A 68,989-nucleotide genomic window follows, 5' to 3' on the forward strand; every position below is an offset into this window, starting at 1 on the left:
ACAGCTACAGAAGATAAAAACTGGCCTTCTTTAGTCATATCTGTTCTGAGGGAACTTTGATAAACCAGCTTCTTAAAATGTTCCTCAGGAATCAAAAGAAGCCTCTGTGCTCTTGAAGTGGAGTTATCAGCCTTAGTCTTTCTCTCAGATGTGTCTATTAGAAATGAGCTCAATCTAGATTAAGCTGTTTAAAAGTTAAATTAAAAAAACATCCACACAAAACATTAGATAGAAGGATACTTTATTCTTTTAATCGATCATAATTATATACAGCATCTCCTGGTAGAAATCATCTCTAACACATGGATGTTTTCCAACACTTTTAGGGATTTTTTTTTACGCAGAGGTCAAGACAGGTAACAACAGCATGTAGGACATTTCTGATATAAACATCATATTATAACAACACTCAAGAGTTCATACAGTCATTGCTTTAATGAGAATATATCCTAAGTCATGTGACATTTTGGTTTTTGTGTAGAAGCTGAAGTTAAAACCAGTCTTCAGCAGCCCAAAGATGAGTTTGATACAGTAATTGATGCTCTGTATGGGAAAACGGGGAAGATGAGCAACAATAAGCAACATAAAGCTTAAAAATGTCTGACGGGATGATGGGAGATTTTTTTTCCTTTTTCCAGGGGAAATTTATGAGCAAAAGTGCAGTTTTATAAACACTTGTTTCCTCTCACGATTGGCTGACAGCAGCAGCGGGAGCAGTGTTGGCTATGGCAGCGGCGGCGCCCATTCGCAGCAACTCCTTCCTGTGAGTGAGGATGACATCAAAGCTGGACTGAAGGCGGTTCTGCTGTTCCTGGACGCGGCCCTGAAGGGTGCGGACCCAGCGAATCAGCGCCAGGCGGCGATACATGGTCAGCTGCACCTGGTGCTTCTCCATTTCCTGAGCCTTGAAGCGCTCACGGTCCCGCAGCGTCCATACGGTGTCCATCAGCTCTGGCATCTCGCCGTCTGAGTCGGAGGACTGATCGTCATCATCGTCTTGATCTTCCGCTCTTTCCTCCAGATTTCCCAGGTTGCTTCCTGGGAGGGACTTGCGGCTAAAGCTTCTTTGTCTCGTGGCTGGGTCTCTGTTTCCTGCTGGGCCACTTTCCGGATGACTCGATTTTGGTTCCCCGACACCGATGCGGTCCAGGCCTCCCATGAGCATCCCTTCTCCCCCGCTTTCCATGTTGAGGGAAGACATGCTGCCGCCAGACCGGTAGCTGTACTCCGACTCGGAGTCACTGTCTCCCCATTCGTCGTCCAGCAGTGCATCATAATCCTCTTCCTGTCTTCCTCTGAAGTCTGTGCTGCCCTTCCTCCTCTGCTGCTCCCTCTTCTCTCTTTGCTTCTCATCATCCTGGTTCATCATCATCCTTCCCTCCTCTTCCTCCATCCTCCTCTCCTCCGCTCCATCAGGGGGCACTCTACCATAACCATCGTCCCCACCTTCGATTTCAGGCAGAGGCTCAAGGCGGCTCCAGCAGGACATGCGGGAGCGCGGCGACAGAACCCCTGAGTTTGGGGGGTCACGCCCAAGTGGGCCCAAGTTTCGGGGCCGCACCTGGTTTCGGTTCTCATCTCCTCCTCCTTCTACATTGCCCGTGTAGTCCTCATCATCTTTCCTTGGCAGGAAGTTGAAGTTGCCGTCTTTGTCGCACTTCCTGTTTTGGAACGAGGAACTACTGTTGGAGCTTCCATAGGCTGAGTTCAGAGGCTGGTCCTGATGATGAAGCATCACTGGCCTCGACTGATTCTCACTGAAATGACAAAGAACATAACATCAAAGTACTGGTAGTGCCATTCTTTAATTCAAATAACCTCTACACACAGCACCGCTGGACATTTGCCCACCGTGTACATCACTTTGAATGTTTCCCAACTTCCTGGAGCCAAAAATTTAGATAGAAGATGAAAATCTACTTGACATGACTTACTTGAGATCCATAGTTAAGTTTCTAGTGCTTATAGCTTCAGTCTATAACATTTAAGGTTTTTGGCTTCCTTTGCAGAAAAACATCTTAGTGTGTTAAAGAAACAGAACATCAATCAGAAGTTGCATTGAGAAATGTGCAGTATGCTCTAACAAAAGAAAGTCAAGCCAAATCACAGTGAAACAATAAATAAAATCTGTGTCGCAGGCCTGCACAGTGTGTAGCTGCTTAAACCTGTCATCACATGGCAGCAGAACAAAGCAACAAAGAAAAGTTCTTCATGGGCGAAAGGAGGAGGATTAAAAAAGATCAAAACAGCTAAAATGCAGTCATGAGCTAAAGCAACAAAAACAAAAACAGGAAAATTCAATGCCTAGCCCACTGGGGCCAAACACACACACACACACACACACACACACACACACACACACACACACACACACACACACACACACACACACACACACACACACACACACACACACACACACACTTTCCTTGTTTATAACGTCTATAACTACAGGCTGGTCTGCGCACTCCATTTCTATTAGCGTCAAATATTTACATGTCTCCTCAGAATGGAAATCTCTCTAATCCTGACTCCAGGCTGCTGTCAATCAGTCCCCTCTCCTCTTCCTATGCACGCGCGCTCACGTGGTGCTGAAGGACAGCGATGGTGGCGGTGTCGCGAGCGCGCATGCTGAAGCTCTAACCACGGCGAGAGGAACGGGGACAAACCGCCCGAAATCGACGCGTTTTATGGCCGCAGTGCTGGCGCTTGAAATGGGAGAATAAAATAATTCTCATGTTGATAACGAGTGGTTTGTATTTTTTTCGCTCTGAGTGCAAAAACACCATATTTGTTGCCGTAAGCGCGATGGAAATAAAGGAAAATAATACCTAAGCAGTCCTGCTGCTGGGTGGATGCCTATAATCTTGAAATGAGGACGCCTGGCTCTGTAGAAAACGTGAAAAAGGCGTCCAATGCCGCCCAGTGGCTGCATTTTACGGCTTATTGGAGAATATCAGGATGATAAAGCCTAAAACGCGACAGTTCTTCTTCCTCATCCGAGCACTGCTCTTTGCTAAAGCTCAAAAACGCCTCAGAGTTTCATCCTCAAACAATAATAATAATAATAAAAATATACTCAGAAATGTAGAGGAAAAAGCAGGGATATTTAATCTGCGCTGCGTTATGTAACGCTCACCCCATATCTGTGCAGTCTCCACTCTAGCCCTTCTCATATAAAACAACCTCAGAGCCTGCCCTTCATCTCCCTTTCACCGCTTGCATAAGTCAGACATGTGAATCTATTTGCACGAGGTTCCAGTTTTTTCTTACCTATTTTGCCGGTTTGTTGCTCGATAGACAAGCTGGACACTGCGCCCTCCCAATTTTTCCCCTCCTCTGACCCTCCTCTGTGTGATGTTTATCTTCCTCTTCCTCTTCCTCTCTCCTCCTCCTCTCAGTCTAACGCGGTAGCTCTAGAAAAAAGAAAAGGCTGGGTGACTAAAAGCATTTCCTAAACTGGGCTGCGGCTGAAAAAGGAAAAAGGAAACAGTGGAGAATGAATCGGTGCGCGGACAGAAAGCCTGTTGTGTTTGTTGTTTATTCAACAATGGGTCTGAATTCCCAGAAACGAGCGTCTTTTTATTACAATGGATTGTAACTCTGTGGGTGGTAGCTACCAAACTTATTTCCATAGAGGAAATCCAGCAAGTAAAATAAATGAACAAATAAAAAGAAATAAAAGCATCTCAAAATGGGCAAAAAAGAATAATAATTCTTGGGTACCTTTATGGGAATCCTCATTCATAAACACAATGTAGAAGTTTAAAAAGTGGTTTATAATCCATCCATAGGATCTCTTTAATATAACCAACACGGTTTTACTGTAGTGCCATTCACTCCCTCTTTCTACATCTGGCTGCAGCTGGAGTTTGGAGGGGGTGGTTTTACTCTTGTTAAAATGACATTTTGTTGACATCATGTCAATGTGAAGCTGGTCAAACTGCACTATCAGCTGAAATAGTATTATGTTACATGCTATAACTGTTTTAGATCATGGTTTAAACTCCCTTATGTTATGATGTCACTTTACTTTTTCCAGGTTGGCTGGTGGGGTGGGGCGGTGGGGGAGGTCACCCAGCAAATACATAATAACTACATGAGTCACAATATATAGCTATGCATATGTGAGATATAAAATAAGAGATATGGGGGTTTTAATTGTTAGAGAACATCTAACTCTCTTTCACTGTTTTATATTTAGTTTTTTAGTATATGAGAAAGGGACAGTTTTATTCAGTCAAAATTAAAACCACAAAAACAATAAAGTGTGTAAAAAGCTTAACATTGATGTAATTTACAGTTGTAGGCCTGGTGGAATTTCACGGTATAACAGTTATGTATTCATTAAGTCTTGCAAATACATTTAATCTCTCCCCGTGACAAATCTGTGTCTCATACCAAACTTAAAAAAGTCAGTTCTCCACATGCTGGATGTTCTAAGTTTCCATATTGTCTTGTTTTGCAGGACAGATGCAAACTGGATCAGTGACTGACACCAAAATTGCACTCATACATAACCTTTGCACAGCGTTAAGGTCACATTTTTACCTCTTTTGACATCGGACAGCATTAAAATTACCATAAATGTTATTCTTTTTTCCCTGATGCGTTGCCAGAAATGCATAAAACACACAAAAATGAAAATTTTATACTTTTGTTTAAATGTTTGTGCACACATTCTGTTCTCTGTCAGATATAACGATATGATATCTACTGAGATAGATTTTAGATTCATTTTAAGGGAAACGAAGAAGTTTGTGGTAACAGAAGTCAAGGGGAACCTTGATAACGTCATGAGAACTCTGTCACCAACACATTTACTCAGCTTCCCACAGACTCAGGCACTTGCTGCTATCCTTTGAAGGGTCATGTGGGAATCTCAAAACAGTATAATTGTAATATTTGACACTGTTTTTGAAAATACAATGGACCCTGCATCCTCTGGACTACAGATGAGAGGGACTATCTGGCTTTTTATCGGTGCTTAGTTCAACAGCCTGCATCTCTGATGGTATTAGCGCCTATTGGAATTGGCAGCTTGTACATCTGGAAAGACATCATCACATATACATCTCACATACTTCCATTAGATGACATTTCCAGGGAAGGTCTTGCATATTTCAGCAAAATATGCAAGACCTATGGCTATTACAACAGCAGGACTTTGTAGTAGAAGAGTCTGGGTGCTAAACTGACCTGCAGGGCTGACCTTTCACCATCTGAAAAAACACTTTTTGGACTACTCTTTTTTAGTTTATTGAAGTTTTTTGGAATTGATTTATGCATAGTTTTCTTAAGGTCCTGCCACACGGCAACTGGGTTGAGGTCTGGACTTTACCTGGATTATAGCAACTCTTTGATTCTTCTTTTTCAGCCATTCTGTTGTAGGTTTGCTGCTCTGCTTGGTGTCATTGTCCTGTTGCACGACCCAGTTTGGGTTTAGCTTTTACTGGCAGACACGCTGGAGCCTAGAATACTCTAGTATACAGAGGAGTTCATCATGAGTCCAAAGTGCCCAAATCTGTGGCTTTAAAACGAGTCTAAATCATCATCCCTCCTCCACCGTGTTTGACAGCTGGTATGAGGTATATGTGCTGATATGCTGTGGTTGGTTTTCCCCAGATGAGTGTCAATATGATGTAATCAGCTACACCAAAACCACCCACTGCAACAACAATAATGTGCATAAATCACAATTATCTTGAATATACTATGACGAAGCTGATTTATTGAGTATATTTTAGTGCTAATTACTTTTACTTGTGACCGTGCATATCAACACAATCACAACTTTTTTCCCTGCGTGGCTTTGGGGAATTTAAATTCACCAAAAACACACACAAATCATCATGTGATGCTTTCACTGTGATAACTGTATAATCAGTTTATCTCCCTTTTGTTGGATTCAACAAGAAAAAAGCCATGCCCATCTTCTGGTGGTTGTTAAAATACTTTCTGGGAAATGGAGGAAATCACTCAAGCGAATTTAAGGTAAGTAGAATCACGTCAGTAAATCCCAAATCCTCCAGTTAGTCACCGAACACACCGTCATCATCAGGGCTGATAAGAGTGCATATTATATAAAGCTAACAGGGGATGTTTTAGTCTTAGGACAACACACTTCATCATTTACAGTCTCAGGTGTGTTTAAGGCAAAATGTTACGGAGAATGCAACACCGACAGGCGGCATCATACCCCCGGTCCTCACAAAAGGGAGGACTGCAGGATTTGTTGCAATGTGATATTTTCTCCAAGCTGGTGACTGAATGTTTTTGGAACTGTCAGATCAGAGGGGCATGGCAGTGGTTTCTGTGTGTCTGAATATGTGTGTGTGTGTGTGTGTGCGTGCGTGCATGTGTAAGTGTGTTTTCTGGAGGTGTGTGTCTGGTATAGAGAGGCTACATCAGACAGACTTAACAAGTGTTCGCTGTCTCTCTCCTCCCTGCACTCATCCCCCTGACATAATGTTGCTGCCGGCAGAAATAAAATAAAAAAGAACTCAACCTCCCTCCCTCCCCTACACACACACACACACACGCACGCACGCACGCACGCACGCACGCACGCACGCACGCACGCACGCACGCACGCACGCACACTTCTATCTCTTTCCTCCCTCCCTTTTCTCCTTCAACAACATTCCCATTCAACTGCATCAGCTCCAGGCATCCTCTCTCACTCCTTCCCCATCCCTCGCCCTCCCCATCGTTCACCAGTAGCCTAAGCACATAAAAAATACATCAAACACAGCCGTGCGCCCAAGGCCTCGTCACACGCAAAATCATCTCTTTTTCCATCTCCCCTCTCTCGAAAAGAAAGAAAAAACCCAAGTTACAAAAGACAACTGCAGAGGACACTGATGGAAAGAGCGATAGACTGAACTCGGCTGACTGAGGGTCGTCTGCGAGGCCTCCTGGGGGAAGAAAGATTATTGTAATGTTAACACAGCAGCCATGCCTTCATTTGACACACACACACACACAGACAAACACACGAAAAGAGTAAAAAAGGAGCGTGACTTACCTTGTGCATAATAAGGCCTTGTTTGAATTGTACACAGCCTGCAGCACCATGACCCACTTCCCTCAGTTCAGCTCCACATCTGCTCCGGCACCAGTCTCGGCTGTGACAGTGGCCGAGGGCAGCCGGCAGCACCCATGGGCTACGCTGTCAGATCCCTGGTCCTGAGATGCAAAGAGAATCTGCAAAGAGAAGCTCGCTGGACCTCCAGCTCACAGCCAGCACTCTTTAAAATCAGCCAAATCACCCAAGACGTGCTAAATTGAACCACTAATCCAGCACAGAGGTCGCTTTGCACTCTAATTATACACTTTTACTTTAAATACGAGTACGCACATATACACGTACAGTGCTGACACAAGCACACAAACCCTTGGGTGCTACAGCTCATGTTTCTCTTCAATTATTCCACCCTCTGCCCTTTCTCCTCCTCATAATCTGAATAACGCCAGATCCGTGTCCTCTAGATATTTAGAAGCTGGGCCTCCATGCCAAAACATGTAACCTTCCTCCTCTTTCAAGTGTAGAGTGAATGTGGAGTTCAGGGTGGAGAGGGGGGGGGGTTGGCTTCACTGCGCTGACCTCGTAATTCCCTCTCGGGGGTTAAACAAAGTTGTGAAATTCAGTTTGGAGAGGAGGCTATGGTGTTGATGCAAAAGAAGAAAGGACTTGCAGACATTATTCCTATTAAATTCTAATTAAAATTGATTTCTTGACCCCCGCTCATCGGGCCTCAGGACTTGGAGTCAAGTCTTTATGTCAGTTAATTGCATATAAATGACACGGAAATGATGATGGATGCTGCTCACTGCTGAAAATATATCCAGTGATTCTCTGCCCTTTACATTTTAACATTCAAACTTACCATTAATGTTTTGACAAAAGCTAAAAAAAGAGAAAAGATGCCTTCTCTGCCATAACAACACCAGGATTAAGCCAGCCTGCCTGCAGGTATACAGCAGCTCTTTGCAGGCGGGGGCCCTCCATGGGGCTCATTCCAGACCCTCCTGGCGTTGGCCCCTAATGATGTGTAATGGGGCCTCCTGCGACCGATCCTAACCCCAGGACCTCCTGCTAATCACCGTGGCTACTAATGAGATGGAGAGACATGAAAGGGCTCGTTAGAAGACCATCCCTTTAATGCCAGCCTATTATTAGCCACTTACCAAATCATTAGTCTCCAAATTGCAATTATGCTTTAAAATAGGAGGAAAAAGTGAAAAGAAGAGTCAAAAAGAGTCCTTGAAAGACTGGAAATCTGTCACAGATAGATATGACTGACAGTGTGTTCCACCTTTTAGTTCAATGTTCAGCTTAAATGGATTTGAACATTCGAGGAAGGGCAATCATATTTGCTGCCAAAATCATGGGTTTATTGTGTAAGGAATTCAGTGTTGTAAGTAAATGTTTTATAAAGTAGAAGAGAGCCTTTATCACCCACCCTGCGTCTTACGCATCTCCGGCCAGTACTCTTGCGAGATGATAAATTAGCTGCTGTTTTTAGACAACTGATGCTGTGCATGGACACATTTTAAAAAAAAAAAATCATGAAACATTTTTGTAAATATTTAAACCCAGACAAGTCCTACTAACAACTTTATGTAGCACAAGACTAAAAAAAAAAAAAAAAGGCCTCCCAAATTCTGAAATTCGGAGCACATATCTCAGACAGTGTCAATATCCAAGGAGAACTGATTTCCACTACATAGATACATTTAAAAAGCTGGAAACAGCATGCTACAATGAAGCCGATTGGTCCAAAGTTGTTGGCACTGATATTAGCACACTGGAGGGGCTTCTCCAAGAAATTTACCAAGGTTTGGCCCCCGCAGATCAGAATCAGCTCCTCCAATTTTGGAGTCTATCCAAGCTGTTGTAGAGCAAGATGTGGGGTACAATCTGGACAAGTGGGCAGTCTATCATAGGGCCATGCATTGATTTCTGTTTAGATAAATCAAGTAACCTAACATGCACATCTTTGCAATTCCTTTAATCTTCTTAGGACGTTCAAAACATACTGAAAACAAGAATCTGGTCTAACGAGACAAGAAAAGAATCAGATTTATGTCTTAAAATATTTTATTTACACTGTAAAACAAATACATTTAAAACATCACACAAATAAATTCCCTACTTCTTAAAAAGAAAAACCATATGTACATGATAAAACATTTCTAGATAGACCTCAATCATGTGGTCCAAATTAGGTCAAGTCAGATCAGATGAATGTCGCTAGTGGCGTAACGGATTAAATATTTGAACACACGAGCTGAACAAGGGAAGATTAAGTGTGCAAGTCATCGAGTAAAAGAGTAGCAGGATCTTCAGTGGTGTGTTTTGCTGGTGATTTATGCTCAACCACAAAATGGGCACAGGTGGGGAGACGTCTCATAATCCTGAAACCACCCAGAGTTTTGCCACTAGCTTCGTTTTTCTCAGTCTTATTGTGAAGTGAAACACTGAAAGTTAAAGGTCAGTTCTGCCTCCTCACTGCCTCTGTAGCAGCTGGGAGAAAAACTTGGACTCCCAGCCAGCTTTTCATCTTCATTCAGTTAGTGCGCTGCATCATCAGTGGTCCAGGAAGTTGAAGATGCTCCTCTGAGACCCTTTGGTCTGTCCTGCAGGTTTGTTCTCTCTGCAGACCCTCTTTGCTGCTGGATTCGCTGCCCCCATCTGCCCCCTCTTCTTCATCGTCTGAGGAACAAACATCAGTTTGTCTTTTTACAAAACTGCCGTACAAAATAAAACAATATACCGGCTAGTGACTGCATGTGCACTGGGACTGACAGTGTAAAAGTCAGCCTTTAATCTACTGTTAGAAATGTGGGCTTTGCCGCCACATAGTGTCCAATATTGAGAATACACCAGATACCATGACTTCACCCAGCACATTCACATGACTCTCATACTTAAGAGAAGCCCCGAGCTCTGTGGAAAACATTTCGTTTCTGCATTTATTTTAGAATAGCGAGACCTCACTAAAGAGACAAGCAGACAGAGTTGGGAAATGACACTTTAAGGAGAGCAGCCTGATTTCTAAGGCCACCTGTGCTTGTTAGGAGATGGGAAAGTTTGCTGTTGTGTGACTATTAAAAGAAGACAAAAGTATCTTTTTAAAAAACTGAAATTTCTAGATTTTTTTTTAAACCATCACACAATAAGAATTATTTGAAATGTGTCCATAATTGTTCCTCTTCTGAAGTTCCCCTAGACTTTCAGGCGCCAACGACTTTAGACCAGTCGCACTTATTGTGAAATCTTTTGAACTCCTTGAGGTAATAACGCATTTGCTGCCTTTCCCGATTTCTTGAATTAAAACAATCTTGCAAAGAAGAGTGGGACAAAATTCCTCCACAGTGATGTGATTCCTGCTGCAATACAATTTCCTGTCCATCCATCTAAACCTTTGGTGGCCTCCCCAAAGCTTCTAAAGGCTGAGTAAACATTCCCCCTGAATTTGACCATATTTTTATTCATGGTGGCTTCAACTGTAACAGACATCTCTGCTTATCAAATGGTCAGAATTTACAGGAAATTGTAGAGATTTTTGTCAAATCAAGGTGGGGTGTCATGCAGATTTTAGATCCTTGACCCAACACAGCTGATATAAATGGCTAAATTAGCTCCTCAACATGTGTTGAAGTTCTCCAGAGGACTGGTAATGAACTAATCATTTGATTCAGTTGTGTTGACCCAGGGTGAGATCTAAACCCTGCAGTTCCCAAACTGAATATAAAAAGTTTTCTGGACTCTGGAAATTGAAATGCACGATGTCAGTTAAATTTAATACTAATTTTTTTTAAAACCACCTTTGTTATTGTTATAATTAGTTGTATATTACATTAATCAGCCTGTGAGTTAAAGTGGTTTAAAGAGGTTAATCGACTTCTTGATGCATGCTATATCATCCAGGTAAGTAAATCTCCAAAAGTTGATTCTGTTCAACTATTGAGTCAGTTCCTTAATCTTGATAGAGTTAAGATCAAGGAACTGACCTCCCAGCCTATTATTTCCTCAGTGGGCTGGTTTCAGTCATTATGCAAATGTACTGTTTATAAGATTGGGGAAACCTGCAGTCAGCTGAGACTGAAGAAGTCACTTGGATGAGTGACGAAACGTTTCTCCCACAAAACGCTACGTCCAGATGAACAGAATCAACTTTTGGAGAGGTTAATCGACTGTTTTTCCAGTTTCCACTTAGTACATTTACAACATTTTTCCTCGGGAGTCACTAATGTCTCATGAAAAAGACATCGATTGGAGGTCATGTGACTTTCATGGTTATTAACAAGATTTCACAATGCAAGAAAAAGTGTCTTCTGTGTTTCATTTGTTTTATTTTTAAAGGCAGTTTAAGGGTTGATTTAAGTACTTAATCATTGCAAAGAGCAATTCAAGCCTTATTTTGCATTTTAAGACTGAACCGATTGAAGCCAGAGGGGCCTGCAGGAATGCTGGACTATTGTTTTACAAATTAGCAGTGAGGGTCATTGCATGCTGCTGCTGTGGGCCACTGATCCTTGACGTCAGGCAGAATATTCATCAGTAGGACATATGCTCATTAAATGGTCACACAGGACAGGACTGGTTCCCAGAGTTTCATTGTTTTTGCAGCAACACTTCATAACAGTGCATATAGTGGAGACATGCACTTTTATACTTAATCTGAATAAGTGCTTTACATTTTGCTTTTTTTATCCATTTAAAAATTAGTTCCTTTTGTTAAGTGAGATTTTGAGTTCAGCTCTAGTTCTGCTAATTTACAAGTATAACCTTGGTTCAACCTGAATTTTCAACTATTTAAACAGTTATTTTTATTCATGTACTGACCTCTCCGGTTTTGTTTAAACCTGATTAAAAATCAAACAAAACAAGCAGTTTGAAGGCTTCACCGCAGCCTACAGATTCTCATTTTAACAGTTTTGGGGGAATTTTACAGAAAATTTTATTCATGACTGATCCATGATTATTTAAAAAAAAATAAATGACTAAAAATAACTACAGCAGTAAAACTGCAGCCATATTAACTTACATAACACAACTGAGCCTATTCAGTGTACATGAAGAGTGGGGCTGAGTGTTTGGGAGTGTAAAATGAAGTACTCTTTGAACATTCTGCTGAACTTCTGTCACGTGTACTCATGAAATGGGTTTTATTAATAGTTGGGGGTTTTTTTAGCATCATAATTCTGACTCACCTTCTTCTGTGGAGCCTCTGATGAGTTAACCTTCTCAGGAGAGAGTGTTTGGAAGAGGAATCCACGGCTGTTTCTGGGGGCCAGAGGATTTCCCTCTGAGATGGAAGCCAGCTTCTGGAGGACGGACTGAGGCTGACTCAGGAGAGAACCTCTCCTCACCTGGGAGAAACACAGATCTTAGACCGGCCTTGTGCAGATTATGGACGAACACATGATGAAGTCTTGCAAACACCCACTGTGTGACAGTTTAAAATATTTGTTTTATTTAGTAAAAAGCAATAAGTAAACATCTTTTTGCCATTTAGCCTTTTCTTTATAGGACAGCATGGAGAAGAGAAGAAAGCAGTGACAGAGTGGGGCAGACTCCAACACTGTTCACGCCGTGATTAATGTTGAATTCTTTGTACATTGTTACACAGACAACAAAAAGCAGGTATTATTTAGACTTTTAAAAAAAAATTAAAAGAAAGAAAAGTTATTCACAGGGTGTTTGAATTACCTGTAAAGGCTGAGAGGGCCTCTGGAAGGGATTGAGAGCTGCTGCTGTCTTCTTCTCTGGTTGTGGTGCCACAGGCGGCTCTGGTTTAAACAGTTACACAGTTAGCTTACCGGTAAGTAAAGCACCAGTTTATTTAACAAGAATGACGTGGTTGTGCATGTGTTGCATATGAATTCCTTAAGTGTTTTCATGTTGAATTAAGTACAGAAAAACTTCATACTTTTAAGTGCAAACAGTTCAAACACCCTTTAAATATGATTCATATCTCAATGTAGAACTTTGTTTTGTGACGATACGAAGCAGCCAGTTAAATAAATAAAAGATCTAGCTACTGATTACATTCCTTTTTTTTTTTCTTTTACAGAACGTGAATTTCTGTAGCTGTTTCTGCGAATGGTCAAGTTTTGTTTGCTGGGACACATGTTGGTGTTTTTAGTGCCGTCGTTACTACAGCCATGTAGCACATTATCTGAATCTACCCATCTATCCAACTGTACTCCCAACTTTCAACACTGAGTAGATGAAAATGTATGTTTCTTATATTTTCTATTAACAATTCAGAAACAAACTGAAAAACTACACTAATCTTGGGGGTCATTAAATTATCCTTTTTGAAATAGTTTAAAATACCAACTTTAAAACCTTTCTTGACTTTATGATTTAAACCCTCTGTATTCTTCATAGGTCCTAAAGTCCTCAGATTGGCTTCTTGTTGTTTGGCTTTATTCTACAGTTTGACTGTGTGTCTTAACTACTACCATTAATTAATTCACATATTTTTCTTTTTTAATCTTTTATTTTTCCTGCTATGCAAGACAGTTGTGCCAATAACTGCTGGACAAAAGCTCCTCTGGGTGTTTTTAAGTAGATGGGATTCTACTCATGGGGACTTTTATCAAACTAACCTTTTCTTTGCAGAGTCTTGGCAGTCAGTTTTTTGGCAAGTTTCATGAATTGACTGTCTTCTTCTCCAATCTTCTCATCATCTGGATCCAATTCCAAATCCTCTCCTTTTTTGGCTTTCTGTTCAGACTGTGAGAAGAGTGACAAAAGAATGAACACAAAACAGCAGCAGCCCTCACAGAGGAGGCCAATTCATAAGGCGCACACAGCCCATTTCTAAGAAATCCTTTTAACAGAACTTGGCGAAAACCATCACACTTTTTTTTTCTTCAAATGTATATTTTTCCATTAGTGCCACCTCCTTCATGTGTGTGTGCAAAAAAACTGCAAACCATAAAACCCACCTGTTCCCTGAGCCACTGCTCTCTCTCCAGTCTCTCTATCCGTCTTTGGACCTCAGCCTGGTCCACATCATCCTCTTCCTCCCAGTCTTCCTCGCCCTCGGCTCCAGTTCTCTCCATGCTGAAACCATCATCTGGACCAAAAATTACAATTAAAATCTCTCAATGACAAATGTGTACAGTTAGACCCAATAATCAGAAGAAATCATCACTTGTCATATTTAGGATGCTTTGATTAAAATAAGTAATTTAGTTATCTTTTACTTTATCTTTTCTTCTATATTGCATCCACTGTCTTGTGCTAGATGCTAAAAAAATATTTTGTCCTGACAGTATTAAAGTTGCAATTAACTGAATACAGATAATGCTGCTAAATTCTTATAAAACCTGAAACAAATAGCTAATAATGTTTTTATTCATTTAGATTTGTGCATTTTATTACTGCTGTTACTCCAATTGAGTCCTACCAACACTCATTATCGGTATTTGGTAATCCAGGCATCTAATCGTTCATCCTGTAAACTCACCAATGTTCTTCCATCGGAAGCGACGCGCTCGTCCAGGACCGTCAGAGTGCAAGTCTCCATCAGCCAGGTAGCGCTCCTGATACAGCCTCAGGCGACGCTTGTCATCATCCAAAATCTGCTTCCTGTAAGAACAAGAGACGCATTTTAACAACTTTTACATCGTTTTTGTGCCACAGGTTCATCTCCAGCTTGATGTACTTCACACAAAAGACATTTTATAAATCAATTAGTCTTTGCTCACATGTGGATCTTGTTGACTTGGTTTTGCAGCTCTTCGTCAGAGGGAAGGTCTTCCAGAAGCTCCTCTTCCTCATACTCGCTCCCTCTGTCGCCGTCCTCATCATCGCTGCCTAGATCACTACCAGACAGCTCGGCCTCCGAGTCCACATAGTCGGTCAGTCGCCTGCCAAGGAGATCCAAGAAACCATTCAAGCTGTGTTGCAGGTGTGGATTAGCAGTGAAAATTAAGCATTTCTACAGTTTGCAAATTGATGGTTAGCGGCCAATGACCTAATTCAAATGGCAAAAATAAAATCTAATAGTTTTTAAGTGAGAATCTTTGCATTAACTTAAAAAAAAAAAAAGCACTCTTTTCCATCAGTCAGTGAAGTTTAAACAACTTTCAAAGCCAGAAACAACATCCAACACATTTATCTGTTGGTCTCTAAACTGCATAAAAAGGCCTGCTGCTCAGATCAATTTTGCACAGACATTTAGTTAGGCCACAATGAAAAGTATTATTCAATTCTGTACTTATTTATAAGAAGGGCTGCTTTATTCAACAAAGCATCATGTTTGCTGGATTACATCCAAATACAGACGTATTTTACTGCCACCAAAAATCTTCCCACAGCAGGATTTGGCCACAACACTCTGCCACTTTCCATCGATCACGTTGCATGAAAGCACTTTCACTTACATTTTCTTCTTTTTTTTCGCCCGTGGCGCGAACACACCCTCCAGTTCCTCCTCTTCCACCTCATTGTTTTCCTCTTCGCTGGCATCTGCTTCATCTTCCTCATCATTTTCCTCCTCCTCTCCATCATTACCATCATCATCATCGTTGTCCTCCTTTACACCCACAAGACATTTTTAATACTTTAGTAATTGCATTATATATTTTACCCAAAAAAAAAAATCCAAAGCACTTGAAGTGTTTTTTGTTTGTTTCTTTGTTTACCTGCTCACTCTCAACATCTGATAGGAGCCGGAACTCGCAGTCCTCCTCTTCTTCCTCCTCCTCCTCCTGCTGCTCTCTAGCCTCTAACTTCTTTCTACTTAATAGTGTAAAATCAAAGTGAAAATCTTACATTGCAAGTAAATATTTCAGTTATTATTCCTTTAATCCTCTAATCAAAGCAGTTTGGGGGTAATGAGGGAGAGGAGCAGCTTAAAGGATCACGGAAACTAATCAAACTTTAGAGATTATTAACAAAACCAGAAAATGATACTGACGATATTTGTACCGTACCTGTCTTGTGATGGTGAAGCTGTGTGAGTAGAACCTAAATTTGGCAGCAAATGAAAAAGGATTGTGTAAAAACATGAGCTGTAGAGGAAGTGACAAAAAAAATTGCAATGATGCAATGTCATTTATAAAAAAGCAGAAATGCACACCACTCTTACCTGGACTCGAAAATTTGCCTGAACATAGACCCAGCAGCTGATCCATAGTATTTTCAGAGTCTTCATCATCTTCTCCCTCTTTCCTTTTCTTTGTCTGCTCCCCTTCAGCTTGTGTCGGTGGAAACGCTCCTGAGCACAGCCCAAGCAGCTCATCCTCCTGTGTTGCTCCAACGCCCTCTCCCCCTATGGAGTTGCTCTTCCCTGATCCAAAACCACCTGAACACAACCCCAACAGCTCCCCCATGTGTGCATCCATTGCATTTTCATCCAGGCTGCCCAAGATCAGCTGCCTCTTGTGAGAGGTGGGTGCACCGGGGCGCGGCCCCACATTTAGAAAACCATCTGCGTCAAGTAACTGGGACTGAGCATCATCTTCAAGCGAAAAACGACCCTGAGAGTCACCTGCTAGACCAGGACCAGAAGCAGCTCCATCCAGGGGGCCTGAATCTGCACTGGGAGAAGAAGGTGCGTACAGGTCTTGGGAGTCTTCAACAGGGAGGCAAAGAGAACGCTCGGAGAGCTTGCCTGAACTCTGAAAGAGAATTTTTTAAAAGTAAAATATAAGTACTCATTCTAATGTTGAATGTGTAGTTTGGTTTCTATTTTCTTTTATTCTATTTGTATAAAATGCACTTGCAGATGAGCTCTTGGTTATTTGCAGATACAGTCTTATTCGTGGATTTTCTCTGAGCCTTATTGATTCGTCAATTTTTTTGGACTTAACTACATATGCATGTATGTAACCAAGGGCATGTTTGGCCCAAATTCAAACCCCTCGTGAAATCTGTCTGATGCTGCAATAATTAGAGTGAATGAAAAACATTTCTTCTCACCTTTGAGGCGGAGCCGAGGAAGCTCGGCCTGAAGAGGCACGGTGAAGGGGAGCGGAAAATGGACGAGTTGAGGACACTTCGTCCTGTGCCACGCTGGTTATTCACTGGTTGGTATGATGTAATCATGGACCCTGGGAGCTCAAAGCTGCTGTTGTGGCTGTTGTCCTTCACCAGGGACAGGGAGTCATCCTCTTCTGGAGACGAGCGGGAGAGGAGAGGAAAAGAGTGTACTTTCAATTTCTCTCAATAACAAAACAAAAAAAAGAGGAAATACGGTCAAACTAAATGGAGCTCTTCCACTTTACCCACCCATCTTACTGCCACTGTCATGTCCAGAAGGCCCAGACCTTCTTACACCATCACTAAAAAAAGAAAAACCAAAAATATTTTTAATTTTATCCATTAAACAAGCTGCTGCAGGTGACATCTTGCAGCCAAATATAAGAGACTTTAAAAGTGCTTCTACAAAACTGCAAACATACCCGGTGCGCGAGGAAGAGTTTCCAGGGAACAGCATGAGAGTGCCATCTGTGTTAATGAGGTCGGGAGTTGGCGAGGGTCCGATCAGTGCCACTGGAGAAGGGCTCCTCATACTCTGAGCCATGCTGCCTTCTTCCTCTTCATCTTCATTGTCCTTCACATCGTCTTCTTCACCATCACCACCTCCCAATAAGTCATCGACACCCTGAGGAACAGAAGAACAGCTTGATGCAAGTGCAAAGAGGGTAAAAGCAAAAATTTGTGCAGCGTAACAAAATCATCCACGTACTTCTTCCTCCTCTGACTCATCCGTCATGTCTTCCTCCTCCTCTTCATCCTCCCCACAGTCTTCGTTGTCTAGGCGATTCAGCTCGGCCTTGCGCACCCTCTCCTCTTTTCTCCGTTGGGCCATGGCGAGCTGCAGGCGCTGCTTCAGAGTCAGCAGCTTCTCTCCTACACAGAGATGAGCAAGGGAGTCATATCATTTCCAGCTGATCCACGTGTAGTTGTGGTTAATGAACGTAAGCCCATCATAACTACTTATATTCAATCAATTATATAATCTAAAGTGAAATGATGACACTCACAGAAATGCTAAACAATTTAAAATTGTATAATTTCTATCTCTTCTACATATCCAGACCTGGTTTAGTGGTCACAGGCTCCTCTGCTCCTTCTTTGACAGTCACAGTGAGAGACTCCGTGTGCAGCTCCTCCTGGCCAGATGGGGTGCTGTCCTTACGGATGATGTCAAGCTGCAAAGTGCGCTCCCCTTGGGGTCGTGTGGGTGCAATAATGTGACGCAGATAACGCTCCTTCAGAGCCTCCACACCTAGTTGAAGAAGAGGAGAGGTAAGAGAGGTTTTCTTTGGCACAGAAGACATCGGGCCTTGCTTTTGATGAGGACAAAAATTTTGTAGTGCACAACACTTCGTTTGATCTCACATCATGTTTCAAAGGATTTAAAACTGCATCTGGGACATGTTATGAGGTCCTGAGAGAAGGACAGTATGTTCTAATTGTTTTCTGCCTTCCCAAACCATAGAGCGCTCAGCCATGTGTTCAGATTTCTGCTGCTCAGAACAATAAACATGATAAAAACAAAGAGGAAGGATGTTGCCAGTGTAGCTAGATGAAATGAAGTAACATCGTGCACATATTTTTCCTGGGAAAAGTTGCCTGCTAGTACTTCTTTCCCCCGTGAGATTATGCACATTTTGAAGTCAAATCACCTAATTTATCACAGTGACCATGGCAAAGGATCAAAAGGCTTGATTCTCCATGTCTTCTTGCTGAGATTGGGAAATATTTGTGACTCACCAGGATTAAGCTGTGGAGGGTCGAGCTGTACAAAAGCTCCATCATCTGGACACAATTTTGCAATAGGAGGCGGATCCAGTCCCAACTCCTTTAGTCTGGTCAATTTGTCTTTCTTCGGTTTGGTAGGCTGATGTACCGAGGGCTCTGTTGTAGCTGAATCAGCACTCAAACACTGAGGAGCTGCAGGATCAACCACAGCCCTAGATACAGTCTCTTTCTGCAGGGTTTCAGAGTCAGATGTTGCTGCAGTTGGATTTTGTGGTAAAGGAGCAGCTGAGGTTTCCTCTCCTGAGTCAGATGCAGGCTTGTCTTCAGCATCAGCTGTGACCGAGTCCTGCAGACTCTCAGAGAGGTAAAGCATTGGGCCTGACTCCTGCTCAGGATCCGAGGTAACCGAAGTTTCTCCGGCCTGGTTGAGGTTCTGCTTTTGCGGGGATGAGGTTGCTGCTGGCTGAAGTAAAGGCTGGATTTGATTGGGCGACATATCCAAAGAAGAGTTACAGTCCTGCTCAGTGGATGGCAGTTTGCTGGGTGGGTTTACAGAAGGTGGAGGAGCTGACGGTGTCTCCAACATCATTTCTGAGTACTTTGCAGATCTAAAAGCAGAAAGAGTTTTATAAATGTAAAGATTTTACTTTGACAGAATCAAAGTACAGTTACTTAAATCTGCACTTGTGTGAAATGAGCAGGTCCAGCGGCCATCCTTACATGACTTGTGTCTGACCTGAAATGTGTTAAATGTCATGTTAGTATTTACTTCAACAATGCCATGACAGGACCCTCTGGCCTTGCTCTCTTCTTAAAGAACTGGTCGATGGTCTTTGGCTCGGGGATGTGGTAGGGCAGGCCAAAAGAAGACTCTAAAAAGGCAGAAGAATGCAGTTTTAGTAGCAGATAAGTCATTAAATTACACCTGTCAACATCTATGCAATAATCTCCACAGAAAATATTTACAATGTTTCACTTGTTATTGATTCTAGTGGCTTGAATAAGTGAAAAATTATCCACCTTTACCAAAGTCAACATCAGATGGTGAAATTCATTCCATTTTCTTTAAATGAAATTAGCAATTAAGGTTTAGAATAAACTAAAACCTTAAAGATGCATCTACTTCAGTTATTTATAATAAAGTCTGCACTGCAGTGTAAATACACAGGAGAAACAGCAAGATGGGCACCATGAGAAGATTTTAAAGTACGGGAAAACCAGAAAAACCAGAAATGTTTGCAAGTATGGAAAGAAAACTAGAATACCATCCTCTATTCAAATTATTACCCACAATAAAACTTTATGGGTTAAATAAACGTGTCTTATCAACTGACCTCTGATCAGCCTCTGAGACTCACTGTGGAGCTGCTTCATCGCCTCTTTGCTGGCACGTGCAGCCTTTCTCTCCTGAAAGAGTCACATAGTGGCAATGACAAACTGCTTACAATTTAAAGTAATTATTTATTTATTTTCTGATTTTGCATACCGCACGCTGGGGCTTCTCTGGCACCTCTTCATCCTCCTCCTCATTGGAGAGGGGATCCTGTAGTAACATAGAAACAAAAGGACACAATGCCCAACATGGTCCAACTATTCTCACCACAACATTAAATCAAAGTGTTACAATAAAATTGAAGGATTTAAATTTATCTCAAGTCACTGACATAAATTCAACAGCTGTTTTAATTTTTCTTAAGGAAATAAGTCAAAGGCCAAACATAAATGATACCAATTCCAAATGTTTATCTTTTATAGTGATGGAAAATGGGTGGAGAGCCCCTCTTTTAAACTACTTGATGTTTTTGCACCTTATGTTTTTTCATCTTTTGCTTGACCGCAGCACGGATCGCATCCAGAGACTCTTCTTCCTCATCATCCAGACCATTGTCAAAAAGTTCTGTGTCACCGAGCGGACATCCACTGTCATTCAGGGTCCCAGGATGAGGCATTTCCTGAGGAAATGGGAGTAAAGCTGATTTTAGTTGCACACACATTACCCAAATTGTATGCTGTTTTTATGGCTTCAACATTTTGCACAACACACAAGATCTAAATTTTAAAACTTTGTTCAGTTTGATCTGCAGTTTAAACCTTATTATAGTGCTCGGGGAACCAAAACACAAATGCTTCCACAACAGTAGTTTGATCATCACACTGATGTGGTAGGAAGTGTTTTTCCCCCCTTTCTTCCTGACAACAAAGTTCTTCCAGAAGCAGATCTGTTTACTTGGCCTAGTAGTTGGACATGCACTGAAAAGCATCATCTGACTGGGACATAAAAAAAATAAATACATTTTTTTTTAAATGTCAAAGGTTTCCAATTTTGAGATAAAATAATGTTTGAAAAACTAATTTTGACAACACATTTAACACAATCATTTGAGGATTTGTGAGTGCGCCATCTTTGTCTTTTTTCTGGTCACACTGACTTAAATAAAGTGATCGAAAGGCCACATGATTACATTAAAAAAATCTACTTAAATGGTATATAACTTTTAACATGTAACGTACTTGACATAAAATCTTTCTTCACCTATGTAAGCGTAGTCCACTTTGCTGACAATCATTCACTTTGCGGTTCAAAAACATAATTCTACCTTTTATTGATTTTATTATTTTTAATAATATGTTATAGACCGGGCTGAGACAGTCCACAGGACGGATTATTGCCCATGTGTGTGAGAACCCTTGATGTATCAAACACCAGCCAAAAAGAGTTCAGACACTAAAGAACTCACCTCATCCCTTTCAGAGAACCTCTCCTTCTTCTTCAGCTTTTCCACCGCTTTGCTGCGCTTTTCCTTTTTCTCATGATGTCTCCTGCTCTTCTCTCTTTCCTTCACTTCTTTTGTGGATTTCACTTTCCTCTTCACCACTTTCCCCTCTTCCTCCTCCATTTTTCCACTTTTCTCCTCCTCAGGCTCACTGTCCTCGCTATCAACAGGAGCTCGGCTTATTCTCTTGCACTTCTGTCGTCCCTTTTCCTTCTTAGTCTCCATTTCCTCTCCACTGGAAGCAGATAAGACTAGTGCTTCTGCCATGTGTACGCTGCTATCTGCAGCTGCCGCCTCTTCCTCGCTGTCACTGTCTCTAATGGCATTACGGTGAGGCTTTCTGTGCACCGTGATGTCTTCGTCGTCATCAGAATCTGATAAATAAGACAGCAAAACCAACCAATTTAGAAAATTAGAATAGAGTAGAATGAAAATGGTAGAAAATGGTAGAGTGGTAATCCCAGCTCATATCAATGTGTAATGAAACAAAATACTCGAGTTTGCACTAAACAGTGAGAAAAATAAATTCAAGTAGAATTTTATTCTAATGCATATTTTTGTTTAACCAAAATAAATAAATAAATGAAATAAAAATAAAAAAGGAAGACCAAAACATAAAAGGTATTTTTAAAAATGTACCGGTAATGTCTTTTTGTAATTTAAATAAGAGATTTTCAACATGAAACAGGCCTCTGGGAGTGACTAAACAGATAAGCTGCAAGTTGAGTAGTTTGGAGACAAAGTTAAGAGACAGGTAAAGCAAACTTAATGTGGTTAAAGTGGGAGAGTGGACATATTGGTCACAAAATAAAAAAGGGGGAAATGGAGCTTCAAGGCAGGAGAAAAAGCAGAAGTCAAAAACAACATATGTCCTCAGAGAGTGGTTTGGCTCACAGCCCTGATGAAATTTCTTTGATGGAAGAGAAAAAACATCTTCAGTGAGCACCAAGAGTTCTTATATGCAGGACAATTATATACAGAACACCTTGATATAAACCCTTCTGAAGAAAAACAAATATGAGTCCAGGGAGAGTGAAATACTTCATTATTAAAGTATTTATACTATTTCCTACAGAATTTCCCTTGGACTGATACGTTACTCTTTGCCTTTATTATTTTTCAAATAAATTTGGTCCTTTGGAAACTGGACATCTTTTAGATACTGGTTTGCTTTCATTTATAACCTTTGAATGTATATTTTCTAAAGCACTGCAGCTTTGATTCTTTGGTCAGACTGGCTCATTATGATAACTAGTGTTTCTCTGCCTACTCTGGTGTCACAGGCAGTTGCATAAATGCATACCTCATTTACACAGCCAGAGTGGCTCATTGTTATGCTGCTTTACCTGAACGACCTTCTCTTTTGTTAGAGGTGTCTGTAGCCATCTCCTCTGCTGGTGAGCCCACCCCGCTGTCTGAATCACTCTCTGTTGCAGTCTGGGCCACAACTGGGAGTGCCTCAGCCTGCATACAGTAGCAGACAATACACATGAATTGTTGCTGCATGGGGGGAGTAAAAGGTATTTAGTGGAAAAAAACTTGAGGTTAAGTATAAACTGAAAAACAGTTCATCTAAGGCAAGGGTAGAAGTTCAGTTTAGGCTACTTGATTGAGATCCATGTAGTGTGGGACTGCTTTTGTTAAATCTAGTAACACTAGGAATTCGTTTCAAATGGAGGGCAACCCAAATTGCTGCATAGCTAATTAAAAAAAAAAAAAAGTACCCCAGGATAGCATGTTTCTGCATTTGACAAAAACACAGAGGAGAGGGTGTTTACACAGAGGATGGGTGTCACTTTTGTCACTTTGAGCAGCGAAACGCTTGTTCGTTGACAGGACTGGCGCCTTGAAGTAAACCAAACAATGAGCAGCATGTCTGCCTTTCGATGTTTCTAATTATCACCATTCAGGCAACAGATAAGGCTGTCCGTCACCTAGGTCTTACTTTAACAAAAGGATTTAAAATTAAAATGTCAAATTGACACGCTTTAAAGGCCCAGGCCAGTTATCACTATCCAAAAGAGCTGAGCTAAACCTAACCTAGCCAGGAAGCTAGGTGGCTAACGAAATGTGCAGTTAGCATATTTCTTTCGATCTTGCCAATCTCCACCAAACAAAAACGACCCAATCAAACAGAGCGATATATGCAAGTCTAGAAAGGTTAGGCAGATGTTCAAGATAATCACTGACAAACCAAAGCATTGCCTGACCTGTTGTTGAGAAAGCAAGCTCATCTTTGTCCGCTGGCTAGTTTACGTTCTTTTTTTGCAAAATAAACAGGCTCAGACGGTACCTCGTACTCTCGTGTTAGCCACAGAAAAACGTGGACAAGTCAAAGCGACCAGTGGTGCTTCTGTATTTTAATTGACATTTAGTTAGCGTTTAGCCGGAAAAGTTATCTTCCTCCCGCCTGTTCCATACACACCGAATAGAAATTTTGATGTTTCGCGCGCCGTGACAGCTGGCCCACAGTTTTTCGTCACCGGAACGTCAATCACAGTGTTCTCGATTTCCTATTGGTCTGTTTGGCGCAGCTGTCCCGCCTAATTTGACTACGCTGCAATGCAAAAGCGTTTGCTTAATCCCCGGGACCTCTCCGGCGGGTGGGGGTTGTTGCTGGAGAAGAAACAAAAAGGAAAAAATTCCAAATATCAGAACAACTTTAACACTTATTGTAATGGTAATTAATCATAAAGCACAGTTATTGAAAATGCACCGTTTTGCAACTATTCCATTGTCCCGTTGCAAGGAAAATGGCATTGCATAATGGAGTGATATCTTTATTTAATCATTTATCGCTTATTTGTTCTTTAAAGACCTACTACCCAGACATTTCAAAACCATTAAATTTCTCCACATTTTTGTCCATCTACACAGATTTTTCTGTGCAATTCTACTTACAAACCCACTATTCCCCAATCAAGTGTTAAAGTCGGCGCTTTGTTGATACTAATTAATCCAATCCAAGAGTTGTCTGTTTCTCAAAATTAGTTGCATAACCTTGACTTCTGTTAATTAGTATTTTTTCCAGGTTTTTGCAGCTTAATACATTTGTGTCTTTTGCAAGGTTGAATGAAACATTTGGATTTTTAGCAGTATCCCACAGTTTCATTTGTTAGACCAAACAATAACCCCCGAAACTGACACCCCCACCCCCACATCCCCACCCAAAGGCTGATACTCCAGGTTAATCAACAAGCGACATTGATTCTTTAATCAGTTTTTTCAGCTCTGCTATATAGTTGAACTGATGATTCGTAATGATCAATCAACAACTGACACTAACACAATGTTCCACTCCAAATGTACTTACCAATAAGCGAATTTATTTCGACATCTTGCACTCTGAACCACTGCACAGAGAGCAAGAACCAAACTGGAGTCCTACTTCTTGAATGCACATACTTGGCCATTAGGTTTTTATTTCCAATTTACAGCATTTAAAAAATTTTTTTTATCATTCTAATATTGTTTCAGTTTTATTGACACAAAGTTTTTCAGATGTGACTTCTTAAGACAACTGCGCATGCGTGTCCAGGTGAAAAAAGGTATATAGCAGGGGTTTAAGCGCAGGTTTTTATTTCAGTGTGGAGGTATCCTACTGGAGGAGGTAGAGTAGCAACAATGGTACTGCCCAAGAGCAACGAGCTGGTACCACGGAGCGAGAATCGTGTGGGGCTGTTATTGAGCGTATCGTCCAATTATAGCGTCTTGACAGCAGAAACCATGAACTGGGAGTTGTTGCAGAAAAAATACGGTTATATTTTAAGGCGGTTCCTGGAGCGTTATGTACTACCAAAGCAAGGCAACGGAAAAGGGAGGAGGTATGAAGACCGGTTTGGATTTAGAAGAGGTAAGGATGCCCAGATTTTATATCTTGCCTTGGGTTTCTCTTCTTTATTTTTATTTTGTGACCATGTTTCTACAAGTCCAAACTAAATCTTCAAAGGAAAAACAAAAACATTCAAATTTAAATCTTAAACTCGAACAGCAACCTGTTTGGGGGTCTTAACCCCTTCTCAAAAAATAAGATTTCTTATGATATAATCCAAGTAAATAACAAAAACACAAACTGATGAAAAGCTGCTACCTTTTATTCTGCTTTATTCAGATAAAATAAAGCAGGGCATGTGCACCTTGCTTGGAAAGTATCACTTAAAAAGTTTCTCAGTTTGAAAAAAACAAAACAAAAAAACTTACACAAGATTTGCTTTAAATGTTTTGATGTCTCACAGCACAATTAAGCATTAAGAAATTTTGATCTTTTTTATTTGGTGTAACAAATATTTAGTATATACTCTGCTTACAGACAGAAACTTTATTAATCCCACACTGGAGACGTTCAGGCGTCGAATGAATGAGAAAATGAATTGAAGATATAATAGAAAAATGAATGAATACAAGGGTAATTTGTATAGTGTAAAAATGCTATTATACTTATTGATGCTATATTGTTTAAGCTGTATTTAATTTTAACTCCCAAACAAAGAAATTTTGAGTATAACTAGTAAAAACAATTGCTTGCATCTCTGCGGTAGCCTACGGTGTATTTTGCCACTTGTAACCGACGCATGCGCATATCTAAACCGTCAGCAGCATCGGCAGCGGCGGTAGCTCAGTTCAGGTCAGCCCAGTCAGCAGTCGTCCACGCGTCTATCTATACTCCCGTTTCTTAAATTTAGCCACTTTCAAGCTTCGAGATACCGCCCCCAATTTCAGCGTCGGTACGGAGCCGCCAGGCCGGGACAGAGACGGAGAGAGAGGCCTCGGCCATGGAAGCGCTCGGACCCGGTAAGGATTTTTAAGAAAGCGAGAGCGGAGCGAGGAGCTGTGAGCGCGAGCCGTGTGTGGGGCGCGTGTGCGCAAATGCGTCGCTTCACTGGGGGCCGTGGCTGCAGCGAGGCCTCGCTGTGACGGGAAAACAAGCCGAGGCCCAAGCCCGTGTTTGTGTACGTACTCGTAGTACGTTAATTACATCGAACCAAGGGGGGCTCCTCTTCCTGTTAGTACCGGAGGGGGTTGTTTTTATCCACTCTCCCGCCGTGTCCGAGGGTTATATTTATGTCAGGCACGCTCTACTCGTCGTGTCGGGGCTGGCATTGTGTGAGTGGGGATTTAACTGGGACCTTCCTTCCTTCCGCGTCGTGCTATGTTTACGTTGTTTGGTTTCGCTGTGTTTATTCGGCGTTTCACGCCTTTACGACCCGATTGTTTCAAGGGGACTGCGCGTTTGCGTCGAAATACGGCGGAATGTAACGTGTTTTTGCAAAATCCCCCTCTCAGTTAAATCATATAAATCTGCCTGCATCGCCATCAGGAGCAGGCAAGCTCGTCTCTTACACCCCCCTCCCCGCCCGTCCAAGATGACAGCGATGGTTTGGGAAGACAAAATGAATGCCAACAAAACACGTTTACTCTGCAGATGTGGTGATTTTGTGGGGTTTTTTAATGTGAGGTGGTCATCGGTTTGCGCGCCTCTCCTTGGGCAGCAGCCATGCGCCCGTGAGAGCACAGCAGGGATGGATGGCGCTCTTATCGATCAGATCTGCAGGCCAGCTCCATTATAGTCTCCTATATGATAACAAAGGCACGTATTTTGATGCAATAAAGGCATGCAGTGGGAAGTCAAATCATGCACCTGTGCGGTCATCAGTCCAATATGCAGTGTTATTGTCACAAAGCTGCAAAATATGTTTAGGTCCTATTCCCCCCCACCCCACTGGAGACATTGTGTTCTTTTTTTGTGTGTGGGAAACGCGCCTTTTCATAAACGAAGCATCTTTCAACAGAAAAGTCTTCATGCGACAGCATTGACATGGTTTATTATTATTATTTATTTATTGACTTTCTAAATGACCACACATTTCCCCGCAAGAATCAGAAGAAAGGTAGTGGCATTAGGAAGCACTAGATGTGTTATTTAAACAGGAAATGTGCTCCTGCAGAAAATGTTAAATGGATGCAAGAAGCTGTGAGGGTCCAGGCTTATTGGGGACAATGCATCCTATCTATCCTTCAGGGGTGTGTTTGGATCATTGCTGCACATAATGAAATGAAATAATGACTCCCAAGTAATCAGCATTTATTATTATACATTAGTGATTGCTTATTGTGCCTGCTGTGTGTACTTTGCTACAGCAAGTGTTTAGGTTGTGGAGTTTGAATTGAGATTTTCTATCAAAGCCTTTGTTTACACGTTCATAGATGCAGACGTAACAATGAGATTTTTTGTGATGAATATAAATATGATCTGTGAACACTGCTCTAGAATTTCTCTTTTTGGCATGTTTGTAAAGCTTTGCTGCCCTTTTCAAAGGCAGTGCTTAATCTTTATTAATATTGAATTATTAATAATAATATAATATTAATATAATGCAAACTGGCCACGGTGCAGGTGTGAAGTAAATCTGAATGTATTAGAAATAAGTTTGACTCTTTTTCAAAATTTCTATACATGCTTAATATCTAATCGCGTTCTTTTCTTTATGACCAAAATAAACGCAAAGCTTTAATATTGTGACGGCCTTAGTTGCAGTTTTTAACTCTTCTAAATTACAGTTACAGTAATGTCTTGTAGCCCAGTCTGTGTGTCTGCTGTCTCCCGTTTAGTCGTGCTTCAACAATACTCTTGTTCAGTGGTGGGGATGTCTTCAAACACAGGAAAGATGTAAAGCAGACGGTCAACTGTCTGTTCTTAGAGGTGTGAAATGCAGCAGTGAGTGGCCTATTCAGTGACAGAATTCTGAATTGGGTTGTTGTTGTCTCGAAATTGTGGTGGAGTCACACAACATGAGTATGCAGAGATGAGTGAAAAGACAAAAGCCTGGAGGACACTGAGTGAAACTGAGAGGAAGTGTAGAAGTATAAGATCCCATTTGGAAAATGCATTAATTCGTAATGGTAAACATGGTCAGTAAGACATCCTGTGTTACATTTAAAATCATCTAAGTCAGCTCGCCTGATTCTTCTGCACATCTCTACACTGATGTGTGGATATTTCTACATTGTGAATGGTCACTAAGCCTTTCTTAATGTATCTCCTCTTTCTCCTGTTCGGTGTAGTACCTTAATCCGGGTGATTTTCAGGTGTGGGCGTCAGTGTACTCCCTGTTCGGTGCTCTTAGTCTCTGACTCATCGCAGGGCCAAGCCATCATCCTCGTGCTTAGCTTTAAGCCCAGCTGTCTATGCTCCACTGTGGTTACCAGGGACATGCATAGCATTAGTAGGCTCTACAGTGCATTAGTAGGAAACCCTACTCAGAAAGTGTGAGTACACTGCACACGATCTAATGGTTTGTCTAAATTAGATCAGTGAAGAGTTGGGGGTGGGGTGTTACAGTAAGATAGGGAGGCCGAAATGTTTATGGTCAGTTTGGATTTAAGTTTTGAAAAGGAAGGCTTGTTTGCCATTAGTGCATCTGTCATTTTGTGTGTAAGGGGGGAAAGTTAATTTCACTTCCTCTGTGACTCAAAGTAGATGCAACTCTGTCTCATTTGGAGCAGAAGCACAAATTATGGAGGAAGCTCGCTGTAAATGTGAGAGCTGCTATTTATATGGTATTCAGCACTGTTTAAGTACTTCATTAATGTTCTGGTTGAAAAAATGAATTAAAAGACCTGTGCAGATTGTCACTGCTGTCTTGTGTTAGTGCAGCTGACAGGTTTGCTAAAATATGTAGGCTCTGTATTAAATATTGGGTTGTTTTTTTTTTTTGTTTTTTTTTATTGAAACTGTGCCTCGTAGCTCCATAGTGTAGTGGTTTACATATTTGCCAGACAAGAGAGAGATACCCCAGTGTGATCCCAGGAGGAAAGACGGATCCCGTCGGGGTTGTGTCAGGATGGGCGTCTGGTGTAAAAACTGCCAAATCAAACATTTGGAGCTGCCCACTGTGGCGACCCCTTGTGCAGTTGAAAGTGCTGTTACTGAGAATGAGCTTATGACATTCACAAAATACAAGACCATGTTTACTTAGAAGTTCTTTAAAGTGAAATGTGTTATCCACATGTGTGGCTTTAGTTTTGTATAATGTTCAGTCGCCTGGATTGTCATCCAATACTTGTTTTTTTTTTTTTTTTTTTTTTTTTTTTTTGTTTGCCTGTCCCGCTTGGTTCCTTTGCCATCAGAATTATTGTCTAAAGGCAAAGAAACATGCCCAACGGATTTACTTTAGGATTGTCATCCAATACTAACTTAATTATTTATGTTTAAATTTAAAAGTAGATCTATATTTTTCTTGCCTGTGGCAGCAAAGCCAGCAGTTACACTCAGATTTGCTATAAGTTGTTAGTTATTGGATTACAAGTACTTGGAAAATAGCTGCGCTTTAGACAGTTGGTCAGACAAAACTATCAGTTTCTATCTCGTGCTGGGTGCTTTTCATATTTTACAATTTTAAAGTTCATGTTGGGTCAAGTTGGGGGGGGGGGGGGTGTTAGTGGAGAGAAGAGTGGTTGTGGAGGAAGGATGACTTTAGGCATTTCACATTGAGACACATTTCTAAGTGTAGTAATGTAGCAGCTGAGGAGGCTAAATATAGGCACAGCTCTGTTTTTGGTGGAAGAGGAAGCCCTCAAAGTTGCTGTGCATCATGTCTATACTAAAAACACTTTCTGCTACTTTCACACAGTGGGCTGAAAACAAAAGAAATCTGTGTGCAAAGGTATCTGCGCATATGCACAAAGGTAGACGAAATAGAAGTTGTTTTTGCAGTTGACTGCAGGTCGTCTGTTAGCTGCATAGACACAAAGTGGATTATTTATGCAGATGGCTGAATGCTGAAATTTAGTCCATGCTAAGCCTGCACTAAAATAATTTGGCAAATGGGCCCATTTTCTATTGCTGTGTTTGTTATAATGTGTCATTATTACTTGTTGCATTAAAGGAATTATTGTACATGCCTTACAATGTCTTTGGGTTGGCTGTAGCTTAGGTGTTAGAGCAGGTCATCTGCTAATTGGAAGGTTGTTGGTTCGATCCCTCCAGTCTGCATGCCAAATGTCCTTGGGCAAAATGCTAACCCAAGTTGCTCTCCAATGTGTCCATCGGACAGTGAATGTGTGTGATTTTTAGAGTTTATATAGAGCATAGAGTTTTTGGGTTAGTCAGAGTAGAAAAGTGCTATATAAGATTCACCGAATCCATTTTTACTTCTGCCAAGTCATTCATATTTTTCTGTTTTAAATTACAAAAGTTGTACTTTATTACATTGGTTTGACTTTAGAATATATGCATCAACAAATCTGAAAAGCTGGAGCTGCCAAATGATAGTATAAGGCAGCAATGAATAAAAGTACCTCAATGAGGACTATTCCTTCCCTAGTAAAACACAGCTGCATCAAAGGTGTTGGTTTTGCAGAACTGAAGGATCAAGTGTGACAAAATCCCACGTTGGAGACAAAATGTTACATAAGCAAATTATCCTGCCTGTAAGTTGTGACATACACCAACACAAATGATGAGTACAACATATGCAGAGACGTGTAGCTTCAAGCATAATGTGGAACATTTGGTATGCCTTTTGTTGCTATCTGTAACAAGGCCAGTAGGACAAATTTAAATGACTCATCAGAGTATTTCCAGATCGTGGCAGAGAAAAGCAGACGTGCAACAAATGGCTTCTTACTTGAGCACGTATCGTCAAACATAATGTTTCATAAGAACTAATGGCTTGTTCATGTGATGGAGGAGGAGTGGGTAGAATAGAGGAGGGAGGAGGGTGATCTGGGGTGCGCAGGCTAGATGAGGGCATGTTGGGAAGCGTGTTTTTAGGAAGCGATGGGGAGGGTCTCAGTTGTCTGTGCTCTCACGCTTCAGTTGTTAACTGGAGCGTGTGGGTGCACGGAGTTTAGGAGGACCCCCGCAGTCCCTTAGCTGGCAGTTGACAAAAGCATTAGGCAACATTTGGTGCTACCAGCACTTATTATATTTACACATAAGTATATATATTTCCTTTTAAGTGCTTAAATTTTGTGCATGCTTTAGTTTGGCTAAAGCATTCAAAAGCTTTTTTCCCCTCCTGTAGAGAGTTGTATTAGGATATTTGATTTTTAAGCCTTTTAGGCGCTCTTGTGCCAAGTAATGCTTGGCTAGCCATATCAGCTGATGATTTTGACAGAATAAGCACCACATTCCCTCCTCCCTCCCGTGTTGATGCAAATCAGTAGTGTTGATATTTGAGAGATGAATCATTATTGGGTTCACTGTAACAGGAAGCTTGAGGTCTTGTGCACGTATATGTGCATATATTGTGTTCCTCGGTACTTGCGGCTTTTATGATTAAAATTGAGGCTCATGTACTAGCGTAAATTGTGTATATGTACGTTTCTGTATGTATGGGAGTTGGATGCGGACTGTAACGGTAATCCCAGACTGTCCGCATGGCACCCCTCCATATGGTCCCACTGCTGTTTGTCTGAGAAGAGCGCTGTCTTTGTCTCGGCGTAAAGGGTGGGCACCCTGTGTGTCTGGGTGGAGCAGTGGGCGGGTTGAAGGATAATTGGAGGTCATTGTTTCGCCAGCCCCTTGTTGACCCATGTAGGTCAGGGGCCAGAGTTACGGATCAATCAAAGCATGCATGTGCCCTTCAGGGTTCGAGACCATTTTAGTGCATTCAAGCAGGTGTCACTAATGAGAGTTTCCAATGAGCTTGGCGTTGCGCAGTGCACATTCATCCATCAGACATGACATTTAATGGCAAGCTAAACAAGCTGTCACCACCTTTATAAACAGTTAAATGCCAAATGTGCTTTATGCGAAGTTTAAAATGAGACTTGTCTCAAATGTGGACGTTAGGGAATCAATTTATTGTTATTGTGTTGCAAATTATTACTCTTTTCCTTTCAGGCCCGCCCGCCCCTACCTCTCTGTTTCAGCCTCCACGGCGTCCCGGCCTTGGCACGGTGGGGAAACCCATCCGGCTCCTTGCCAACCACTTCCAGGTGCAGATTCCCAAGATTGATGTCTATCACTATGATATTGAGATCAAGCCTGAGAAACGACCACGAAGGGTTAACAGGTAAAGATTCATGAAGATACTGATCGTTTTGATCTGTTGCTTTTGCAACCAGACTGCCTAAATGTCTCTGAATGTTGATTATGTGCCCTGACTATCCTGTTGGACCTCGCTTCTGTAGGGAGGTGGTGGATACCATGGTCCGGCATTTCAAGATGCAGATTTTTGGTGACCGACAGCCTGGCTATGATGGGAAGAGGAACATGTACACAGCACATCCACTGCCAATAGGGAGGGACAGGGTTGGTATTTCAGGCACATAAACTGTCAGCTCTAATGCACCATAAAGGGATAAGTTTTGTATTTAATGGCATACCTCAGTGATTGTAGATCATATTTTAAGAAGGAAATGGCAGGCGTATTAAATGGGTTACTGGCTCAGCTTAAGGAGGCAGACTACATAATTGAGTGAAAGGTTTCCAACTGGATTTCTAGGAAAGTCTGGAACAGGAATGCGATCTGTGCTGGTCTGAGAGGTCTTTTAGATAGGACCTCTAATAGAAAATGCAGTATGCAGGCATTCATATTTCATCGACTATGTAATTTAAGCTGACAAAAAAGCCTGATGATGAAAATTTATGTTTAAAGGAAACAATAAATTTCACTCCAATAATTTAATCTGTTTGTATCTGGCCAGTATATGTGGAAATGAGATCTCAGTAATACAAAGTGGGTTACTAATATCTGCATGACCAGTTAAAAAAGTGTTTTGGTGCCATTTTTATGACTTACTGACATTTCATTTGCTTTATTTTGGTAACTTAAAGTCCTTTCCTTCAGTTTTTGTCTGGTTTATACCCCTTGATTCTTCATTGGTGACTCTAGCTCATCTATTTGTAATCCAAAAAATGATTACATTCTTTGTTTTGCATTTCTGGGTTTTTTGATCACCCCTTGTCACACATTCTACAACCAATGTCCCTTCGCTGAGCTTTTGTTTTCATCATTCTTGGCCCTCTTCTGCCCTCAGGTGGATCTGGAGGTCACCCTACCTGGTGAGGGGAAAGATCAGACGTTCAAGGTGTCCTTGCAGTGGGTTTCTGTGGTGAGTCTTCAGATGCTGCTGGAAGCCCTGTCGGGTCACCTTAACGAGGTGCCAGAGGACTCCGTTCAGGCTCTGGATGTCATCACAAGGCATCTGCCTTCCATGAGGTACGGCTTTTCACCCATGACTTACAAACGCATCACCAGCTTATTCACGTCTTTTCTGCAGTGTTGTTGATGTAATCTAATGTCAGAATAATGGCTTAAATTTTCCCTGAAAGCTGTTATAACTTAGTAATGTAAACACAGATGTATTTAGAAGAGAAGGACTTAAACATATCAAAAATTCATTGTACTACGAATATCCAGATCAATAGAGCAGTTATTAGCATGCTCATATGCCCACTTTTGTCTTTCAGACTAATGCGTCTGGATTTTTTTTTTTTTATTGCATGTTTTAAAAATATACCTTAATGGTTAAGTGAACATCTGGTTTGTTAATAAATACAAAAATTAGATAATATAAAACCTAAAATTTGTTTTTCGGTTACACACAGGTACACTCCAGTGGGGCGATCGTTTTTCTCTCCTCCGGAGGGTTACTACCATCCTCTTGGTGGAGGCAGGGAGGTGTGGTTTGGTTTCCATCAGTCTGTCCGTCCTGCCATGTGGAACATGATGCTCAACATCGATGGTACAAACAGATTTTTCTGCAGCTATGATTTGAAATTTTATTGATTTGAAAACATCCAAAATGAGATTTTTCTGTGATGTAAGGATGCTCACTGGCCACCCAGTTAACTGCCAATTGAAGCAAATATCTAACTGGCCAATCTTGACAGCATATCACTGCAGTTAGGCATGTACACATGGTCAAGAGTACCTCTTGAAGTTCAGTGTCTGAATGGAGAAAAGTGACAAGCATGAGTGAACGTGGCATGGTTATTGGTGCCTGACGGGTTGATCTGAGTATTTCTGAAACTGCTCATCTACTGTGATGTTCCCACACAACCATCTCTAGTTTTACAGCAAATGGTCTGAAAGAGAAAATATCCAGCGAATGGCAGTTCTCTGGGTGAAAATGTCTTGTTGATACCAGAGGTAAAAGGAAAATTGCCAGACTACTTTGAGCTGAGGAAGGCAACAGTAACTCAAATAACCACTTGTTATCAAACAAGAGCAGGAAGTGCACTTCAAAGTTTGAAGCTGATGGGCTACAGCAGCCAAAAAAACCCACACCGTGCCACTCTTGTCAGCTGAGAGCAGGAAACTGAGGTTGCAGTTCACACAGGTTTGCTGAAGCTGTACAAAAGATTGGAAAAATGTTGCTTTGATCAATCAATCTTAATTTCTGCCGTGACAGTTGAATGAGAGTTCGAATCTTGCATTAAACTGATTTCTTGAACATGACAATGAGTTGACTGTACTCAAATGGCCTCAGTTAGTGGGTCTCAGTCCAATCCCCAATAGAAAGATGTGATGCAGTGACAAATTGCAACTGTGCAATGCTATCATGTCACTATGGATGAAAATGCTGCAGGAATATTTCCAGCACCTTGTTGAATCTTTGCCACCAAGAATTAACAGTTCTGAATTAAAAACGGGGTCCACCACAGTACTAGCAAGATGTGCCTAATGAAATAAGAAAGTGCTTACAACTAGAATACTTTCTTTAATATTTCGTACAGTGTCATGACTCCCATTAGACTAGAAACACTGACTTTCTTTAGTAAAAACTTGTAAAGAAATGATTGGGCGGAAACAGTCGTAAGTATTACAATGCAATTCATATGAAGTTTCAGTATGTTAGCAAAGCATCATAATATATTGCTTTATAAGATGCATTACAAATCATGTTGTGTTTATAATATGAATCTGAAAAGGTAAATAAAGGTAGATAATTAAGGGTAAAAGTGAAAGGTGCCCTAAACACAAGTATCTCCATTGAACTTTTGCACCTGTAAAGTACAGCTCAAGGTATTGGTTCACAGAAGCACACAAGGCTGTTATGTGTTTGGTCTTTAAATAGCGAAGTTGACAAAGAAATTTCTGTCGGGTCTGGATTTTTAATTGGTTCGTTCAGCTTTGCTTTTCTGTATTGACTGCTATTCATTTTTCCTCAGTTACTGATTTATAAAACCAGTTGAATAACTTTCTTTTTTCCTTAACAGTATCAGCTACTGCTTTCTACCGTGCTCAGCCTGTGATCGAGTTCATGTGCGAGGTGCTTGATATACAAAACATCAATGAACAGACCAAACCACTGACTGACTCACAACGTGTCAAGTTCACCAAGGAAATAAGAGGTGAGCACTCACAACCACCAACTGAATTAAGAGCTTAGAATCTGCCAGACCGGGGAGGTCAGTGACACACATTATCACGTTATGAATGACTTTAGACTCTTTAACTCTTCCGCACTCCATAAAAAGTTACAAAGAAATCCACTCTGGTAACTGGGTCATGCAGTCCTGCTATATCTAAATCAACTGGCGGAAATCAAAGTACTTTCTCTTTAAGCAAAAATACAGAAACATTTCTTTGACCAGTTTTGATCTTTCTTTAGCCTCACATGTTGTAACTGGTAGTTGCACAACAAAGAGCAGAAGCTGCTGACATGTTTTTGTTGAAATTCAGAACCAGATAGTTAAACTTGAAATTAAACTTTTTTTTTTTTTTTTTGTTCTTCACTTCTCTAGCCTCTGTGGGGCTTGTATAAGCACACTTTTCTGTCTAAAGAAAAGGCATAGCTAGCTGGAGTGTCAGCATTGATATTATGGCCTCAAAAAACCAGACTGCTAAACCTGCTAAAGGCAAACACAGTAATGTGTTTTACATTTTATTTTATTTTTTTTATCCAGACATTGCAATTATTCTTGGTGTGTTGTTAAACAGGTTTGAAAGTTGAGGTCACACACTGTGGTCAGATGAAGAGGAAGTATCGAGTTTGCAATGTCACGCGCCGACCTGCCAGCCATCAGACGTAAGTAGCAATCCTGCACTCATCAGCAAAGGCACTGTAGTAAAGTGTACCAAAGTCATATAAGTGTTGTAAATGTAGAATTAAACTAGGCAAACATTTTCTTATTTATTCATACTCACGGAGACTTCAATGTGGCTTGCACACATTTTCCATTTATGCACAGGTTCCCCTTACAGCTTGAGAACGGCCAGGCCATGGAGTGCACAGTAGCTCAGTATTTCAAGCAGAAGTACAATCTACAGCTCAAGTATCCACACTTACCCTGTTTGCAAGTAGGACAGGAACAGAAGCACACCTACCTTCCCCTAGAGGTGAGAAACCCCCCCTTTTTTTTTTTTTTTTTTTTTGTTTGGAGGGGGGGGGAGATGGAAAATGTTCTCACGCAGTATACCTTTAATAATAATAATAATAATAATAATAATAATAATAATAATAATAATAATAATAATAATAATAATAATAATAATAATAATAATATTAATGGATACTTTATTGATCCCCATGGGGAAATTACTTGGTTTTTCTCTGCATTTGACCCATTCACTCAGTGAAGCAGTGGGCAGCCCACTAAGCAGGCGCCCGGGGAGCAGTGTGTAGGGACGGTACCTTGCTCAGGGGTACCTCAGGGTAGCCGTTAAGTGGATTTGAACCGCCGACCTTCCGATCATGGGGCGACCACTTTACCTACTGAGCTATCCCTGCCCCATAATAATAATAATAAAATTAATAAAAAGTTGTGACATTTTTTCCTTTTCAGATTGCCCACTGCTGCTCCTCTTATCTGATTTTTGTTTAATTAATGAAATGCCCATTCCTCCTCCTGCAGGTCTGTAACATAGTAGCAGGCCAGCGCTGTATCAAGAAACTGACCGACAACCAGACATCAACCATGATTAAAGCTACAGCTCGTTCAGCCCCCGACAGACAGGAAGAGATCAGCAGATTGGTGAGAGTTGGTTCCCTGTTTGAGGAGGCATTGGGGGCTGGATCATCATGCTGTATTTTTAATTGTTTGCTTAGTTATAGCAACTGCTTCAAACCCAACCATGTCTAAAGGAAAATTAGAAATTTGAGTGTCTGACTTGAGTGTATTTATTTAAAAGGGACAATGAACACAGTTGTCATTGTCAGTATACTAGATTTATCTGTACATTTTCAAATGCCAGTCCCTGGCAGGTTGATTGTATTGTGATTCCTTTGAACTGGTCTTCCTTTCTCTTTCTCAGGTCAAAAGTAACAGCATGGTCGGGGGCCCCGACCCTTACCTGAAGGAATTTGGCATTGTTGTGCATAATGACATGACAGAGGTGACAGGGCGTGTCCTCCCAGCACCCATGCTACAGTATGGGGGCCGGGTGAGTACAGACACAGGGAGGGACTGTGGCAGGGTGAGTACTGGGCAGGGGACTGCATTCTCAGGGCGCAAGCCCGTTGGGAATGCACAGGGTGGGCGTGGGACGGGGCTTCAGAGTGAATGCTGTGACATGGGGATGTTCCAGGTTTGCAGAGGTTTTACAGCTAAGGATTGAGATGCTTATAATCTTGTAAATACAGTTAAATTAAAATATCCAAAGTGATTAATGACTTGAGTACATGCTGAATAGTATACCCATTACATATACATTAAACTGGAAGTATAGGTGATACAGTAGTCGGCTTTAACATATGCACACTTGTAAGACCTGGACCTTTCCCATGTTATAATCCTGTGGTGCATCTCAGATGTCTATTAAGTGTCTCCTTTTGCATATTCTTCCCCTCATTAAGACAGCTTCAGGATGTAAAGATCTAAATGATATTGCATTGACTGCTTTTGTAAGTGGAAGAAATGAGATGAGGAGCCTGTGGACCACTGAGATATGCCCACTGAATTTCAAATCAGCCATTTGAGGATCTAAAGTTGAGAAGCCTAAAGTCAGTTTTTAGTGTCACGAAGGTGGCTCTTTTGACCTGGCTAGAAGCATTTAGTTTTGGTTTTAAATCTTCATTTTGTCATCTTTTTGCTGTATCCTGTAACTGATTGTTTCCTGGAGGAACACAGTGTATATAAGCAACTGAAGCAGAATTTATGGTTCAGCAGGGAGAGCGTGTTCACAGACAGCGGGCGGTCTGGGGATGGCCCATCTGCCTGCAGAGGGCTCTGTGTATGGAAGCAGTGTACAAAGTATGTGGTACAGCCGGTCTGCGGGCCACTCTTGCTTGTGCTGTTGTTGGTCCGTCAGCCAGTAGTGGAGAAGAGCGAAGTTACAACATACAAACTGCTAAAGTGAAACGGAGTGTTAAACATGAAGTTTCCACTGCAGCCACTGTCGGTACTCTTCATGCTTTGTCTTTAATTTAAAAAAGTACAGCATGAATATAGAGCAAAATGTTGTTGTTTTGCGGTTTTTCCCAGTGAACTCCGCTGTCGCTCACTTCTCTATTCCGGCTCACTTGTCAAGCAGTCGGCATTGGCAGTGGCATACAGCATCTGCTTCCAGCGACGTGCAGTTGAATTTTGGAGAACTGCATGGGAGCCCATCTGCAGTGAGTGAAAGCCCCTCTCCCCCGCTGTACGAGTGGTAACGTCTACACAGACGGACATATTTGCTCGACCATAAATTATGCTTTAAGTTGTGCCTTAACCAACACCACTGAATGAATCTGTTCCATTAGCTGCTATTGGAGTAGTTAAAATAATCAGCCACATTTGTAGGCTGTTAATCACAGAACATTCAGCTGTTTCAATTTCACTTTGATTTCACAAATCAGTGATTTTTCCACATCTGTTTTTTGTTCTTTTGTTCTTTTTTTTTTAAAGGTTAAGACAGTCAAATGTGGCTGTTTAGATGTATGCATGTTAAAGTTTCTGAACTCTAATGTGCAGCTGCCTTTTTAGAAGTAAATGGCTGCAGTAACAATGCACTGAGTGGTTAAAATAATCAACTTGAGGTTATACATTTTAGCACTCTGTGCACTTGTGGTGATCACATCACAAGGTTAGCAGTTTTCTCCCACATTACTGTCATGTGTAGCAAGTGTGTCATTTCACTTATTTCTTTTGTTCTTTATAGATTTCAGACAGTGCTTCAGCTGATCCACTTTGTGCAGAGGAAGAGTCAAATGACCCATCAAACGACCCCTTTTATGTGAGGCGCAAAAACCCTGAGTTAACAAAGTTGATACCCACCGTCGGGATATTTGTTATCTCTGACTGGTGTTTTAGGTTGTGTCAAGTCAGCTATTGCAATGAAAGCCTGGATATGTTCAATTTGTTTACCGCTCTGTTAGGATCTGTGATGCTAGATGGCATCATTTGCATCTACCTAGCTAAAATAAGGAATTTAATAAATAGCCATATAGCAATAAGTTATTCGCCTTCAATATCTTGACTATTGCCTGGGAAGGCATGTGAGGCTGAATTGGGATTCAAGGATTGTGTGTAAAGGTGGGGGGGTAATGGAAATGCTGCCAACCGGAAGACGATAAGACTCTTATCCATGCAGGAATAAAGTAAAATTAGTCTTCACTTCCACTGTTTGTGCCTGTGGAGTGAATGTGAATCTATTTTTCATATGAAAATTAGAAGGTTAATATAAATACTACAGGGGCTGGATTAAAACTCGCCACTCACTGGCAGTGTGCAATGATTCTGCTAAGATAAGATTAAATTTTAATCATCCCTGTGGGGAAATATTGGCTCAGTCTTTGGCCAGCTTTCTCGTAGAGTTCTCTGGCGCCTTTTTTAAACTTTTTATAAAAAAAAAAAGAGGCATATTCTCATTTGGGGGGGGGGGGGGGGGGAGTACCTGTGCCAAGCTTAAATCCACTTCTGACTGCCTCAACTATACATTGCGTCATAAACCCAAGATCCTGAAAGAACACTGAATGATTTGGCCATTTGCCTGCTGGGATATTGAGTCTAATCAGCTTCTAGCATAAGTGCCCTTAATGCATACAGAAAGCTTTTTTCCAATTTCTGTGATCACTTTGTATGAATGAAATGCGCACATTTCATTCTATTCAATGTGATATAATCGTGCCGCCTTTTTTCTGTGTAATATGCGCTGAAGTTTTTATTAGTCTGAACAACCTGTAAATATGTATTTTTATCTTTTTTTTTTTTTTTTTTTTAAATACATTTTTCAGGTTGTGTTGAAAAGAGATGGAGAACCACTAAACTTTTGGCATTCGACTGAAGTTCCATGTGGCCACTCAGTTTGAAGAACAAAGCTCCTAATGGCCTTTGGCAAATCTTATTAACTTAATTGAAAGCTTCCCTTTGAATTTCCAGTCGCAACCCAACTGAAACTGGAAGTGCTCGGTGTCTCTTTAAGTGGATGCAATACTCATTATACTCATATTACTCATTAGGACCCCTGACATGAAGCAATATAAGAAAACCGGTTATTTCTTGGCAATTTAAAAAGAATCAAAAGTTCTGATTTTATTATTTTTTTTTAAATCTATTTATATTTTTTTGCGCGCAATACGTTTACATGACTGACCAAATTGGCACTAGCCTTTGAGGGACCAAGTCATTATTTTTGGCAGCAGGGTAACAATCTACCTCGGAAACACCCCCCACACCACAACTATGGACTCACCCAGCCCTGGTGACTTCAAGGCAAACCTAGATACTGCTAGCTTTAATTGGTGAATCAACTTGTTGAACTTGTACTCAGAATTGGCAGCAAACCAACTGATGTTGTTACAGTTGTAGCCACATTAAGTTAAACTCATTAAATTTGTCAGTAATTTGCATGTCACAGCTCAACAGCATGATATCTTTAGAAATGGTTAACTAGTCTGTACTACAGTGTCTCAACATTTGCCTTTAACACATTGAGCTTTAGCATAAAAGAAGGAAGATATTTAACTATGTATCTGTACTTGACCACTGTTTCAACAGCCCCATCATCTGTCAGAGGCAGCAAGGATGGACCCAGACCAATTTGGATGGGCTTCCTGCTCCTATCTAAACTGACAGTTTCCCAGATTTTAGCTAAAAGTGAACCATTACAGAGTGAATATGTTGCAAATAATGACTTTCTATGTCTGTTTCAAATTCATTTAGGATAAAATGCAAGCAGCTGTGGCAGACTTACTAAATGTAGAGGTAAAGCGTATCCCACCACACCCACTGCCCCAAACACTTGGTTGAAGAGTAGGTATACTTCAGTCGGCCAGGACTTTGTTCGGTTGACTGCAGCCTTCAAAACTGAGACTTTTTTTTTCTTACACAAGTCTGGTGATGCCAAAATAAATGTCATGTGTTAACACTCCCCCCCCCCCCCCCCCCCCCCCTCCCTCCCTCCCTCCCTCCCTCTATAAGCAATGGTAAAACTGGTATTGAGGTATCAAACATTTAAGCCTTTTAACACTTGTACAGTGTTCCTAGCCAATGTACAGTGTTTACAGGCATGTTCAGCTGTGTGTTAACCCTCTGAGGTCAAAGGATGTGGATAAAGAAAATTAAGGGAACACTTTGAAAATCTTATATTTGATCTATCTAAGCCCTTAAAGGGAATAAATTATATTTTTCACTGACTGTTACATCCTCATGTTCTCAACAACTTACACAGTGAAAGATTTTGGCTCCGAAATGTCATTTGAGTGCCAATGTGTAATTTTGAAGTGTTCCCTTATTTTTTGAGTGGTCAGTGTGCATATAACTCTAACCCTATCTCATTTTTACATTTTTGGATTAAAAAAAATGTTTTCACATGTTTTGGCAACCAGTGGACAAAATTCTCATAAACACAAACTTTTTTTACACATTTTTACAAAACAAAGTCCTATTTTTTTTATTTTTTATTTTTTAAATTTATTTATTTATTTTTTCCCCTCTTCAACATAGGGTTAGTGTTAACCTTAAGGATGATTGGACTTCAGAGGGTTAATGCTTTGTTTGCTTGTAATTGTTGCAGCTTTTGTATTGGCTCATCCAACTGCAGGGTTGACTAAGAGTGTAGGGGCTCTCTCCGCAGAATAAAACAGTGGCGACGCCCAATCAGGGCGTGTGGGACATGAGGGGCAAGCAGTTCTACGCTGGCATAGAGATCAAGGTCTGGGCTGTGGCCTGCTTCGCTCCACAAAAACAATGTCGTGAGGACCTGCTCAAGTAAGCTTTTAACAGCTGTTAGTGCAACATTTTAAAGAAATATCTAACATTTACGCTTATATTAAACACTCAGTGTTACAGTGAAATGTCTGGATTTAATTCTGTGCACAAAAATATGAAACTAAGTTCTGTAAATGAGAACTCACTTTTAATACTCCAACTCTTTAGACTAAGCTGCTCAAATCCCCCCCCCCCAACGGCATCATCACTGTTTGGGTGCAGCATGAAAAAACCCAGATTCTGAAGAGTGCAACGATTTTAAAGCTTTGTATGTCTATATGATGTTAACGATCATTGATATAACATGTTGCCATTACTACTAACTCTAAACTACAAATCGAGAATATTTATATGCAAGCGGTTTTTCACAGCAGTAGATGGGAATTGCCCACGACCTTGAATTGGATAAGGGACTGATTTATAATAAACTCTGGGGTTTTAACAGGAGCTTCACTGACCAGCTGCGAAAAATTTCAAAGGATGCTGGGATGCCCATTCAAGGCCAGCCTTGTTTCTGTAAATATGCCCAAGGAGCTGATAGCGTGGAGCCCATGTTTAAACACCTTAAGATGTCTTACGTTGGTCTGCAGCTGATTGTGGTAATCCTTCCTGGCAAAACACCGGTCTACGGTAAGGAACTTTTCTTCATTTTTATTTTCTTCTTTCTTATATGGATTAAACAATATTGTGACTGTAATCTTGGTCATGTTGGTTGTCTTGTGCAGCTGAGGTAAAGCGGGTGGGAGACACCCTCCTCGGTATGGCCACCCAGTGCGTGCAAGTGAAGAACGTGGTGAAGACTTCCCCTCAGACCCTCTCCAACCTCTGCCTCAAGATTAACGCCAAGCTAGGAGGCATCAACAATGTCTTGGTGCCTCATCAGAGGTCAGAAAGAAAGAATTCTAATTTGGTCACAGAGATGCAATTTCTTCTCTTGAATGGTGAAGATTGTTTAAATGTTCTCTGGAAAATGAAATCTTCCTTGGTAATCATGTGGGGCAGAGACTTTTTTTTTTTTTTTTTTTGCAAACATGCGAGGATTATTAATTATACTGGTACAGTATTAGTGCTGTTTATGCAGTATGAAATTAAAAATGAAGCATACTCCTATTTGTTTTTTTTCAGGCCCTCTGTGTTCCAGCAGCCTGTCATCTTCCTGGGTGCTGATGTCACACATCCTCCAGCGGGTGACGGGAAAAAACCATCCATCGCAGCAGTGGTGGGAAGCATGGATGGCCACCCAAGCCGGTACTGCGCCACGGTGCGAGTCCAGACGTCTCGACAAGACATGTCCCAGGTAACTACAGATGTGCTTGAAACTGACACAGATGGTCTTTATAAAACAGATCTAATGTTTCACCTCAGTATGACCCAGCTCACGTCCATTAAACCAAAGTTTGCTCACTTTTTAATACTTTCCTGTACTAACTCCAGATTTGTTTTGCATCTTCAGGAGCAGCTCTTCAGCCAGGAAGTTATCCAAGACCTTACCAACATGGTCAGAGAACTGCTAATCCAGTTTTACAAGTCGACACGCTTCAAGCCCACACGCATCATCTATTATCGTGGTGGTGTATCAGAGGGACAAATGAAACAGGTAATACTGGCAGCATGTAGAAATTACAAACCATAAAGCTAACAGAATGATATGTAAAATCAAACGCCTTTGAGTTTTGTGTAAACTCATTAAATTATTTTTGGTATTTCAGGTAGCATGGCCCGAGCTGATAGCCATCAGGAAGGCCTGCATCAGTCTGGAGGAGGATTACAGGCCTGGCATTACCTACATTGTGGTCCAGAAACGTCACCATACTCGTCTCTTCTGCTCTGACAAAGCTGAGAGGGTTAGCAGTTTACCCAGATGTGTGCATTTAAGGGATATCTATTGGTCAATCTGTTCCCTAAGTCTGACTTTATTACCCCTTGCAGGTTGGGAAGAGTGGTAACGTTCCAGCTGGCACCACAGTGGACAGCACCATCACACACCCGTCCGAATTTGATTTCTACCTGTGCAGCCATGCTGGGATCCAGGTGAGCTTACATGATAATAACGGAAAATGAGTGAAATTTGTGTCCAGGTTATTAACTTTTTGCAGTGGAATAGCTTCCAGAGCATTGGGAGGGTGGACAAAGATTAGAGCAACAAACAGATTCCAGGCAAATCTGCGGTTGTGAGTGAGCTGGAATAGAGCAGGAAGTCATTTCATGAAGTTGTAATGCAGTATTGACATTGTTGCATTGCTTTCTCTTTCAGGGAACCAGTCGCCCCTCCCACTACCACGTCTTGTGGGATGACAACTGTTTCACGGCCGATGAACTGCAGCTCCTTACCTACCAGCTGTGTCACACCTATGTTCGCTGCACACGCTCAGTTTCCATCCCGGCCCCAGCCTACTATGCCAGGTTGGTGGCTTTCCGAGCCCGCTACCACCTGGTGGACAAAGACCATGACAGGTAAGGGAGCCTCGTATGTAACTACAACAATGTCATTATCAGATAAAACATAAATGAGTGTTTAAGATGTTTCTAAAACCTTTCAAATTAACCACATTGTTTAAGTTCTAATGTAAAACTTTTTTTTAAATTTGTTTTTAATATAGAAGTCTGTGCATCAACTCACTTTAACCTATTAGTTTAAAACTCTAAAGCACCTAAAAGCTAAATTATTAAATGGCTTTCTAATCGGTATTGATGGTACAGAAAGGAAAACCGTACTGACACTACTTTTTTGTCTTGCAGCGCCGAAGGCAGCCACGTCTCAGGCCAGAGTAATGGCCGAGACCCCCAGGCATTGGCAAAGGCAGTTCAAATCCACTATGATACCCAGCACACCATGTACTTTGCCTGAACTAGCCTGTCAGCCAGTCCACTTGTGGATCTACCCCATATATATAGATTTTTTTTCTTTTTAAATCCATCTGCCCCATTCCCCGTTTTCCTTCTTCCCTCTCTCCTTGTAGTCTTTTCTTCATACTCACTCTACATTTTCTGAATCTGCACCAAAGCGGCTCGTGGAGGGGGATTCATCTACATCCCAACGTCCAGCAGGCTCTGTTTCATGGAACAATTTCCAACCAGCGTTCCCAATCGAGCCGCCCTTTTAACCAGCAATCCAGCACTGCGAACCCACAGGGGTTTACAATGCACAAAAGAGAAAAACGCGAAAAAACAAAAACAAACCATACACACCTACGAGTTGAGCCATTATTTTGCGTTTGTTTTTGTTTTTTCTATTTGAATGTCTGTACTCATGTGTTTGTAAGATACACTGAGCGAGAGAGTGGGCAGGCGCAAACTGTGCCCGCACAGCTCTTTAGCTCTCCCAGCTAAGCAGGACTCTTATCTACTTTTACCTCAAAGCCCTTTTGGGCAAAATCTGTCACAAGGTCTTGGGTTTATCGGGTGGTGGGGAGGGAGCTCTACATGAACAGAGATGGAGGGGGGTTGACCTTTTGAGAATGATATCTATATCTATATATATTTTCCTTTTTATGAGCGTGTGTTTTAACTTTTTCTCCTTTTTCGGTCTTTTACAAGCGAGGTGACCTGGGTGTCCATACCCATTGCGACTTTCCTCCCATCTTAGCGAAGAATACGCAAGTCTGTGTGTGTGTGTGCGTGCATCTCTGTATATACATTTACTGCTGTATGAGAGTGTTTGTGTGTGTTTCATGGCAGGCCACTGAATTGTAAAGGGAAATCAAGGAGATAACTGCTGTAAATGCCTCAGATTTGTTGTGTTTTATATTCACACATACAGTACATATAAGCATATATTTACATCTATAGAGCAACTTTGAGACATATGACTTAAACAGGCCTCATAGAGGCACGTGTGGGTATTTGTAGCAGTCCTGGGTCACTTATTAAATGAAATGCTTTATTACATTTAGTGGTTGTGTTAGCCTGCTGCTTGCACAGGCTGGATAGGGATTTGCACCTTTGGGAGACGGCTGCTTTCTTGTGCCTCTAAACATCCTTGAATCCCAGAGTCCATTTCAAGTAGTAACTGAAGCCAGGACTGATGTGTAGCAGTAGCAACCATGGTCTGGCCTGTGACTGGTTCAGCATTGGGACCTGTTTAAAAAGCTGAAGGCATTAAACACAGTATGTTTTTATCAGTCTTGCTTTCTGTGTGAAAAGTGGTATCCAATTTTTTAAAACTTTTTAAGAAGGGTTATGACACTGCTGGACACTTTTAAATTTGTTTTCAAGGAACCTGGAACCAACTTAATTTTGATTTTTAAGGTCTCCTTTGCTAATGTTGGCCAATTCATTGCACTGACCAGGGATGCTAAGCAGGAACCAGAGGGCACTGTCAATCTCTTACCTTTATGCATTTATACATACGAATCAACAAAGCAGATTTGTAAAAGTTTAATATAAGATGTTTTGTGGTTATCTTAAACTGTTTTAGACCTAGTAGTTTACTGTTGTTGTTCTCGTTGTTGTCACTGTTGTTACTATTGTGATCAAATTTTTAAGGTCTGCAGCGAAGCCAGTTATATAGCTACTAGTGTGATTTCAGGAATAGACTTCAGTTGTTGAGCTGCAGGTTGAGGGGTTGAGTTTTCAGATTGGAAATTTTTTTTTTTTTTTTTTTTTTTTTTTTTTTTGTAGCATTCTGGTGAGAGGTAGTTCTCAGGATGGATGAATTCGCGCCTCTTCTGCAGGTTCTGATGTAACGGTGGCCGACTCTAGTTGTCTTGTAGCAGTCAGACTGGTGTAACAGGTCTGCCATGGTGGTGTACGTCCCGCACCGGGTGTTGGCTGGTTTTGATCCGATAGATGGAGACAATCGGGAAATGTTGTTATGGTAGGCAATGAATTGAATTTGTTTTTTTTTAAAAACAATTTTACTCGGCGTGTATGTCAGTTATATCCATCTTACAATTCTCTATTTAACAGTATTTTTTTTGTGCTTTTTATGCATTTCAACACTGGATTAAATTGACGGTAAATAGAAGCGCTGCCCTTGGGAACCCCCCCCCCCGCCCTCCCTTTTTTAACATGGAAACTAATGGTGACAGACGTACAATTGGCTCCCCCTAATGTTGCTTTTGGATAATAATGCAGGACAGCAGGCTTTGGGAGAAATGTGCACGCCTCATCGAGAGGGACAGCTCAGTGAAAACCCTTTTGTAATAAACCACCCGTAAAGCAGCAGGTTTACTATGAATGAGTTTGAGCTCCGTCTTGATGTGGGCGTGGGCATCAAGTGGAGAAGCAGGAAATGAGTAGCAGAAGGGGGACTGGGGAGGATGTTTTCCAGGCGTTGCTTGCAATAAGTTTTAAATGATGCAGATTAGTTTTTACAGTGTGCAGTTCTGTTAGCAGATTTGATTAAATATTCATCTGGGATCTCCAAGGGGGAATGTTTAAATCACAATATTTGGTCATTAAAGTCCAGTCAGATAAAGGCTCACTCCCTGTTTATAAATATTACAAAGCAATATTAACCCAAGTTTTCAAATATGGTTAAAAACAAAGATATAATTCTACTCATTGTGATTGTTGGTCACTCGCTATCAAATCTCTGTATTTTATTTTTTTTAATTTTACTTTTATTTTTTTTTTGTAAACATGATTTGCTTGTATCAATCAGTGGGAATGTGCATTCGGTGGAGTAGTTGTGTAGGCTTTAGACTCTTTCTTTCAAGTAACAAAATGTAGACTTTGCTCGCCTGCATGCCAGAGTATTGTCCTTTAAAAAAAAAACAAAACGACAAAAAACAAAAAAACTGAAAACCTTTTTGGAGTCATATTTATTATGAGAGAAAAAAAAATATAAACTTCCTTTTTTTGGGGCGGGGTAAATGTTTATCAATTTAGTGGGACTGTTTTAGGCTAGCAATATTTGTCTGTCTCTCTTTAAGATGTATTTTAAAGATTCCTACACAAATGTCAGTAATTTGGGAGGTACAAGCTGTTTTTTGAGGTGAGGGCTTCTGCGCTTTGCGTCGTGTTCCAAATCAAACGAGGTACTTTCTTCAAACGTGGACCCGTTAAAGACCGAACTCCTTTCCTCTGAGCCAGGTTACTGTAGAGAGCATCCATTTCGTCTTCTCGCTCCTGGTTTGTACCTATTGCCACGCCTATTGGTGGGCGCTCTCCTGTTTCCATGGCAACTCCGCTGACCCTTCACAGATATACTTCCTCTTTTGTGTAGAGGTCCCCAAGGCATTGACGGAGCAGGATTACCTCTTTTTAACCTTTTTAAAACAAGATCCATAATTCTTTCTGTGCCCCAATGGAAAGAGCATGAATTATTTTTAAATTCCTCTCACTTTGATATATTATATCTTGACAGATTTGTAATTTGACATTGTGTATTATGTCTTTTTCCCCCTTTTTTGTTACCCTTTTTCCCACTTTTTTTTTTCTTTTTTAGGTTTGTTATAGCTCTGCTTTATTTTTTTATTTTTATTTTTTCCTGCTAGTGGTCTCTGAAACTGTGTGATTGTCTAATAGCAATAGAATCACAGAATCTGAGCGATCCGATTCTGGGAATCTGGTGGTTCAGATTCTGTGAATGAACGGAATCCTTTAAGTTGTAAAGGGGCAGGGTTCGTTCTGTCCCTGCCCTCAGAAGGCCATTCACTTGCTGTTATTGCTATTATGTGACATGTTGAATTGGTTTTTGTTGTTTTTGTTCGCCTGCAGGGAATTCTTGTGTTAATGTGCAAAGTAATAAATGGGTATTTCATGCCTATAACATAACTGTGTGCGCTCGTCATTGACATTTAGCCTGTAATATTGATTAAAAGGTGGATTTATGCCCACAGAGCTAGATCTGCACTTGACACCAAAGCCTACATATGCATTTATTGTCACTAGATGGCATTCTTTACCAAAGTAAATCAGATTACAGGATGATGGCACTTGGTAAAATATTAATGATGTAAGCTGTTCCTGTCCTTGGATGCAGCTGAATAGTGTAACAATATCAGATATATTCTGTCTTAAGTAGCCTGAAGAAATCTGAACACATTTAATTTTTTTTTTTTTTTTTTTTTTTTTTTTTTTTTTGCTTTAGTAAAGCAGGTGTTAAGTTAGTAGTCCTGGCAAGAGTGTAGGGATGGGGTCCTGTATGTGAACAGTGACTTGAAATGTTGAGTATTTAAAAAAATAAAAATAAATAAAAAAATTTAAACAAATATCCCTTTCTTTTTTAAAAAAAAAAAAAAAAAAAAAAAATAGAATTCAGTTTTGGAAATTGAAAGTTTAAGAATGTAGTGCAAGTAATGGGATAAATTTTTATTTTTCTCAACAAAAAACCCAAACAAAATACATGCTGTACAATACAGAAAAGGGTCCAAAGATTAATGGAAATTGTTGTGGGGGCATATTTAACAGTATAAGTAGGATATTTTCTCTTAATGATTTCATTGTCAAAAAATGTGACGCTTTGTCCTTTATTGTAAATAGTTTGGTTTTTTTGGGGTTTTTTTTAAACTATAAAACCTTTAACTACAAACTTAACTATATTTTATATTCATTATACATGATGCAAGCATTATGACTTTTTTGTTGTTGTGATGACCATGCCTATAGCTCATGAAAATCAGAAAGCCAGTTTAAATTTAAAGAACAAACTATTCACATAAATGTTTGTCTTGGTATGCAGACCTTGGTAAATACCTGCAAACACAATCAGAGGGAAGACTGCTTATTTGATGGTTGTTTAGATGTCTATCATTGATGTTCTCTAATAGGAGGATAAGCCACAGGTCTTGCTGAAAAGGCTGGCTGTATGGAGGTGTGTAAATAATAAAGTTGGCTGAAGGGGAAAAAGTATGAGGGAGACAAAGAGCATGGCCACAGACTTGAGAGGACTGTCAGGAAAAGTTGACTCAAGAACATCACAAGGAGTGAACGGAGGCTGGTGTCAGTGTATATAGACGTCTTCATAACAGGCGGTATAGCTGTTGCTTTACTACTGCTGTCAAACCACCCTGAACCAGAGACTTTAGAAGTGGACTACTGCTCTGTGGTCCTCTTTTCAGATAAAAGTACGTTTTGAACTACATTTGGAAATCAAGTCCTTTTCAAATAATAATGGATTGCATTTATATAGCGCTTTTCAAGACCCTCAAAGTGCTTTACAGTTCCACTATTCATTCACTCTCACATTCACACACTGGTGGAGGCAAGCTACAGTTGTAGCCACAGCTGCCCTGGGGCAGACTGACAGAAGCGAGGCTGCCATATCGCACCATGGGCTTCTCTGGCCAACACCAGAAGGCAGTAGGTGAAGTGTCTTGCCCAAGGACACAACAACCAAGACTGTCCGAGCCGGGGCTCGAACTGACAACCTTCCGATTACAAGACAAACTGCCAACTCTTGAGCCACGATCGCCCACGCTTTTCTGGAGGAAAAGTGGAGAGTGTGGTCTGTGTATCAAGTGCTGGTGGGTTTTAATGGTTGATTGGTCCACTGTGTTTTATCAAAAAGTCAATGCAGTTGTCTACCAGGAGATTTTATAGCACTTTATGCTTCCACCTGTTGTCAAGCTTTATGGGAATGCTGATTTCCTTTTCCAGCAGGACCTAGCACTGCCCACAGTGACAACTATTATAAATCTCAAGTTATGGCAGCTATCAAATCAACCTTCAACAACACCTTAGCAGGCTTAAAAGGCATGCAATGAATAAAGACTATATCAGTGTTTCCCTTTTTGAAGAAAATTGTTGAAAGAATTAAACTTTTTCATGATATTCAGATTTTTTTTTTAAGATGCATTACTATATACTGAAAAAACAACAACACAACATTTACTAAGAAGGAACTGGTCAAATAACCAGGTGGCTGCCTGTTATATTTGTGCACCTCAGGTAAAGAGGTCAGCAGTCAGCAAATGCAACCTGTAACGCAAGCAATCAACCTGGGATAGTGAATTGGTTGCTTATAAAGTCCCAAGCTAGGACTTGAAGCATTCCACCATTAAACCATATTTTCAAAATTTAAGCTCTAAAGTATTTGTCTTTCCCATGTGTATTTAAGATTTAAGTTTAGAGTAATTTCACTGCCGCCTGCTCCCTTAAAGGAAAACTCAAACACACACATCTGTCTGTTTATCTGTTCACTGTGACTCGCCATTAGCGGTATGTGCCACCTTCCTCTGCCCCCCCTTTGTGTATCATCTGTCTCCGCTGCATTTCCCGTGTCCCGGCTGGTTGTCATGACCACTGTTACCAAGGCGAGCGGAGGCTACAGAAGAAAGGAAACCTGAACCACAGATCTTGATGCCACGATATTTAATTCATCAGCACAACACACCACTAAGGCCAAATGCAGAGGGAATAAGGATTCTTTCTTGGGTGGAAAATATGTTGAAATGAAAACAAAGACCTGCTGTCAGATCCTTCTGTTACACTGCCCCCAGCTATTTATGTGCCAAACAATTCACCATAATAACTGCAGTTGGTATTTCAGCTTGTTAATGTTTCAGTAGTCTGTGTCTAACTGAAAAACATGAAAGTGTTTAGTAAGAAATTGCAGTTAAGTGAATTTGAAAATAAACCCCAAACAAATTGTGATCTCTTATTTATTTATTTATTTATTTATTTATTTATTTATTTATTTTTTGTGTAGCCTCACAACATTTTATCCACAGTCAAAAAAATAAAACCATGAAAAGCTGCTTCGCCCTTTCGCTGCAGACAAAAAGAGGCAAGTGAAAGCTATTTTTGTGTTGTCTTCTTTAAAATTCACGTGATTACGTGTGGTATGGAGCAATAGAGTTTGTAATCCCCATTGTAGGAGCCCACTCCATGTTGTCTTTGTGTTAGCTGATCCACCTACAGACACCGCTCCATCCTGAGTTTGCCCATGCCTCCCTCCCTTTTGTTGTCTCACCCTCTTTCGCCCTCTCCCTCCCACTCGCCTGTTTTATTGTGTTTTTTTTTTTTTTTTGTGGGGTTCAGTGGTGCTTTCCACAGGTTGGATATCAGAGGGGATGAAGGTAAGGGGGAGGGATCTTATGCTCTACTTACCCAGAAGTCTGACTTTGCAGGCCTGATTTCTTATTTATACCCTTGTTAGATCTGGACTGACCCATCTGGGCTGCACTGCTACTAAAGGAAGTGGCTGAGGGAGGGTGAAGCTGTGCAGCAGCTGAAGCCTGAAGTGGCCTCATCAAGGCTTGGACCCCAGCGCCATATATTGTCAGCTAAGAGACACTTCAGCTGGCAACAGCAGCGGTGTCTGAAGATAAATTCTGCAGGTTGTTTTCTACAGGAAAGCTGTTCTTTCAGAGGACGAAGACTACAAAAACCCGTTGCTTTGAGGCTTAATGTGGATTTGGGATTCTTTGGAGGAAAAAGGAGGCTGGAGTACCCTCTTTAGGTTGATCACGGTTCATATTTTGTCCATCCTTCTGGAAGCATAAGGAGTAGAAACTGGCTTTCGATGACCAGGAGGTAAAAAGCTACGCTGTTTTATTCTGTGTAATTGAGAGTCACTATATTCAACCTCCTGTGAAAGGATACACTCATAGCATCATCAGTAGCCTCGGATCCAGGTATCAGGTTATATCAGTCTGATCCATCTAGGTAAGGCTACACCAAAACCAAGAGTGACACTGAAGTAAACAGCAGCTCAGGAGTCCTGAGTTCAAGGAAAAAAGAAGCACTTCCACTGAAAAGAAAAGAAAAACTCCTGGCAGAGATCTCTCTTCCACCGGTCCTGCATTATAAAGCCTGATTGATCCCACATCTGCAGGCTGCCACAGGTGGCTGCACAGGTATTGGCTACTCAATAATGCACCGACTCAAACTTGAAAAGGAGGAGAAAGTGCGCGAGCCTCTGATCCCCTGAAAAGCTGGGTGTCTGTTGAGGGAAAGCAAGCGATTACTTCTGGATAACGCAGCGCACTGAGACGCGTGGAAGTGGAAACTGTGAGCAGATGTTGAGAAGGAAAAGAAAAAGAGAAGAACATGACTTTGACAAAGTGACATTAGGGCAAAGACCATAAGACGCTTGGCCAAACAACAAAAGGAAAAGAGAAGAACACTTAAATAAAAAACAACTTGGAAGACTGATAATAAGGAAAAGATCTTGTCAAAGAAGCTAAAGACAGAGAACAAATTAAACATTAAGAAATAGCTTCACATCCAGTTTTTTCATCATGGTGAACACCGGGATGCAGCTGATCAGCTTCACCTGTGCGGTGACCGGCTGGATCATGGCGATCGCTGTCACAGCCTTGCCTCAGTGGAAGGTCTCAGCCTTCATAGGCAGCAACATCCTGACCTCAGAGATCAAGTGGGAAGGGATCTGGATGAACTGCATCTACCAGACCACGGGTCACATGCAGTGTAAGACTTATGACTCCATGCTGGCTTTGCCTCCCGACATCCAGGCAGCCCGTGCTCTTATGTGTCTGGCCATCTTCATGGGCTGGCTCTCCTGCACAGTGTCCTGCTGCGGCATGAAGTGCACCACTTGTGCCGGGGACGATCGCCAGGCCAAGGCGGGTATAGCGCTCTCAGGTGGAGTTCTCTTCATTTTGACAGGCCTGTGCGTATTAATTCCAGTTTCCTGGACTGCCAATACAGTCATCCAGGATTTCTACAACCCCAACGTGCCTGTGATGTACAAAAGAGAGCTGGGCCAGGCTATTTATTTGGGCTGGGCGGCTGCGGTTATTCTCATGATCAGCGGAGCTGTGTTGAGCAGCACCTGCCCGCTCATGGAGAGGGGAGGCAGGTACCGGAGGGGCTACATAGGGCGGAGTTTTGCAAATTCACCTGCTACAGCACCAGATTTCCCAAAGCCTATCACTTCTAATAATTTACCACTGAAGGAGTATGTGTAGGAAAGGAAGAAGGACAGAAGAGCTGATACTCTTAAAAATGGTACAAAGATCATGAATTTTAAGGTATAAATTCAAACATATATTTATGAATACGTATTTTGTATATCTCTTTGTCATGTTTGTCTTCAGTACGTTGAGATTTGATGTTTTCTGTTCTCTGAGTCATAGCAGTGCCTGAAGAAAGCCTTTAGTCTTTGCTGTAACAGTATGACTTGATGATGGCTTTAATGATGGCTTGTGTTTTGAAGATTGCAGTGATTACTTAAGTCAGAAAATTGTGAAATTAAAAAAAAAAATCTGGCAAAGTGTGCTTAAAGTATTTTGAAGTAGTTGCTTTTCTTTGTGTGTGCTGGACTTTTGTTCTATTTAGGGTCACTCTGTCGACATGCATATGACAAACCCAAAAAAAGTACAGACATTCTGTATTTAAGTAGAAGTACACCTACTAGTGTTGAAAAAAAAAAAACTCCTGTAAAAGTTGAAGCACCAATTAAACTTCTAAAAGTGAAAAAGTACCAGCTCTGAAATGTATTTAAAGTAAAAAGGTAAAAAAAGCTCCTTGAGGAATATTTCTACCAGCTATTCTTATGCAAAGCTGACTGAGCCTTAAATAACACAGTCTACCTCCGTTTTGTTTTGCAGCATGTTTCACAATACGAAAAACACACAATGCCGCATGTACAGACCCAATATCTGATTTAAAAACACGAGGACTTACATGCAAGCTTTACATTTCCAGTGTAGCAGACCCCACTGAGCATTCCTTACCTTTAACTCTAACCTCTTTTCTTCCTCTCGTGTCGTCTTTCTTACCTTTATCCATCTCTGAGCGAAATTAGCTTTCTTTCTTTTCTCTCCATCAAATACAGTAGCTGGACCTTTAGCTAGCAACACACTGTGCCACAAACTGGAGACACAAACGGTTGAGTGAGCTGAGCTGAGCTGATAGAAACTCTTAATTTAAAATTACCTGCTTGTTTTCTGTAGGGCTAGCTAGATGATGAAATACTGTGAAATAATAACTCCCGTCAGATCCGTTAATCCAAATTCAAAAATATATGTTTAAAAATGTAGTGAGTAAAAGTAAAAAGTTGTAAGAAAAGTACAGATGCCTCAAAGTTCTACTTAAGTACAGTAATGAAGTAAAAGAAAGTATCATGTTTTTGCTCAGCTTTAAATTAGACTACGTTTTAAGTTTCTAGGAGAATACTTTTTAATATGTGTAAGTTGTTAAGCCGTACCTCACTAAAACCACTAAATTAAGTGTTATATACTCATGGAAATGTACATGTATTAATTTGGTGATGCAGAAAATACATACCTGTACATTTTTTTCTTTTCTTTTTCTTTTTTCTTTTTTTCCTTTTTCTTTCTTTTCTTCTCTTTTTTTTCTCTCTTTCTGTGTATGTCTTAGTAATACATTTAAACTGATACTGAAGTAGGCGAAATCCTAATAAGAACAACACATATACTTGATTATAAATCCCTAAAACAGTCTTGTTAAAAAGGTTTGATAAATGATACACTTCTCCCATTTTAACTTAGCAGTACACAAGCTATGTTCTACAATAAATAAAGCTTTCTGTGAACTTGTAACACCCTATTTATTAAGTTACAAAAAAATGTCTACTGAGTTAACAAAGTATCAACTTAGTAACCTAATAACATCAAAATGAATTATACTACTCAGAGATCAGAGGTCTAGGGAGGTTTGCTGTCCCTTTTAAGGTAATGTTTCACCTGAAGCTAGGTTTGGGGCATATTGTCCATCTCTGAGCTTTCTCTCTGATGTACTCATTCCTAATCCTGTCAGTCTTTGTCACTCTCAGTGCAAATTTATTATCTTTAACAGAGCAGCCATTGGTTCCACCTCCTCCCTTTTCATCAGCACTGTTACCCATGTACTTTGCCTGCTCTCACTACCATTTTCTAAACATTTTTTTCACTCTGTTCTTTACATACACTGTATAAAAGATGGCCATAGTCTCTGGGTCTGAAAACTGAAGCCAAAGCGGGGTGGCCTGCAGGAGGCGACTCCTGTGGTTGCCAAAAGACGTCTGGTTTTATAATTTATTTTGCTTTCTGACCTCAGTAATTATGCTCCAGATGACTTTACTGGTTTAGTCATGAGTTTCATGTCAAATAACATGAAGTTATTTTAGTAAATTTTGGTCATCTTTCCAAACAAAAAGGAGGATTATCCAGGGTTCGCTCACTCTAACACCCATCATCATTAAGATTTTAAACAGACTTCATCACAGGACCTAACTTATATATGTGTAACAATACGATGGTTTCACTGATCCTATGCTGTCTGCGCTTTTTTACTTCTCTCTTTTTTTTTCTTTTTTTTTTTTGCCTGTCCCGTTTGGCTCTTTTGCCATCAGAATTGTTGTCTAAAGGCAAAGAAAGATGCCCAACGGATTTACTTTACCAAATTGACCATCCCAGCCTTGCCATAATGGTCCATTTGATTCACCTTTTATTGTTTATTTTATTTTCACTTACTGAATACGGGACAGACTTCACTGGGGGAAAGAAGGGGAGAAAGAAAGAGGGAAAGAGAAACAGCTGAGAAGAGGGACGGGGGAGAAGGGCAAAAGACAAAAACCAACAGAATGAGCAGAAAAAAAAAAGAAATAAAAAATGCATATATCAATCACCTGGATCACCTGCTGAGAAAGAAAAAAGAAAACAAGCAGAAGAGAACAAGAGTAAAAGAATAAACAACATCACAATGATATATGGGAATATGACAGTAAATACTAAATGTTAAACATTATTGTGCAGCACATAAGATCAACAGAACACAGTGTGCTTTGAGGTAGGAGCCAAAAAGGGTGTAGTTTGTGGGTGTGATCACCCGTGTGTACACCTGTGAGCATGGACGCGCTTGTTTTTTTAAAAGGTTCCTTCATGTAATGATCTGCTAGAGGGTGTGGGGGGGCCACAGCCCCGTCCTCCAGGGCATGAAGCAGGTATGGAGGAGATCAAAACTCCAGACATCCAGAGGCCCCCAGAACACAAGAGACCAAGGAAGACCAACAGAGGGGCAGCCGCGCCACTGTCCCAGAAAGAGCTGAGGAGAGTCCCAGATGAGGGCTCACTCAGCAGCCGCGGAGCAGAAGCCAGGGGGAGTTGCAGTGACGCGCCCGTGAGCTCCGCCGGCAGCCAGCCGTGCCTGAGTGACCGAGCCCCAGGCCGAGAGGCCGGGGGCACCCCGCCTCCGAAGTGGCCCGAGCGAGCCCCAGGCTCCAGGCCCCGATAAGCGGCCGCCGGTGTGTACCTGGACGCCCATCCCCGGACACAAAGAACCACCAACGCACCGACACCTGAGGGAGTCCGCCACTGGCAGGGGAAGTGGTGGTAGGGAGAGATAGGCCTCCAAACCTTGGAGGGCCTGAGATGTCCCCAGAGAGGTGGCGCCTGACATCCAACCTGACATATAGACACAGACATACAGGCACACACATATACAAACATCCATTCCCACCCTCATGCTCTCATATGCACTTACTCCACACTCAACCAACGTGGAGACAGACATAAAGAGACGCTGTACACACGATCACACTCCCCAAGCGTACTCTACAAACCGGGTCTAGGTACCCTTACCCCTGGAGGGGGAACTGCACCCAGACCCAGGTGGTGTTACCCTTTTCCCTGCGGTGGGGGGAGGCAGACCACCCCGACTCCGCAGCAGCAGGGAGGCCCCACACTCCAGACCGCAGTCGGACGGCCAACTCCTCCTCCTAGCCCCCCCGCTCCAGCAGGTCGCAGAGAACGGGGGTGAGAGAAGACTCCAAACCTCCCTCCACCCGCTCATTGTAGTGTTGATGCATGTGTGTTCTAAGGTGCATTTAAAACCCAGGAGGGCATGGAGCTACCTGCCAGAGAGCAGCAGGTAAGCGCATAGGCCCTCCTGCTAGCCCTCAATGTCTACGTGTATTTAACCTTGAGAGGTGGGCAACGACGTCAGGGGTGGGGTGTACACCCTGATGGTACTTTGGATTCCGTGTATCGTGCCCACCCCCAAGATCCTATATGTATGTGTAATGAGAGTGTGAGTAATGTGAATGTCTAAGTTGTGGGATAAAATTGAGGCAGAGGCAGCCAGAAGGGGACGGGGGGGGGGGGGGGGGGGTAGCCTCCTCTGCACCCTGGTGACATACCCCTACTCCAAGGTCCTGCATGTGTGGGTGGTTGTGGTGGAGCGGGAAGAGGGAGGCAGCTGGAGATGGGGAGGGAAGGAAGGGAGGGGCAAGTGACCCCTCCCTGGGGCCAGCTCCCCCGCTGACCCCAGTAGGCACCCCCATACTCCGCGACCCGCCAGGGAAAGGGGGCCCAGGCCCATCCAGACCGGGGCCCAGTGCAGCAGCGCCTCCCGGCCCCACAGAGCCCGGGACAGTCCACCCAACCCCACCACAGAGAAAACTGCACCCACCCCACCATCCACTCATCTTCCAGACTACATAAGACAATAAACACCCAGGCTGAGATCTTCCTCCACCTCTCCTGTATCTCCCCCTCCTGCAGAGAGAGCTCCCGAGGAGAGGAAAGCTCCTGCAAGATGTGACAATCTCCCCCACCAGTTGAAGAGCCCCCCAGGTGGCTCGATGCACCGGCGGCACCCTGCTCCAGGGGTGGGCCCCCATGCACCCACCCGCCCACAACCCCGGCAACACACCAACCAGGACCCAAGCCCCCGAGGCCCGGCCCGGGCCCCAGCCCAGAGACGGAGCGCCCCCAGAACCTCACGCCCATCCCGGACCCACCCAGGGGCAGCCAGGCTACCAGGTCAGTAACCCACGTCCGTCAGCACAGACCCTCCCCTAGCCCCGCTGCACGCAGCTGCGAGGAAACAGTCACCTGAGAGCCAACAGAGTCCCTAACCGGACATGACCGCTACCCCGGGTTGAGCCCCCCAAGGAAGATGCCTCCGGGGAACCCCCCGACGCCCTAAGCCTGTCCCTACCCCCACACCAATCACAACAGTGAAGGCGGGACTAAACTATGACCCCCCACCCCCACTAGGTGATGGAGCTGATCAAAGGAGCCCAGAGCAATTGATCTGATGTGGTGGCAGAGGCTGTATCAAGACTAATGTAATCTAATAGATAATTTCTATATTGGTTAGAATTAAGATTATTTTTATTTTTCCAGTTCATGAGGACTGTTTTCTTGGCTATGCATAGGGCAGTGAAAACCATATGGGCTATATTCTTTTCTGAAGTGACATTATCTAAGCTGCCCAACAAACACACTAAGGGGGAAGTTGGAATGTTACATTTCAGACACTTCGATAAGTCTTCACATATCTCGCGCCAAAACTTCTGAACTGGTGGACAGAACCAAAGAGCGTGGATATAATTGTCCGGTGAATTGGTTTGGCAGTGTGAGCAGTTGTTGGTAGACGTAAAGCCCATCTTGAACATCCGATGACCTGTATAGTGCACTCTATGTAATATTTTGTATTGAATTAATTGAAGACTGGGATTTCTAATTAGATGAAAGGTTTTTAAGCAAATCTGAGACCAGAAGTTTAGGTCTAAGTTAACTGATAAATCCGCTTCCCATTTTGCAATAGGAAGTGATATTGATTCATCTGTTTTAGAAAGCATTCTGTATATTTTGGATAGTAATTTGGGGGTTTTAAGAGTAAGAAATTGAAACACACTTGGTGGGGTTTGTAGTTCAACTTGACCTGGTTTAAATTTCTTTTTTACTATGGATTTAATTTGTTGATATTCTAAAAATCTTTTCTTGTTGATCCCATATTGTGTAACTAGTTCGTCAAATGAAATAAATTCTGTTCCTTCTAGTATATGTTCTAAATATTTGATTCCTTTACCACTCCAATCTGAAAAGTTTATCATATTATTGTTTTGTAATATGTCAGGGTTGTTCCAGATAGGTGTACGTTTGCATGGGATTAATGAAGACGCCGTCAATTTTAGAAACTCCCACCATGCTGTCAGAGAAGAGCTGATGTTGATGCTTTTAAAGCATTCATGTCGTTGGATGTTTGAGCTGATAAATGGTAGGTCTGAGATCTCTAGATTATTGCAAAGTGCTTGTTCTACATCTAGCCAAGGTTCATCTAAGAGGGTATGTTTTAGCCATCCTGAGATAAACTGAAGCCTGTTGGCTAAGAAGTAGTGCTGAAAGTTAGGCAGTTCTAGTCCTCCTTTATCCTTGGTCTTTTGTAGTGTTTTTAAGCTTATACGTGGGGGTTTATTTTTCCAAAGGAATTTGGACATACATGAATCTAGAGATCTGAACCAATCTTGTGGCGGTTTAGTTGGGATCATTGAGAATAAATAATTTATTTTTGGTAAGACCATCATTTTTATAGCGGCAACCCTTCCCATGAGTGATATGGGTAGACATTTCCATCTAGCCAGATCATCTTCTACCTTCTTTAAAAGTGGGATATGGTTTAATTTAGTTAGATTTGACCCCACGGGATGAGATCTTGCGTGGAGCCCCAGATCGAGGGAGATTATCAGTGGTCTTGTATGTCTTCCATTTTCTGATGATTGCTCCCAGTTGATTTTTTCACACCAAGCTGCTTGCCTATTGTAGATTCACTCTTCCCAGTCTGGTGCAGGTCTACAATACTTTTCCTGGTGTCCTTCGAAAGCTCTTTGGTCTTGGCCATGGCGGAGTTTGGAGTCTGACTGTTTGAGGCTGTGGACAGGTGTCTTTTATACAGATGATGAGTTCAAACAGGTGCCATTCATACAGGTAACGAGTGGGGGACAGAAAAGCTTCTTACAGAAGACATTACAGGTCTGTGAGAGCCAGAGATTTTCCTTGTTTGTGGTGACCAAATACTTATTTTCCACCCTAATTTACGAATAAGTTCTTTACAAATCCTACCATGTGAATTCATGGATTTTTTTTCACATTCTGTCTCTCACAGTTGAAGTGTACCTCTGGTGCAAATTACTGACCTCTGTCATCATTTTAAGTGGGGGAACTTGCACAATCGGTGGCTGACTAAATACTTTTTTGCCCCACTGTACATTTTGTTATACTTGATATTATTCTGCTCTTGAGTCTCTTTTACACTGCTAGTTTTGTAGCTAATAAAACAGCACACACACACACCAAGAATTTCTGTTCAATCAATACATTTAATTTCACTTGTGCTCAAAATTCTCATACGTACTGGATTAAACATTTCAATCCATCCAAACTGAATTCAAGATAAATCAATATTTTACATTGGCCCCATTATTTGTAAATACTTATTTGTAGTTTTTAGGCCACCCTGGTTTCCCTTCAAAATAGATCTAGAAGCAGTTTAAGTCCACTCATCCATTTTTAATTGCTGATCCTATCTGGGCTTAACAGTTCATCAGGGAAGACAGAACTATTTATACTTTCACATCCAGGCATCCAATTTACATACAAGTTTGTGTTTTTGGACTGTGGGAAGAAGCCAATGGAACCCCTGCAGGCTCAGGAATAACATGCAAGCTCCACACAAAAACCAACAGTTAACCAGGAGGTTTGAACCAGGAGCTTTCACTGCACCATTGTCCTCCAAGCGACGTTTGTGTGCATCAGTTCAAGTCAATGTGGAGTTAGATTCAGTCATTCTTGTGGATCTCTTTCTTCTCATTGTCTTCATTAAAATGCAGTTATATTCACGATTAGGTAAGTCCTTAACAATCTTCACTGCGACTCCACAAAGAAAGACACTTTGCAAAGTGTATCTGAAAAGAAAAGAGAGAAAGATAATTCGTTTAATAAATAACAGTCACTTCTAGATCCATCAGAGCACTGGTCTCTGGCCAATGTGTACTCAATTATTAAAAGTGAAATTATATCAAGTTAAATTTTGCTACTTGAGCTGAATTTTAAAAGTGTTATGAATACTGGCCATAAAGGTAGGTCCCTTTATGATTGATTATACGTGACAGAAAAAGAATATTTAAAGACGCCCTGTAGTGTAACGGGAAAAAAGTTTAAGTTTAAAGCCGTGATATAATATTTCCCGAATTATGTTTTTACAGTTGTTTTCTAATCTATTGTTTTCAAATCTTTACATGACTTTAGATATATGCTAGACGACAGTCTGTCAGTACTTGTGTTGTTCTGGATTTAAGTACATTTATAAACATCTTCAGCTTCTTTCTATGTTGAAAGAACTAGTCCATTATACAGCATTAATTACAGATGTGAACTGAATGGTATAGTGAAGTACAGGTCATATAATCTAAGGAGCTTAGAAAGAAAAGTTAAGTTGCTTGAAGACGTTTCACCTCTCATCCGAGAAGCTTCTTCAGTTCTAAGGGTCAAATGGTGGAGAGTCCCAGATTTAAACCCAGTGGGAGTATCCCCCCAAAGAGGGGCAAAGCAACTTAAAGAAGTCCAGATGCTTTTCTTTCCAAGCTACTTAGACTACAATGAAGTGGATAACTGAGAACCTTCACAGACATACTAGTCATATACATTTTACCTGTGATGTGGTCCTCAGCACTGGGAGACTCCAATGAGTTCCACCTTTGGGGAGCAGATTCCAGAAGAGAGAGGTCATCTGCTCTCAGTGTTTGAAGCAGAGTTTTCCTCCTCAGGAATCTGAACACAAGAGTTGAGGGGAAAAAAATACCAGTATATAACATAAACATCCAAAACTGAAGAGAGAAAAGGATACTGTTGCCGATAGTGACGCTCAGCATCCTGAAGCCACTCGAGCATGTCAGCAACCGACGGGGTGGTGGTTGATCCCTCAGTTACTGCAAGCAGATCTAAACTGTGTGCGTTCTGCTCGTACAGATGAAGGATTGAAGCAACCTGGTTACTGATAGCATCCCTCGCAGACTGGAGGGAAGACCTGAAAGAAAGAGGAAAGGAAAGAAGGGAGGGTGAGATAAAAATTATAGTATAATATATACTTTAAGCATACTCTGAGCAGCTTCTGCAAACTGGTACTAATAAGGTTCTTCTCCAAAGATCCATTTACTTACTAAAAAAATAAACTGATCTTTATTACTAAAAAGGATGTAGCTGTACTCCTGTCCGATCAAACATACATAGTTGGATGTGAATACCAATAACGCAGCATCCTCATCAGATATAATAGCCGATTTACTCACATCTTCTCGTTGAGTTTTCCCAGCACTATATCCGTTGCTTCAAGGAGCTTAAAGCGGAGTCTCTCCTCCAGGTCAGGAAAACCTCTGAGCGGTGTGTTGGAGATCTGCACGTTGGACAGTGCTCTCGACTGCTCCGCCAAATTCCCGAGAGACACCATCAGAGGGCTGCACTCGGCTAAAACACTCTTCCATACTTTTTGGTTGCTTTCAAGTGTCGCGAAGCTTTTCCTCAGAGCCTGATGAAGCGTAGCTACCGCAAGCGTGGACATTTCAGCAAACGATTTCAGTACTTAGGTGTTCAAAGGGAAAAACACGAAATACATTAAGTCAGCTTTATGTCTTATTTTCCATGAAGGCGACTTTATGAAAAATGACTTTTAAATGATTCTTCCCGCAGCTACAGAACATCACATTTCTACCATGTTGCCTGAACCACTTCCGTTCTCTTGATGTAAACACTGACGTTTGGCGCTACGATAGGCTGAAAACAAAGTTGTTGCGACGCATGGCACATGCGCGTCCTAATTGGCTGATCTGGTGTGTTGGCCCCTCCCCGCGCGAAGATTTGAAAACGGCTTTGTGAAGGAAGGAAGGCGAGTCTCGAGGACGAACAGGAAAAACACATTTAGGTAATGATATATACTTTAAAAAATTTATGTAAATACATCTCGGGACAGTTATTTAAAAGACCATAACACATATTGGTAGATGTAAACACAGCTGTCGAAAATAAGGTCAGAAAATAAGCGTTAACTCAGCTAAAGCTACTTGCTAACGTTAGCTTCACCAACAGTTAGCCGCATGTAGGCTGATTTTTTGTTTTTGCATTCTTTTGTTCCCGATTAAGGCCACAATGTTAACATTTCATGGTGTCTATGGGGTGTTAATATACCACACTATACTGCACTACACTGTACTGTACTAGGGTATATTGTAATTACTAATATACTCCGTGTCCGTCAGAAATGGCTCCCAGGAAAAGGACCACCAAACGCAAGAATAACCCCAAGACGGCAAAACTGGAAGCTTTTATGGAGGATTTTGACAGCGAGGGTGATTATTATTACTATTTTTTTTTAACTCACCATAGAAATGCTACAGAAATACTCCCTGTTCTTTTTTCGGTTGCTCACTTTAGGAGTCGCCACAGGAGAACATTTTCTTCCAGCTCACTATATCCTTAGCATCCTCCTCTGTCTTACCAACTCTCGGAGCGTCCTCCTTCACTGCATCCATGAACCTTTTCTACTTTTCCTCCAGCTTTGGAGCTCAATATTCAACATAATTTGTCCAGTATTTCCACTGTCCCCCCTTTGCACATGTTTATGACATCTGAGCCCTGCCTCTCTAACTTTGTCTCCAAACCACTCAACTTCAACCATCCTTCACATGTACTAATTTCTAATCTGTCCTTTCTGGTCACTACCAATGGAAATCTTGCCTTCACTCTTGCTGCTAACCTACTGCTACAAATCACCACTGATGCTAACATCCATCCACCCCACCCTGACACTGTATAACTTAAGCTGAAGTGACAATGTATAACTGAAGCGGAACTCAACATTTGTGTTTCTGCAGTGAAGACTAGAGTTGGACAGGTGAAAGAGAAGATTAACCAGCTGTTGAAAGATGTTGACAACAGCTACAACATGGCAATAATTAAGCTCCCCAAGGCTGTCAGACAAATGAACTGGTTGGAGCATTGGAGTAAGTATACATAGATTATTGACTAACAAATCCCAAATCTATAAAGAAGAAATGCTCTTGAGCCACAGAGACTTTTACAGCATTCTGCTTCCTATTTTTAAAAAAGCTAATGGTACATTTTCAAAAATCTGTGCATTTGATCTTGGATGAATTTCATTTTTAAACAGCATTAAATAAAGAATATTTACATCTCTGCAGAGTCTGAGAAACCACAAACACCAGAACTCGATAATGCAAAGGTCAGTTGATTAGCCTTCTCAAATTATACTTAATATACGTTAAGTATATATAAGTTTCATGCTTGTGCAAGGATGCTCTGTTCTGCATAAACACTCAGTTATATTTGCTTTTATAGAGAAAAGAGGAAGCTGCACTCGTGGAAAGTGTTGTGGCTAAGGATCATACATCTCTTCTAAAAACAATTGAGAAAAGTGAGTTAAAAGTAGTTTATACATTTCCCTTGAAACAAGAAAACCATTTCCCTTTAGCCAATGCAATTTGTTTTGTCCAATCCACAGCATTAAAGATGAAAGGTGGGGCTACATTGAGCTCTGAGGATGAAAACGTCCCAAGCACAACAAAAAAGGTAATGACTGCTTTTCATACAGTCATACATGAGAGCAACTACATACAGCTGTTGTTATGCAGGATCCTCTGTTTGCTTCTTTTGTGGTGTTTTAAATGCTTGTTTATAATTTAGGGGAGAACTACCAGAAAGCCCCCGACTAAAACAAAGAGGGCAAAGGCGCTGTCGATCAGCAAGCAGAGCTCCACCATCAGACGGTAAGCTCTTTTACTTTTTGTATTGTTCTTTTTCTTTCTTTCTTTTCTTCTTCTTTCCTCCCGTGCTAAAAACTTTTGGAAGCAAGTTTGGTGGCTAACAAATGTGATGCTAACACATTGTCATTGTTTGGATTCAGATCAAACAGGAACCCCCTGATTACTCCTGCCAGAAGCTTGCTGGATTCTTCTGTGATGATGGGACCCACTCCTCTTATTACCCCCCGCTTTGACCCAAGGTACACCTTAGAATTATACTGTGTCACTCTAAAGATGGTGTTTGTGTCAATGGCAATTAGTGTTCTAGTTGATTGAGAGGGGAGAAAACGTATTTATAAAACAGTTAAAAAAAGGATTCAAAATTGAGCACAGATGAAGACGGGTCAGATTTATATTGTGCATAAGATACTAGACTCACATACTGGTCAGGTTAGTTTGCTGTGTGTGAATAACATTAGCAGTGCACCAGTCGTCCTCACAGGTTGACATCTACACCTGTGCTGAATGTGGTTATTCAGTGCGGCTCACTGAAGACTTCTGCATTGTTATGTCTTTATATTCAGTGATTTATTACTGAGACATAGTACTGAGATATTTTTACTAGCACAAATTCATTTACAGTTCATGCTGAATAGATAGTGATTCTGTGAAAACATGGGCAAACAGACAAACAAATGCTCAAAGTATTGTATTAAAGCTCAGGCTTCTCGTTAAAGCAAAATCTCTGCTCTCATAGAGCTGTAAGTGGATCTAGTGTCTTTGAGTGTTAGAAAGTGTGTGGGGACTGGAGACTTGCTGTAATCTGGCAGCCCCTGCTATTTACTCTGTAATGTTGACATTTCCTACAAAGAAGGCTTCATATTACTCACTACACCTCAGGCTTCCCAAGACCCCCGCAGTGAGAGTTCCCCGCCACAAGGAGAGGGTCTATAGCATTTCAGTCAACGGCTCTCCCATTGCAGCAGGAAATGAGGATATTGTCATCAATGTTCCCGTTGGGAATGGAGAGGTGAGTGCACATTTAGTCAGGCTCAGAGCTTCAGGTACTATTGATCAGTCAGTTGTTTAAGAAATGATTTTAACAAGGCAGCAGAGGAAACGATATTTACTGAAGAAATTTAGATGTCTATTTTCAGGAAGATAAAACATTGAATACTTTGTTATATATGGTTTATTGAAAATGAGCTTAAAGATGCATTAAATCGGCCTTCAAGTCTTCTGCTTTCATGTTGATTTTATACTGTGTTTATGTTGATGACTGTTTAGTTACATTTGATGACTTCATGGCTTTTGAGTAATTAATTGTCTAACAAAACTCTTGATTAGAAGGCTAATTCTCAAAAACGAAATCACTAACACAAGTGTCCTTAACATATTGATCCAGAGCATTCACCTGCTGGCCAGTCAGATGGACTCAGTAGATCTGTCACTGCTGGACGAAACCGCCATGAGGAGCATTCGGCAGCTGCAGGTAAAAATTCCAGCAGGACAGCGTTACTTGCAGTTTCATCAGCTTTTCATCACTGTTTTGTTGCAGCTTTAGCCAAATTTTGATGTGAAATATTTGCATATGCTTTGATTCTCATCATTTCTTTTTATTTTTCCCAACAGAATCGACTCACAACATTGTGTGGGACATCAGAGTGACCAAACAGTCTGCCACGGACGTGTACTATACTTTTTTTTTTTTTTTTTAAAAACAAGTTTTATCTCTATTATAAAGCTTTCATCATTCTACAATGTGGCATGTTTTTTTTCTTCTTCTTTTTTTTGCCTTTATACAGTTTATACTTTAACTAATACTTTAGGATACAGTGTAAGGTTAATATTTGTTGCGCTGGACACTGTTTTCTTGAGATCCTTCACATTCACTGGAATTAATCTAGGAGTTAAACTGTTCATTTCATTGTATTTACATTCTCCTAAATTATCTCTTTACTTAAAAAAATTTAATTTTATGTAGTTTCAGATGCTTTTTTGTTGCAGGGGAAATTGGATAGATTTTAGTGCTATTCCAGTCTTTTATTCCTGGCCAGTCTGGATTTAATGGATCTTAATAGGACTTGCATGATAATATCCAACAGAAACATGCAGTATGTGCTTATCAGATACAACTTTCTCTTTATTCTTTTTTTTTTTTTTTTTTTTTTTTAAAGTACATTTTCTGATATTATTTGTGTGGTTTGTCATTGCTGCAATAAACCCCCTCCATGTTTCTATCACTAACCTTGTAGTTACATCAATAGTTAAAATGTATACGTCGTGTACATCGTGCACTCTGTCTTCATAACTGTGTGATGTGGCTATTTTCTGGTTTATTGGGGTTTTGTATTCTTAAATATAGCAGATGGCATGTTTGATTTTTATCTTAATTATGCCATAATGTGGAAATTCGTTTTTTCTTTCTTTCAGTGGACAGATTTTTTTTAAGTTGTATCTGTGCATAGTGACCAGTAGGTGGCAGCATTTCACCACAGAAATATTTGTCAGGCACCTGAACAGCCTCTGCTCTTTTTTTTTTTTTATTGTTAAAGGAAAAAAAAGATTTCTGTATCTGATCAAACTTTTTTAACTGCTTGTTATTTACTGGTAGCAAATTTTTATATGTTTGTTGATTTTTATTTTATAATCTGTACAGTTATAGGTGTCTGTATTCTCTCTTGTATTAGATTACACTGTCAAGCATGATTTATACTGGTGATATTTATTTTACATCTTTGTTTTCCAGTTGTGAGGCTGCAGCGTTGTTTTCAAACCTCACCACAACTTTTTATCTGTAAGCTACCGCACTCTTTTTGCTTATGTAAGAAGTTCCTCTTGCCCTTTCCCGACTTTGTTTACACAAAGGGATATTAGTCAGTCACGTGATTGCTCTTGGCAGGAAGTGAAAGCCTTTCCTGCTCTTGGCACAGGAACCTGCACTCTGACCTTCGGGGACATCATAACGCTGCCAATTAGAAGCTTGTTAAGCTTCGTTA

General features: G+C 41.2%; 6 protein-coding genes across 16 annotated transcripts; 3 read left to right on the plus strand and 3 right to left on the minus strand.

Annotated features, from left to right (window-relative positions):
* Positions 1 to 224: 224 nt before the first annotated feature.
* Positions 225 to 3,241, minus strand: c19h1orf216 (chromosome 19 C1orf216 homolog). 2 transcript variants are annotated; one of them, XM_026156297.1, is made up of 2 exons: positions 3,140 to 3,241; positions 225 to 1,757 (listed from the first exon to the last, which is right to left on the minus strand). In XM_026156297.1, the coding sequence occupies exons 1-2, from the start codon at positions 3,142 to 3,144 to the stop codon at positions 686 to 688; spliced, it is 1,077 nt and encodes a 358-aa protein (XP_026012082.1). In that variant the 5' UTR covers positions 3,145 to 3,241; the 3' UTR covers positions 225 to 685. The 2 variants fall into 2 exon arrangements, with proteins under 2 accessions (XP_026012082.1, XP_026012081.1); XM_026156296.1 differs by lacking the exon at positions 3,140 to 3,241 and adding an exon at positions 2,832 to 3,101.
* A 5,877-nt stretch (positions 3,242 to 9,118) lies between these two features.
* Positions 9,119 to 24,904, minus strand: clspn (claspin). Of its 4 annotated transcripts, none has more exons than XM_026156885.1 (25): positions 24,827 to 24,904; positions 23,724 to 24,129; positions 22,860 to 22,977; positions 21,478 to 21,887; positions 20,548 to 20,691; positions 20,226 to 20,282; positions 20,074 to 20,146; positions 19,509 to 19,611; positions 18,752 to 19,347; positions 18,075 to 18,263; positions 17,721 to 17,884; positions 17,434 to 17,636; positions 17,261 to 17,313; positions 16,952 to 17,145; positions 16,119 to 16,650; positions 15,964 to 15,997; positions 15,673 to 15,769; positions 15,412 to 15,563; positions 14,734 to 14,895; positions 14,493 to 14,614; positions 13,969 to 14,099; positions 13,627 to 13,753; positions 12,722 to 12,801; positions 12,223 to 12,381; positions 9,119 to 9,718 (listed from the first exon to the last, which is right to left on the minus strand). In XM_026156885.1, exons 2-25 carry the CDS (start codon positions 23,745 to 23,747, stop codon positions 9,593 to 9,595), a joined length of 4,050 nt encoding a protein of 1,349 aa, XP_026012670.1. In that variant the 5' UTR covers positions 23,748 to 24,129; positions 24,827 to 24,904; the 3' UTR covers positions 9,119 to 9,592. The 4 variants fall into 4 exon arrangements, with proteins under 4 accessions (XP_026012670.1, XP_026012671.1, XP_026012673.1 ...); XM_026156886.1 differs by lacking the exon at positions 24,827 to 24,904 and adding an exon at positions 24,230 to 24,613 and having other exon boundaries at positions 15,673 to 15,766; XM_026156888.1 differs by lacking the exon at positions 24,827 to 24,904 and adding an exon at positions 24,230 to 24,612 and having other exon boundaries at positions 23,939 to 24,129.
* A 205-nt stretch (positions 24,905 to 25,109) lies between these two features.
* Positions 25,110 to 46,716, plus strand: ago4 (argonaute RISC component 4). Of its 7 annotated transcripts, none has more exons than XM_026155862.1 (19): positions 25,110 to 25,366; positions 32,360 to 32,531; positions 32,650 to 32,770; positions 33,499 to 33,680; positions 34,070 to 34,206; positions 35,684 to 35,818; positions 36,408 to 36,495; positions 36,659 to 36,806; positions 37,322 to 37,441; positions 37,722 to 37,883; positions 42,450 to 42,598; positions 43,044 to 43,228; positions 43,324 to 43,483; positions 43,724 to 43,895; positions 44,052 to 44,195; positions 44,308 to 44,442; positions 44,528 to 44,629; positions 44,853 to 45,052; positions 45,338 to 46,716. In XM_026155862.1, the coding sequence occupies exons 1-19, from the start codon at positions 25,138 to 25,140 to the stop codon at positions 45,444 to 45,446; spliced, it is 2,850 nt and encodes a 949-aa protein (XP_026011647.1). In that variant the 5' UTR covers positions 25,110 to 25,137; the 3' UTR covers positions 45,447 to 46,716. The 7 variants fall into 7 exon arrangements, with proteins under 7 accessions (XP_026011647.1, XP_026011648.1, XP_026011649.1 ...); XM_026155863.1 differs by having other exon boundaries at positions 42,465 to 42,598; XM_026155864.1 differs by having other exon boundaries at positions 37,722 to 37,850.
* Positions 46,717 to 53,727: 7,011 nt separating this feature from the next.
* cldn35 (claudin 35) lies at positions 53,728 to 54,451 on the plus strand. The gene has a single exon (XM_026156310.1). The coding sequence runs from the start codon at positions 53,728 to 53,730 to the stop codon at positions 54,415 to 54,417; it is 690 nt and encodes a 229-aa protein (XP_026012095.1). The 3' UTR covers positions 54,418 to 54,451.
* Positions 54,452 to 61,536: 7,085 nt separating this feature from the next.
* Positions 61,537 to 63,968, minus strand: airim (AFG2 interacting ribosome maturation factor). The gene is made up of 4 exons (XM_026157007.1): positions 63,525 to 63,968; positions 63,083 to 63,262; positions 62,888 to 63,006; positions 61,537 to 62,141 (listed from the first exon to the last, which is right to left on the minus strand). Exons 1-4 carry the CDS (start codon positions 63,791 to 63,793, stop codon positions 62,101 to 62,103), a joined length of 609 nt encoding a protein of 202 aa, XP_026012792.1. The 5' UTR covers positions 63,794 to 63,968; the 3' UTR covers positions 61,537 to 62,100.
* A 102-nt stretch (positions 63,969 to 64,070) lies between these two features.
* cdca8 (cell division cycle associated 8) lies at positions 64,071 to 68,699 on the plus strand. Its single transcript, XM_026157006.1, has 11 exons — positions 64,071 to 64,153; positions 64,488 to 64,577; positions 65,103 to 65,231; positions 65,430 to 65,470; positions 65,587 to 65,662; positions 65,750 to 65,817; positions 65,932 to 66,014; positions 66,152 to 66,250; positions 66,891 to 67,020; positions 67,396 to 67,482; positions 67,623 to 68,699. The coding sequence occupies exons 2-11, from the start codon at positions 64,490 to 64,492 to the stop codon at positions 67,656 to 67,658; spliced, it is 837 nt and encodes a 278-aa protein (XP_026012791.1). The 5' UTR covers positions 64,071 to 64,153; positions 64,488 to 64,489; the 3' UTR covers positions 67,659 to 68,699.
* Positions 68,700 to 68,989: the final 290 nt, after the last annotated feature.

Source organism: Astatotilapia calliptera, chromosome 22, assembly GCF_900246225.1.
Source record: "Astatotilapia calliptera chromosome 22, fAstCal1.2, whole genome shotgun sequence".
Taxonomy (NCBI): Eukaryota; Metazoa; Chordata; class Actinopteri; order Cichliformes; family Cichlidae; genus Astatotilapia; species Astatotilapia calliptera.

Excerpts from the sequence above, each read along its gene's own strand:
- clspn (XM_026156885.1), bottom strand. The coding sequence starts at position 23,747 with ATGAGCTTGCTTTCTCAACAACAG. Across the intron at positions 20,283-20,547 it reads AAAAGATGAAAAAACATAAG|GATCCCCTCTCCAATGAGGA; the intron begins GTGCAAAAACAT and ends ATGTTACTACAG. Across the intron at positions 12,802-13,626 it reads CAAGACTCTGCAAAGAAAAG|AGCCGCCTGTGGCACCACAA; the intron begins GTTAGTTTGATA and ends TGTTTAAACCAG.
- cldn35 (XM_026156310.1), top strand. The coding sequence starts at position 53,728 with ATGGTGAACACCGGGATGCAGCTGATCAGCTTCACCTGTGCGGTGACC.
- airim (XM_026157007.1), bottom strand. The coding sequence starts at position 63,793 with ATGTCCACGCTTGCGGTAGCTACGCTTCATCAGGCTCTGAGGAAAAGC. Across the intron at positions 63,263-63,524 it reads GGAAAACTCAACGAGAAGAT|GTCTTCCCTCCAGTCTGCGA; the intron begins GTGAGTAAATCG and ends TCTTTCTTTCAG. Across the intron at positions 62,142-62,887 it reads TGCTGAGGACCACATCACAG|ATACACTTTGCAAAGTGTCT; the intron begins GTAAAATGTATA and ends TTTTCTTTTCAG.
- ago4 (XM_026155862.1), top strand. The coding sequence starts at position 25,138 with ATGGTACTGCCCAAGAGCAACGAGCTGGTACCACGGAGCGAGAATCGT. Across the intron at positions 32,532-32,649 it reads CGACCACGAAGGGTTAACAG|GGAGGTGGTGGATACCATGG; the intron begins GTAAAGATTCAT and ends TCGCTTCTGTAG. Across the intron at positions 33,681-34,069 it reads AGGCATCTGCCTTCCATGAG|GTACACTCCAGTGGGGCGAT; the intron begins GTACGGCTTTTC and ends GGTTACACACAG.
- c19h1orf216 (XM_026156296.1), bottom strand. The coding sequence starts at position 2,935 with ATGCAGCCACTGGGCGGCATTGGACGCCTTTTTCACGTTTTCTACAGA. Across the intron at positions 1,758-2,831 it reads CCAGCAGCAGGACTGCTTAG|TGAGAATCAGTCGAGGCCAG; the intron begins GTATTATTTTCC and ends TTGTCATTTCAG.
- cdca8 (XM_026157006.1), top strand. The coding sequence starts at position 64,490 with ATGGCTCCCAGGAAAAGGACCACCAAACGCAAGAATAACCCCAAGACG. Across the intron at positions 65,232-65,429 it reads GAACTGGTTGGAGCATTGGA|AGTCTGAGAAACCACAAACA; the intron begins GTAAGTATACAT and ends ACATCTCTGCAG. Across the intron at positions 66,251-66,890 it reads ACCCCCCGCTTTGACCCAAG|GCTTCCCAAGACCCCCGCAG; the intron begins GTACACCTTAGA and ends ACTACACCTCAG.